Source organism: Anabrus simplex, chromosome 10 (genome assembly GCF_040414725.1).
Source record: "Anabrus simplex isolate iqAnaSimp1 chromosome 10, ASM4041472v1, whole genome shotgun sequence".
NCBI lineage: Eukaryota > Metazoa > Arthropoda > Insecta > Orthoptera > Tettigoniidae > Anabrus > Anabrus simplex.
The window spans coordinates 119,111,313-119,183,401 of record NC_090274.1 but is presented as its reverse complement, the minus strand read 5'-3'; the positions used below and the strand labels follow the sequence as shown (position 1 = coordinate 119,183,401).

General features: G+C 38.2%; 1 long non-coding RNA gene across 1 annotated transcript; it reads left to right on the top strand.

Moving 5' to 3' along the window:
- The first annotated feature begins 14,538 nt into the window (after positions 1-14,538).
- LOC136881875 (uncharacterized) lies at positions 14,539-50,585 on the top strand. The gene is made up of 3 exons (XR_011018775.1): positions 14,539-14,656; positions 28,066-28,146; positions 50,503-50,585. It is a non-coding gene; the product is annotated as an uncharacterized lncRNA (long non-coding RNA).
- The last annotated feature ends 21,504 nt before the right edge of the window (positions 50,586-72,089 follow it).

Here is a 72,089-nt window from a genome sequence, read left to right as displayed (position 1 = left end):
TTGGGATTACAAGAAAAACAGCTAAAGGAGAAAGAAAGAGATAAAGAAAGAAAAAGAGAACGGGAAAGAGGAAAGGAGAGGGAAGGAGAATAACCAGTAACGCAGTGTGAAGGTACTGATCATTGCCAGTTGTAAACATACAGTACTGTGTTATTTTAAATGGTAGCTCATTATTTCTAATTAATTTATTATTAAAATAAAGTTAAGAACTAATACTGCTGTATTACATTGATATAACTAAACCTTGAAATTGCTCCTCCCTCTCTGTAGACTACAGGAAAATTATTGTATATGGAAAGTCATGGATAAATGTAATTTATAGAATAATTATTGCATGATAATACACTGAACACTCAAAGTCGATTGATAGAAATTGCCACTTTTATTTTACTCACCTAATGTTGTAAGCCATATATTTCTGCTGTCCCCGCTCACTGTTACGAACACCATCATGTTCAACCGGCACATTATCGTCTTCTTCGTCATTAAAGTCTCTGATTTCAAAATCTTCATCTTGGATATGCTTCGCGACGTTGTGGAGAATGAAACAGCATAAAATGACTGCTGGAACTTTCTCTGTAGCTAACCTAATTTTGCTCTGCAGAATAGGAAAGCGCTGTTTTACCTGACCAAAGCATCTTTCTATCACGACTCGCTCTCTTGTAAGCCCTCTGTTCAGGACTGTCAGTGTTTTGAAGCCATGGAGAGATTCCATAACCTACGTCACCAAGCGGGAGTGTCTGGTCATAACTCTGCAAACATCGGAGTTTCTCCAAATTCGCGAGTCGTGGACAGAACCACGCCACGATACATCTACACTGGTGAACTCTTCCTTTCCATTGCAAGTGGCCTGTACATTAATGCTAGGGACGCCCTTTCTGTTAATGTACTCATCCCCATGAACATGTGGCTTTTTAATTTGTACATTAGTACAGTCCACAGCTCCGATAGCACAAGGAAACGAAAAACATTCTTGCCACTTAGCCTGTGCTTCCTGCATCTCAGCAACATTTGTTGGAAATTTTATCCAATAATCTGCTTTCATTTCTGTTGAAGCCAAAACCTGCGAAAATGTCTTTGACACGGTGCTCCGACTTACACCGACGTCTTCACCAACTCCACTCTGAAATCCTGGGTCACCAACATAACGCAAGAAGATTCTAATTTTTTCTTCGTTTGTTAGTGCACCACCTCTTGTTTCTTTGGAATGCCCAAGGAAATGCTCCGCTAACCATTTAACATGTTCCTTACTGAACCTATATACCACTTTGTAATCAAGTTGAGATGATTCTCTGCGAAGTTTATATAATTTCCTTTTCCGATTAACCACTGTCATAAACTCTGCCATGGTACTGAACTTGACACTATCGCTTTGAGTCACCTACTGAACTAGCTCAAGGAAACACGTGCAGGCGCTAACGGAAATGAGTTCCTGCTTTATCTTTATTCATCAGAAATCTAAAGCGCCCGCTCTGCTACTCGAGCGACTGGAGTGTATGCTCAAGGTCGTAGGTCTGCTGTGAGTGATGGCTTCCGACAGGCGGTTTTTATTCACCTCATTGCGAGTACCTGCTCTAAATTCGCGAGTAAAGAGTGCGTGCTCATTTTTATTCACACCACCCATTGACTGATTGCCGATGTATCTTAATTTAGGGAATAAAATAGGATGTTACATTGACTAATATTGTTAAAATGATTAATCCTAAAGGTTACTTTCATTGATATGTGCCAAAATAACGTCGTGAAATGAAACTGCGGTGGATGGAGTAGTCCAACCCACGTTCCGTTCCTTAATTGTGAGGAATAATAGTAATCGTTGTTATTATCATGGCATTTAGATACAAAGCAGAACTTACCAGAATACTTTTGTCTTCTGATGTTAATATTGAGATTAAGAGTCATTGTTCAATCAGAGTTTTAAAATTATTCAACCGCTGCTCTCAGGAAGGGCGCTGGACAAAACATAAAAGTCTTACTTTTTCCATATTCGTTGTATGCATAACATAAATATTTTGACTCAAACATTTCGAAATTTTAATTTCATTATATGTAGTTCCAGATTACCGGTACATTTCATTCATACCTTTCACTAGAATATTAAATACCGGGCAAGTTGGCCATGCTAAATTCAGACAATAAATTTTACTTGAAACGCAGTAGGATGGAACAAGTTCGCCGCGCGGCGTGCAGCTGTGAGCTGTGAGCTTGCATCCGAGAGATAGTGGGTTCGAACCCCACTGCCGGCAGCTCTGGAGATGGTTTTCCGTGGTTTCCCATTTTCACATCAGGCTGTACCTTAATTAAGGCCACGCCAGGTTCCTTCCCGCTGCTAGCCCTTTCCTATTCCACCGGCATCATAAGACCAATCTGTGTCGGTGCGGCGTCAAACAAATAGCGAGAAAAGAAGAAGAAGAAGAAGAATTTAAATAAAAATTCCGCGAGAGAAAAGTATTTTGAGTAAGTAAATTGTAAACTGTTCTCTGCTCGATGATGATGATGATGATGATGATGCTTGTTGTCTGAAGGGGCCTAACATCTAGGTCATCGGCCCCATTGTTCAGGTAACAACACTTCATACGTTGGCCTTACCGTCATAGCAGTAGTGATTCTTACTTGTCAATATTTAAATGTTAATTTCAGATTATCTTGGATATAAATGTGTTGTGTTGCTGTCATATGGCAAATACGACACCGCCTAAAGGATTATTCTATGAAAGATAATTCATGGGTAAAAATACCTTATTAGCGTGAATAGCTGCCAATCCCGGAGGCCCGGGTTCGATTCCTGGCCCTGGCACGAAATTTCAAAAGTGGTACGAAGGCTGGAACGGGGTCCACTCAGCCTTGGGAGGTCAACTGTGTAGAGAGGGGTATCGATTCCCACCTCAGACATCCTCGAAGTGATTTTCCATAGTTTCTCACTTCTCCTCCAAGCAAATGCCGGGATGGTAACTATCTTAAAGCCACGGCTGCTTCCTTCCGTCTTCCTTGTCTATGCCTTCCAATCTTCCCATCCCTAACACAAAGCCCCTGTTCAGCATAGAAGTTGCGGCTGCCTGGGCGAGGTACTGGTCATCCTTCCCAGTTGTATCCCCAACCCACAGTCTCACGCTCCAGGACACTACCCTTGAGGTGGTAGAGGTGGGATCCCTCACTGAATCCGAGAGAAAAGCCAACCCTGGAGGAGTAACAGAGTAAGAAAGGAGGAAAGAAAGATAGAAAGAAAGAACGAAGGTAAATACCCGAAATAGAAACGGAAAAGTAAGATGAGAGTGCTACCTGCTTTTAGCCACTCCGTAGTTTTGTCCTCGTGTACAGAGAATTCATGAAATGATAGTGTCCCTTTGCCTTTATTTTCCTGTTCGGAATACAAAAAAGGCACACAGCAATATATATTCGAAAATTTCGTAACACTGTTAAAGAAAAGCAAATCATCACACCATTAACAACGAAGAAAGAAAAGCAGCTCGATTTGTTCTGAGTGATTTCCGACAAAAGAGTAGCGTTACAAAAATGTTGCAATATTTGGGTTGGGAAGAATTGAGAGAAAGAAGAAGAGCTGCTCGACTAAGTGGTATGTTCCGAGCTGTCAGCGGAGAGATAGCGTGGAATGACATTAGTAGACGAATAAGTTTGAATGGCGTTTATAAAAGTAGGAAAGATCACAATATGAAGATAAAGTTGGAATTCAAGAGGACAAACTGGGGCAAATCACTTTGTTCTTGTTTCCATAAAATTTCTGCCTGAGGTACGAAAAGGTGCACACGAATATCACAAATTCCAAGATTTGTAAATACATTTTAAAAAATATTATCACCACATTATACTATAAAAAATTAACTCACTAGCGCATATATCAAATCCCAATACGAAGCCGACAAGCACCTCATTGCGAACACATTGCCAACATTTACGACAGCAAAACCATATAAATAAAACTGGAAATGCGGCAATTTGCGGTATACAGCTTCCTGTCAAAGGGTAGTAGGCCAGCGCTCAAGCGGCATTACGGTGAAACTTTCCAATTACAGCTTTATGCTGGGCTTCACAAGCGATTGTCAAGGCCGGTATAAGGAGCGCAGCGAGGGATCCAGTCGGCCGTGGAAAAACCGAATGCAAACGGAAACAATCGGTTGTAACGGTCTTGGCGACTATAGAACAATTCGGTAGTTGAGTCCCGTCACTAGTGTACGCTTCTTGTCTCCCGTCTCTTGAAGAAGAAAAGAAGAAGAAGTCTCCCGCCTCTCGGTAGGTTCGCACGCCATGTATATTCTGTCTTGTGGTCTGAGTGTAATGGTTGGTTTTGGTTGTCCCAGATGACTTTCGACTTCTATCCATGTGCAGTAGTTAGCTGCAGATAAGTGAATTATACAGGGTGTGTATGCATATGGTCGAGGAACGACACACTGGTTATAAATTTGTGAGGAGCCTTAATCACTATTTCAGGTTTACTTTTAAAGTGGTTGGCTTGTTGTTATTTAACCCTCCGTTAAACCAACACCTCCTAGATAATAAGGCCTCACAACAGCGCTGTGACGTCACGCTACGGAGGCGATCGCAATCCAAAGAAACGCAAAGCATGGTCACACACAAACATGATTTTAATGCTTTTAGCTTGTGGAATAACTTATTTACCAACAAATAAAGTTTAAATTTTAGAGGACATTGAATTATATTGCCGTTATTACCGTATCTTAGAGAGACTGTCATTAAAGATAAACAACACACTGTTTTAAATCACGGCAGCATTTACAATGTTAACTTACTCCAGGCTGACACAGAACTGAAATTCACAAACATATTTCAATTGGCATAGGCACTGAATAGACAGTAAATGATTTTAAAATAAAAAGAGAACGCATAAAATTAGTTTAGGCCTAACATTTAGACTGTACTACAAAAATATGATACACTAACTTCACATTTATTTACAAACTTCCATTTTGGGAAAATTTAGAAAGACACTGAGTTCATAATATTAAGGAAGAGGAGCATAACATTCACCTGGTCTGTAGGTAGGCCTAGGTCCAAATTATAACATATTGGCATTAAAGTTAATAAGCTATATATCATCATATATCAAGCATGCTAGTAATGCAAAATGACTTCGATACTTTTGCCTATTACATGAGTACTGTACACACCTATTTTGAGAAAATTACAGACTTTCTTGAATTTGTACAATATTTTGTGGATTCATTAGTTTTGTTCCTGCAGTAGTTATTTATTAGAATAGTTGTACACTTCCAAATAATGTTGTAATACAAATACTCTGAAGTGTGCTCCGTACATTCATTCCTGTCGTCTATACATTCATCAGCTGAGAGAACAATTTGCAAGGTCACATCACTTACATACTTCTTATGGTTATTTAAGCTAAGGAATTTTCTCTCACTTTCTGGCCTCAACATCTTTTTTATGATGACATATGTGTATGTAACTAAGTGTACAGCTGTTTCTGCAGGATATTTCAAATTGCCCCTATTGAGGCTGTCAATAACATTATGATGACTGTTTCTAACAGTAACATCTTTCAAAACTAAGAAATCTGCACAGTAATTACAATTTAATTTCTTGAGAAGAGAATGACAACAATAACCTGCTATGTATGTTAAAACACTTGCAACACCAGATGTGCTGTCAAGATCTGAGTCTGTTACATTGAGCTCGCCTGTAAATGTTTGAAATGAGGAAACTGCACAATAATCATGATCTAACAGTATATCTTCATCAACAATATCATTTACAACAATTTTCCTACCATTAGAAATGGGAAGTTCAATTGAATTCAAGATTCTTATTTTTTTCTCAATTTCAAACACCTGTCGAACAGAAACATGGTATTGGCCACCTGCAAGTTGCCTGTATTCACCAAATCGTGCCTCTAATGCATCTGTCTGAAACTTTCCAGGAAGAAAATATGACCATTTCAGTACTTCAGAACAAAACTCTGTTAGCTGTATAAGGCAGTGAGTTGTTTGAGTAAGAGCCCTATGCGTTTGACTAGACAATTTGCCACATTTCAGACCTAGATTATCCCAGTGATCTAACCACTGAACAAACTTCATTAAAAAACCCTTCCGATCATCACCAGGTTTGTTGGTGAGAGGCTGTTGAAATTTATCATTAAGTCTTACACCTTTGAAAGGGGTCTTTACATTAACAATCTGCCACCAGGTAGTGATTACTTTTACAAATTCAGCTGTGCCCTCATATGATGTTAAATTGTGCTTTTCTCCTACAACTAGTAAAGCATTTACTATATGGTCATTAAACAACTGACACACATATTTCACATTTTGTCTTTCAAAACTTGAAGGCCATAGAGCTTTGACAGTCAAACCATACCCATGCTTTACAAGGTCATTCCCTTCAGCCTCAAACAAGTCCCTTATAGCTTTGAAAGATGCAACTTTAACTTTAGAAAAATCATCAAAGTCAGGATACACAAATTCCAAACCATTAGTTTTCTGGTTGAGCCAATTATTTCTTATGCATTTAAATAAATGCACAGTGTCAATGAGATAAAAAAGCGACTTGTTAGGATTTCCAGGATTACAATACTCAGTTTTAAGTTGAGGTGGATTTGAAAATTTTGACATTGCTTTGGTGTTGAGAGCATTATTATCGGTCACAACAGCCAGAACATTAAATCCCATAGATTCCAAACCAACAATAACCTTTGACATGATACTGTGTAAATCATCACCTGTTAACTTGGACACAGGGAGAATATGAACTACTTCCTTCTTTGATGATAAAATGCTCTGAATCATAAATACATGTGCTGATGTAGCAACATTGGTAGTGTTAGCACATGAGCCTACAATGTTCCCTCCCTTGAAGTCCATGTATGGTTTAATGTGAATTTCATCTACCATCAATGTTACAAATTTGTCGTTCTGTTGAAAACCTTGAACTTTCTGTTTTATATATTCTAGAAAATATGTAGGGTTCTGTTCTAATATTGGGCTACCATTCAGACAGGAACATACTCTTTTCAAAGTATTAACATGTGGCAAAATTAAATTACTTCTATGTCTCATAAATTTGTAAGCATGAGGAGAAATCAGTTGGAAGATTGAACAAATAACAAGAAAATCATTATCATACTCCCTTTTGTGTTTAGGAACTAAGGCAAGTTTTAACTGTGATTTTATTAAATTAAACGTGGGGTCATCTTCCTCAGTGATCAATTCACCCACTAGGCCTAGAATTAACTTATTTGTTGTATCTTTCTGCACACTGTTACACTCATTCCCTGTAATGTACCTATGGAATTTTGTAACTAAAGAATGTACTTCATTTGTGTTGGTAATTTTGTCTACATTAGAAAATTTACACTGTAATAAAACCCCTTTAGAATACACTTTTGAGGTCATGTCCTCTTCAATTATTATATATGCTATGCAATGTGGTTGCTTTAATGTATCCATGTACAGAAAAATTACTTGCATTTCCTTCACAACAGTACACCAACCATCAGGTAACATCAACATGTTTATTTTACTTTTCAGTTGTGTTAGATTGTGGACTGAAATTCTGTCTGTGTATGAGGCATGACTGTTGATACTATCTTCAATTGCTCTGTTTATTGATTCCCTCTCTATTCTACTTCTCTTTTTGTCCGGTTCTTCTCTTGAACTGGTAGAATGTGAAGATAAATATGATGGACAGTTGGGAAAGATACAGGGGACTGCATTCTCTGACAGTCGTGGACTTGGAAGAGGAGCAGTTAAAGTTTTTCCTGTCTTTGAATCAGTAGCAGTTACTTCCCACAAGACATCACTGGCTTTGAAATGTCTGTGGCATACCTATAAAATAAGATACCACTGTGAGCCAACTTCATGCATTTACAGAGTGAATAGGCCTACATATGTAGGCATGTAGTTTAATGTGTATAATAAATCTAATTTGGGTAATAATAATAATAATAATGTATCCCTTGATTGTAAGCTAACATAACCTCATATCTTACGAGAGTAAACATACCTACATATCACCAGTTGCTGCGTGTAATTTAATACCTAATACGCCTATGTGCATTATGATTATGTGAGAATGTAAAAGTAACAGTTACTCACCACCGAGTATTTAGTAACTCTGTAATCATGTCTTGGAATTGCACGTAACCATCTCTGCTGCATAACCTCATCTTTCGGGAACTTAAACACATGGACTTTGTTATCATTATCGTAATTTCCCTTGCAGTTGGGCACACAACACTTTAGCACCATTGTACACAACGATTCGCAACTGGTACAATTAAAATAATTAAAACACTTCTACATAATTGCACCAACACGTTGCCACACTCATTGCTTTCTTAACACTGAGAAGGTTCAAGTTTGCCTCCCGGTAGTGACGTCACGGTAGACATGCCGAACAGTTGTGAGGCCTTATTATCTAGGAGGTGTTGGTTAAACGCGTGCTCTGTTGTAACACCGCTACACGCGCGCGGACTGACAGTCCGTGATTGTTTGTAGGCTTCCGTTCCTTTCATTTCAATTCTTATTTCAAGAATTCCTTATTTCTCTCTTTTGTCAATCTGTCTTACATCGTAGTTACTTTATTTGATTTTATTTATATTGGTAAATGTGTATACAATCTACATTTACATAGAAGGTTCATTGTTGGATGCGCTTGAGAGAGCTCTTGCATTATTGTAGTGATAAAGTAGTGAATACCTATTGAAATATCTGATTCAGTGCTGTTTATATAGTGGTGTTTAGTGCTTGTTGGTAGAAACTGGGAGTAGTAATAATTATTTAAATTTTGTAACAAGTAATTCAGTTGTCTAAAGCATTTGATAGGGTGGATCATGGGAGACTACTGGCAAAAATGAGTGCAATTGGACTAGACAAAAGTGTGACTGAATGGGTTGCTATATTTCTAGAAAATAGATCTCAGAGAGTCAGAGTAGGTGAAGCTTTGTCTGACCCTGTAATAGTTGAGAGGGGAGTTCCTCAGGTCAGTGTTATCGGACCTTTATGTTTTCTTATATATATAAATGATATGAGTAAAGGAGTGGAATCGGAGGTAAGGCTTTTTGCGGATGATGTTATTCTCTACAGAGTGGTAAATAAGTTACAAGATTGTGAGCAACTGCAACGTGACCTCGAAAATATTGTGAGATGGACAGCAGGCAATGGTATGTTGATAAACGGGGCTAAAAGTCAGGTTGTGAGTTTCACAAATAGGAAAAGTCCTCTCAGTTTTAATTACTGCGTTGATGGGGTGAAAGTTCCCTTTGGGGATCATTGTAAGTATCTAGGTGTTAATATTCGGAAAGATCTTCACTGGGGTAATCACATAAATGGGATTGTAAATAAACGGTACCGATCTCTGCACATGGTTATGAGGGTGTTTAGGGGTTGTAGTAAGGATGTAAAGGAGAGTGCATATAAGTCTCTGGTAAGACCCCAACTAGAGTATGGTTCCAGTGTATGGGACCCTCACCAGGATTACCTGATTCAAGAACTGGAAAAAATCCAAAGAAAAGCAGCTCGATTTGTTCTGGGTGATTTCCGACAAAAGAGTAGCGTTACTAAAATGTTGCAATGTTTGGGTTGGGTAGAATTGAGAGAAAGAAGAAGAGCTGCTCGACTAAGTGGTCCGAGCTGTCAGCGGAGAGATGGCGTGGATTGACATTAGTAGACGAATAGGTTTGAATGGTGTCTATAAAAGTAGGAAAGATCACAATATGAAGATAAAGTTGGAATTCAAGAGGACAAACTGGGGCAAATATCCATTTATAGGAAGGGGGGTTAGGGATTGGAATAACTTACCAAGGGAGATGTTCAATAAATTTCCAATTTCTTTGAAATCATTTTGGAAAAGGCTAGGAAAGCAACAGATAGGGAATCTGCCACCTGGGCGACTGCCCTAAATGCAGATCAGTATTGATTGATATTGATTGATTGATACAAGAACATTTCAGTCCTTTAGGATAAATTAGAACTTATCAACTGCAAATCACAGGACTTAGCAAAACTAATTGTAAATTAACAATAATTGGTTATTAATTTACTTCTTGGAATAAAATTGTAATCGTTACATTCTATTAATTGATGTATATCGCACGGAAGAAGTCACGATGTCGTGATGTTCTTGCCATGGAGTAAGTGCATTTCATTTTATCCACCTTATCAACGCCCGACTTCGTGTCATTATAGAAGGTAATCATTGAGGGTTTTTGATCCTTCTGAATCGTCATCAATAGAATGTTTTTCATGGAAAGTAGATAGAACCAATACAACTTTGTCGTTCCTTGACTTGTATGACACCAGGGTATATATAGTGATTTGTGCATGTTACCATTTCTTGTAGCATTTCGTCGGTAAAAAACAATTGCAGAGCTTCAACTGGCGTCTCAGTATTCATGGCAACTCCTACTACTCCAGGGAAATGTTTTGTAATATTATGTTCAGTTTGCCTGACCCTTCTATTGCAGGGCGATGATTCCACTCGGCCCTGTCCTTTCCAACATATATTCCATACTGCTCACTTTCAGTCACGTCCTCTTCATACGTGGATTGTTTGCTCTAAGAATTATGATCACTATCGTTTACGACGTCCCGATCACTATATTCACTTGCACCAACTTCATCGTCGTCCAGTGACTGCTCGATTTGATCCATAACTCTTGGAATAAATCGCACCAACTCCTTGGAAATAGGACGCAAAATAATTATTCATGCCTCATTTTGTAATATCGTGTTTATTCCACTGTAAATAATCACAAGTAGAAAATATATCAATATGAGCCCACTACTACACTTGTACGTAATAAAAGTATATAATTTTATAATAAATAGTAACGGAAGAATGGATGACTTACCAAAAGAGTGAGTAAGATTAACAACTCACCATTACACGCCTGCGGACTCAGACTCCTCAAGTCTGCAGTTGACAATATAAACTTCCGTAATCAACAGCTCGGCGATTACTCAGACATTCTCACACCGTCATGGCCTTTATATTGTTGCAGAAGGAAGCTACAAGAAGGCAGCCCGTACTGCCTTGCATTTCCGGCCTATGATATCAAAGAATAATAAAGTGCGGACTCTCACTCCGCAGCGCGTGTAACGGAGGGTTAATGTTCCAATTAATTTGGTTTGTACTGTGCATATCGGACATATTGCGGCTGCTTGTGCAGGTTTATTCTGTGGATTGTGCTGTTTCACTTAAGATTTTCTGCTACAGGTAATTGCAGTTTCTTACGTTTTACACCGCGTCCAAAGGAGTCTCAGGCTTGTGCATCTCCATAAGGAACTTCAAATTCGAACTTTACGTGATAGGAAAGAAGGTAACTTACGTTTTATTGGTCAGTTCCATTCAAACTTTTCCCAACATGGTACCGAATTGATTCTGAATAGCGTGCTCATGCGCAGTGCCACCAAACATATTGGCACACCTACCATTATATACAAATTCCACACTAATAAAAGTGATTGAAATGTACAGAAGTAAATATAAGGTTCTTCTTGTATAATTGGTTTCTCACTACAAAAATAAATGTTTACAAAACAAAATTAGTTGCTCTACACATCAAAAAAGTATTGGCACACCTGTACACAAATGAAATTAAAGTCTGTAATTCACGCAACTCAAGTCTAGTAGCCTGTGTGCATACCGTTAGCTCTGATGACTTTTTCTAGATGTCTTGGCATGGAGGGCACCATGTTGTGAGTTATCTCTCCTGAGATCTTCGACCATTCCAACTACAACACCATCTGAAGCTCGCACTTCCCTGTAGAACGATATTTTCAAACTTTTGTCTCCAAGTGATTCCAAAGATGCTCTATTGGGTATAAGATCAGGGCTCTCTGTTGAGTTAAAACTCTTCTTGGTGCATTATATAGTAACCACTCCCGTGTTTGCAGAGCCGTATGTTGCGGGTCATTGTCTTGTTCAAAGTAAAAGATGCCATCAAGACCCAGTTTCTGTACACTGCTACATAATTGGCCTTGCAACACATCGGTATATTTATGATGATCCATGACACCTTCAATAATTGCCATGTCACCAACACCAGTAGTTCCCATGCATTCCCAAACCACTATGCTTCCTCCCTCATGTTTTTCTGTAGGTAGGGCATGTTGTGATTGGAGCTCTGTATTTGGTTTGCACCGCACTTTTACATTTCCATCAGATCCAAACAAGTTAAACTTGCATTCATCAGAAAATACCACTCACTGAATTCCAAAATTCAATCAGTTTATTGTCATCATCTTTGGTGAACTGGAAGTGTTTTCTTCAGTTAATTTCCAAAATAAATGTTTTTTTCTGAGAGATCACCCGTGAATATCAGCTGCATTCCAAACATTCCTAATACTTTGAGGACTGACCGGTTTGTTGGACGTTGACTGAATGTCCGATACAATCGACCCTCCGTTTTTACGAACTCCTTTAGTGCAAGACCAACTATGCTTCAACGCTCCCTACATTTAAGAAGATTTGGACGTCCAGATCTGCGTTTATTGTCTGTTGTACCAGTCTCTTGAAACTTCTGGATGATTGCCCGCACTGTTGAATACGTAACAGAAAGTTCTTTACCAATTTCACGGTAACTTTTACCCTGCAAATGCAAGAAAACCACCTTGGTGCGGAAAGACACGGAATGCCCCTTTACCTTCTGATTCATCATAACAAGTCAACAGGCAAGTGACTAAACTGTTTGTCAACTCCAATTGCACAAATTTGTAAAGCACAATAACAAATGATGTACAGTGTGCCAATACTTGTTTGAGCTGGAGGAAATCCTAATTGAATAGATTACATGTGTTTAAGTTGTGTTTAGAAAATATTTTAATCTACAAATTATTTCCTTTGTTGAATAAGGGTTAATGGTATACATATAATGTTCATAGTATTCATACAGTTGTGTTATATGCGAATAGGTGTCTGTGCCAATACTTTTTGGTGCCAGTGTACATTCTGTTCCAACAGAAATTCAGAACTGCTTCTGAACTGTGAGTTCTGAATTCAAGCTGTTCTAACTTCGTTTAGAACCATTTCAGAGCCAATGCCAACATGGCACATTCAATAGCAGGGACTGCATTTTGTTCACATGCACATTTGATTCAACCAGTGAGTGGTGGGACTACATGCAGTACTTCTCATTCAAGTGGCGAGGTCTTCCATCATCCATTGTTAAATGTTTTGTGACAATTCATAGATGGCATTGATACAGTTTAGAAATGCTATTTACTAATTCCAACAAACAATTATTACCAATCAGTTCTGGAAGCATTCCGATTCATGTATGCTCATTAAAATAATTTTGAAGGAGTTCATAGCTAGTTCGGAACTGTTTGTTGTAACAGAGTGGTTTATAGCCAGTTCAGAACTGTTATAACGAGGAGTTCATAACCAGTTTGGAACTGTTTGTTGTAACAAAGAAGTTCATAGCCAGTTCAAAACTTTTTCTTGTAATGGACATACAGTATATATTGTAGTATAATCAGTAATGGTTGCAACTTTTTGGATGAAGTTGCCAATGAGTATCTGGCTATCCTCTGTCAAATAATTAGTTTGATCAGTAAGGAATCTTGCTAAACTGCTACTGATTCAACATATTATATATTAGCTCTTAAAGGGGCTGCTAGTCCAGGTGAGTACTGTGCATCAAGAGAAGAACTATGGCTATATCTGTGTAAGAAACTGGCTTATTAAAATACATAAGGCATGACTTACATAACTTTTAAGTGTTATGAATAAGACTGGGCTCACCACTTACTATCTGAAGGTTTGTGGATTGAAAACAAAACTGAATGTACTATATCAGAACATTCCTAATAGTGACTTTCTAATTATATATTGTACCTGAAACACTGCTGGTCTCTAGTGGAAAGAGAGTTTTTGTTGAGCAGTACAAAATGTACACGAACAGTACGGCTAGCGGATGGACAGGGCGTGGGTATTGTGTCTTCACAGTGACTAAAAGCGGATCATTTGCCCTCCAAGTTGAACAAGAAATTAATAGTTTTGAAAGTTTCATTGTAGAATTTCTTTTTTTTTTTCTCATTACAATTGGCTTTACATTGCACTGACACAGATAGGGATGGGATGGGTTAGGAAAAGGTTAGGAGTGGAAGGAAGTCACAGCCCTAGAGACAGTTTTCTGTGTTTTCCCATTTTCACACCAAAGAAATGCTGAGACTCTACCTTACTCAAGACCAGAGTCACTTGCTTCCCACTTCTAGCCATAATGTCATAAGTTCTATTTGTGTCAGTGTGATGTAAACAAATCGTAAAAATAAAAGAGGTACGTAAACCTGTAATTACACCCCCAGTGTAGTGGGCGATATGAAAGTTGCATAGTCTTAGGCTTTTCACAAGGGGTGTGCAAATTAATCCCATTCAGTTGGTGTGGGATGTTCTTTCATTGAAAATGTTTATCCCTGAGGTTCAGTTTCCAGGTAAAACTGGAGGTCCTGTGGCTATGGGCACAATATCAACAGTCGCCTTAAACTACAGACTTGACTACAAAACAGCAGTAATAGTGTTTGTTGTTCATGTTTCAGCGCAAGGTCTCTGGAAGTAATCTACATCCCAGAATCGTCTATACCTTCACATGCTATTTAAAATGGACTTAGAAGTAAAGATCAAAGAGGAACCAATCTGCTATGAGGAAACATCAAATACTCCATGCGTAAGTATAATTCCAGGTAACTTTATAGTGATTACAATTAAACCCATAGCAGTCATCTGAGTTTTACTGGTTACATAACTCTACATTTATCTGATGTTCAGAAGATATATGAGTATCTTGCTGTCTATTCTTAAGGCACGTGAATATTTATATACTAATCACAAATTGACTAAGTATATTTTTTATGATTACACAAATGCCAAATTTACTGGTAGGCACCTCTTATTTGGCACAGCATGTCTGAAAGCTGAGGAAGAATTGGGTTTCTTTTTATCTCTCTTTGCTTTGTAGCTCTTGTCAGGAAAAATGGCAGTCTGTGTAACTCAGGTTGTGGAGGGCTTGCCATCTGGTTTCAAGTTGACATATTAAATCCTTTATCACCCTGATGGTATAAAAGGTGCTGAAATACATTAACCACTTGCGGAAATGATTTCCGTCATCTTAGTGTTTCAAAACTTTTAAACCTAGTTTGCACGACATGGAATCAATAAGTGTTTGGCTGGTGAGCGGGAAGTCTTGCTCCGCTTCGATAATTTACAATAAGAAGAGCAAGTAATAACCACAAATTCAAGGACATGACGGGAGCTTCAAAATTCCAGCCCAACACCAACATAGAAATATTCCATCTGACATGATATAATGAATTGCATGTTTAGATCTTAAGGAGTCAAATAATTCAGTGGTCAAGTAGTTCATTCTAGAAAGTGTTCTAAGGATAACAAGGCAAAAATATTAACTTTTGTAGTGAAAATGAAAACCTACAACCTGCTTTCCAGTCATTGACCGGGTCAGGGATGTAATAAATGAAGCAGATATAGGCTGTTAGTACGATGGGGTCGCCACTCCCAAAGTGATACATTAATGAGTGATAAATGCTATGAAATGAGGATGGAGAGCGTTGCTGGAATGAAAGATGACAGGGAAAACCGGAGTACCCGGAGAAAAACATGTACCGCCTCCGCTTTGTCCAGCACAAATCTCACATGGAGTGACCGGGATTTGAACCACGGTATCCAGCGGTGAGAGGCCGACGCGCTGCCGTCTGAGCCACGGAGGCTCCTAACTTTTGTAGTATGAGAGTTAATTTTTTAATAGGCCTATGCTTAAGTGGCTACAACAGAACAAACAGTACCAAGAAACATTTTATCACTGATCAGTTTTTCTAAGGAAACAATCTGATGTTTTAATACATGTTTTAAAGTGTTACATAAGATAGGAACAACTTTTCCATTACAACAAACATTATCAAGAAATGGTCATTATGTGTAATAATTGTGATGTCTTATGCATAGGTGAATACAGTAAAACCTTGTTAATTTGAAGTCATTGGGACTCAAAAATCGGACTTCGAATTACGTGATTTCGAATTAACCGCCAATTCGCAATTCAGAAGTACCAACCCTTGCCGCATTACAAAATATTCTAAGGCCCGTTACTGCATGCATTTAAACTTGATTCACAGTTTATACCTTTCAATGCCATGAAAAAAGAACTATTTCCAAAATGTATCCAAGAAGGTGCATTTACAGTATTCAAATAATGCACTCGGAAATCTCGCTGGTAAACATAACCTTACACAATGAAAGAAAGAAAAAAAAGCACAATTCAAAGACGAGGAGAAATCTATGCTCGCTCCCATGTGCAAGTGCTTTATTAATTGGATTACTATACTGTATGCATTTTAGATGCCTTGTATTTACACAGAAAGTACCCGATGCCGTTAAAATCGAACTTTCCTATGACCCTATCCATGTACGATTCCCCGTCATGATACTTGTCTCGTACTTCAGAAATGTAAACACTTGCCACGTCACGAAGTATTCTAACACCCATTAATACATGCAATCACCTCGATTCACAGTTTAAACCGTTCAAATGCCATGGAAAAAACTATTTCCAAAATGTATCCAACAAGGTGCATTTACAATGTTCAAATAACTCACTTGGATAAATCACTGACAAACATAACCTCACGCAACGAAAGAAAAAAATCGCACAATTCAAAGACGAGGATAAATTATGCCAGTTCCCCTGTGCAGATGCATTATTTTTTGGATTTCTTTACTGTTTGCATTTTTATTATAGATGCTTTGTACTGGCACGGAAAGTGCCCGACGCATTTAAAACATTGTGGCTTATTGAAGTTTCCTATGACGAGGGGATAAAGTATCTCGCTTCCATGTGCATTGCAACGCACTACTATGACCCCCATCCCTCACACTGTAGCCATGTTGAAACACCGGATCCTGTGAGATCTCCGAAGTTAAGCAACATTGTTCGTGGTCAGGAGTTGGATAGGTTGCCACGTGCTGTTGGTGGGGGGCAAGGGAATGGAGGAGCGGAAAGGAACTGGCCACCCTACCGCACGTAAACTCCGGCTCAGGAACACCTCTGCGGAGGTTCGAACCTGCCTTCGGGCAGAATACACCCTTACCTTACCTCACACTGTACGATTTCCCGGCTCGCAATTCCTCCTTTAAAACCATAAGACTGTTTGGGCTCGCATTAAAATAAAGCAATGCAGTTTCACCGGCAATGTCAATATTGTTCGGTGCCTACGAATTTATTATGTTTGCCTCGTTTTTTCGTCAACTGTCGGCATCGCCAGTGTTCGCAGATTCTGTTTTCCCGCACACTGCATGTTGCGTGATATTACGGCGTTCTTTAAAAGGTTGAGCACAAAAGAATTCCGATTCCATTCAACTTGCAATCATGAAGCGCACTGTAGACCCACCGAAGTGGAAGTGCGGAAAGCTACCCCTCTACGTTCCGGAACGTGTGTTCTGTGATGCGGAGCAGATAAATTTAGAGTTGAAATTACTCTGTAACATACTATTGTTTTAAAATGTAAAGGCAGTTTCAAATTAAAAGTCTGAATTTCGGTAATGGGTCGACATAGTACTTCGAATTACGAATTATCCGTATTTCGAATTAAACAATTGAAATAACATGCAAAACTTTATCTCATGTTTCTGGGAATGAGAGCTTCTTTGAATTAGGCGGGATTTTGAATTAACCGATTTCAAATTATCGAAGTTCTACTGTAATATTAGACCTTATCATATGGGGAATATTGATTTATGATGTATACATCACTGATGAAGTGAGTTGGAACTCCCAAAACATGTACGAGTGAAATAATTTTTGAAAATTAGAAACTGATAATATATTTACAGGGCTGACCAAAGCAACACCCGTAGTATATTATGTGCTGGATATCATTCATTGTTAATGGAAATAGTGGATAGTTGTTGGCAATGGAACCTTGTATTCATTATTTTTCCCCATGGATAGTTGCATGGTGGTTACATAACACTAAAGAATGAGCACCTTTATCTTATCTATAAGGCCCCAGTAATATTTCCAATGAATTTTAGATATCAGTACCTGAAACTTAGCGCTGATTCTATCAGTGCTATGGACTTGTTTTCATTAGGTAAAACTACTGCAGTGTTATTATGGTCACTGTTCATGATATAAATACTGATTGTGACTGGTAGCTTCCTTTTTGTATAAAATCGTGAGGGGATTGAGTCCATTAATGCAGTATTGATAATTCTATACTATTCTCTTTGGCACAAACAGATTTAAATTAACGTTTATATGGAGAGCTTGCTCATTATTGATTTTTACTCATCTGTTCTTCTGATTGAAATGGTTTTATAACATTGAATGTCATCTTTGATAACTGGATCATCCACTGTCACAATACTCTTAAAGGCTTCCTAAAGTGTTGCTTTTGAGTCTGCACAGAGGGATAAATCTAGGGTAGTACTACATTTATTCACTATTAGGGTGAAGAATTTACAGGGTCATATTGATAGTGAGATGGTTAAGTACCCCATTGAAATGAAAAGTCACCTTATACATTATTTAAAAACCAGTTAATGGCAAAATAGTTGACCACCTCTTTTTCTGCCATGATATTACAGCACTGGTATCACCTGTGCAAATGCATTATTTTTTGGATTTCTTTACTGTTTGCATTTTTATTATAGATGCTTTGTACTGGCATGGAAAGTGCCCGACGCTCTTAAAACATTGTGGCTTATCGAAGTTTCCTTTGACACACTGCCCAGCTAACATAACCTAGATTTGCACTAATTACATACTGTAAAACTGTGTAGTTAAATCATTATTTTCAACATAATTATATCAGAGTTTAAATGTTTAGCAGATTTCAATGATGTCACAAACCCGTGTGGCACTCCACAGCATGAATGATTATGAATGAGCAATAGAACACTAGAAGTTCAAAATGCTCTGTTTTGTTCAGAGTAAAGATACTAAAATAGTTCAATTTTGCAGTTACTGTTACCCATCTGTTAGTACAAATGCCATGAGGGGAATAAATTAATTTTTTTCATATCCGTTTTAGTACGTAGTATTCCCCACCCATACACTCAATCCTGATACTCTGCTGACAAAATTTATGGGGAAAACACTGCACTAGTTACAGAAGAAGATGGTAGGACAGGATAAATTGACATGGAAAGCTACATCATTCTAGTCCATGGACTGGTAAGACATGCATATTTGTAATGAATGTATTCTATATTAAAAACATTGTAACAACTGTGTATCTATATATTAATTATCTTGGCAGCATTTTTTTATAATTTTCCATTTCAGGTGTAATAATGATACCTAAATATTTTTTAGCTTATTGGTCTTGCCTTTCTTTTCATTGTTGTTTGAGTTCTTGTAACTGAAAAACTACTGGATGTATTTGAACCCACATTTAGAATCCTCTTATGCATGGATAGTTTTTAGGTTCAATAATATTTCAATGTCCATGAATTGACTGGGGATTTATGTGAAGACTGAAACAGTGATTTTACTCTTCCAAAAAAAATATACATAGCCAACCTTATTTAAAACCTACGAACCTTACTGGAAATCTATTTGTAAAACTTTCTGCTCATGTGCACCATTGTGATGGGAGGATTAATGAGGGAGATATCTTTTCAGAATGCCTTACAGTCTTAATTCCTAAAGCACATAGCCGGTGAGAAACTTTCTTTCTTCCTGAAAGGAACTTCCACATTTATTGTAAGTCACATAGATTTAATCAGTTTTTATATTCACATGAAGCTGTAGACGTGCTGTCATAATACCACTTTGAAGAGTGATGAGGCAGACTGTTCATGAGAGTGAAGCTACTGGGGCAGTCGTCAGCATCCTCCTTCGCAGTTTCATACGTTGCTGATGTGGACTATTCACCTCACCTGACAATGTTTTCAACCTTACAAATCTTCCAACTTGGTTTCCCATTTTCACACCAGGCAGATGCTGGGGCTGTACCTTAATTAAGGCCACGGCCGCTTCCTTCCAACTCCTAGGCTTTTCCTATCCCATCATCGCCATAAGACCTATCTGTATCGGTGCGACGTAAAGCCCCTAGCAAAAAAAAAATCTTCCAACTCTTTCCCTCGATACACTTCCAGCACCCGTGTTAATGGTCATTTGATCCAGATCTTCCCATCAGCTGCAACCAACACCGCATCCCCTTCTCCAGTGTTTATAGACATCTTATTATGCTTCTGGATCAACTGACTTAGGTACTCTTCTCAAACCCAGTTGCATTTGCAGTAGAAATCAAAATCTCCTTGATAAGTTCACAGAATCCAGTTGATCTAAATCTAGTATTCACATACAGACATCGTCTTACAATATACTTGAAGGTGAAAGTTGGTTGAGATCTGCAGGCTTCTCAGGCAAGTAGGTAAGAGGACGGGAATTAACAACAGCTTCATACTCGCACAGTAGCGTCATAATCTCTTCGCAACACAGTGAAGCTCTGTCGAGGATGAATCTCAAAATTTCTCTTTACTATCTGAATCAGACTTTGCCACCAACAACCTCACCAGCCTGCTGTGGGAGGGTTAATCCTCTACTCTATTCGCTGCATTGTGGACACTCTTTCTGTGTAGTTTTAGTTGACAGTTCAAAACAAATTATCTGTACCAGTGAAATTTGTTCCATTGTTGTTGTAGACACTTTTGGTCTTTCTCATCGAGTGATGAAACATTAAAAACTCAGTAAAAATCTATTCACTATAAAATTGCTGACCAGTTACAAGTGCACTGCCCTATACACAGCAAATGTAAAGAGCATATTCCACCCCTTCCTTTTTACCTTCATTATCAAGATTCCAGCAAAGTCTGCACCTGTCACCTCAAATACCACAGCATCTTTAATTCTGTTTTCCGATCGAGTTCCAGAATCAGCATCCGCCTTCTTAGCTTTGTGCCGTTTTTCCCTTCGTCCTTGTATAGCTGAAAATCTTTCACGCAAGTGCAACAGTAACATGCAAGTGCCAACGTGTAATATTCTAACACCCACTGGCCTCTCTCTAAACCTGAACAGAACAGAGGGAGTAAGTTCAATTAAGTTTGGATCTTTGTCTTACAGTCATTCAGTGACAACTCCCTCTTCCTTTTACTGGATGTGTCGAATATTGGCCTAATTCACATCATTGCACTGTCCTTAAATACACCCCGCCGATGAGGTAGAATGTAACCTTTACCTCTATCCCCTTCATAATATTTCTCTTCAGCAATACTATCTTTAGTCCATTCTTGCAGTATAGCATCATACTTATCAAATTAATTCTCACGTGTAATTTTCTCAGTCATGGATCACAGTCTTTTTTGTGCAACATTGCTGTATTACATGCAGTCTCTATTGCTTCTCAACTCTTGTGACAAGAGGGCACTGATGTTCGTGAAATTATTCTTAAGTTTTGGAAAGGATGGTAGATGAACTCCATTGTCATAAAGCAGCAGGAATAAATGAAATTAGTCCTGAAATGGTGAAGTATATTGGGAAGGAAGGGTTGAAATGGCTTCACAAAATAGGATTATCAAGGAGTGTTAGTAAGTTACCTTCAGGTTGGATGAAATCTGTGTTTGCACCTACTTATAAGCAAGCAAAGAGGAAAGATTGCAACAATTATCAAGGTATCTTAATAATCATTTTACCAGGCAAGATGTTCACTGGCATCGTGGAAGCTAGGTGAGGTCAGTGATTCAGAGGTAGTAGAATGAAAAGCAGTTTGGTTTAAGACCATAAAGGGATTGTCAGGATCGGATTTTTTGTATTCGCCAGAATTTTGAAACCCCTTTGTTGTTCATAGTTTATATAGATCATCTGCTAAAAGGTATAAAGTGACAGGAAGGAATTCAGTAATGTGAAAGCAATCTGGCACATTCTGACTTTATCTTAACAGCAGATTTTGCCTAAAGCCTGCAGTCTACTTGAAAGTAGGTACAATGAATTTGGCATGAAAATAGCCTTTCTAAGACTAAATTGTTGTTAGTGGGTAAGACATCCAAGATAAATGAATGTCAGATTGGTGATACGAAGTTGGAAAAGGTAGATAATTTCAAATGTTTAGGATGTGTGCACTCCCAGGCAGTAAGTGAACTTGAATCAAGCTCATGCAGTCTCTTCACAGTTGCAGTCAACAGTGTTCTGGAAGAATGAAGTCAGCTCATAGACGAAACTATCTTTACATAGGTGTGTTTTCAGACCAACTTTGCTATACAGGAGTGAAAGCTCGGCGGGCACAGGATAACTTACTCGCAACTCAGAAGTAACAGATATGAAAGTAACAAGAATGATTGATGGTAAAACAGGTGGGAACAATGGCAGGAGCATACTTGTTATGAAGACATAAAGGCTAAGTTAGGATTGAACTCAATGGATGGAGCTGCAGTAATGAAAGGAATCGTGGTGGGGTCATGTGAGGCGAAAGGAGCAGGATAGGTTACTTAGGAGAATGATGGAGTCGGTCATTGAGGGTATGAGGAATACAGGGGAGACCAAGGCGACGATGATTAAACTCAGTTGCTAATGATTTAAAGATAAGAGTAATAGAACTAGCTAGAAATAGAGGATTGTTGTGGTGATTAGTACATTCACAGAGGCTTGCAAACTGAACACCAAAAGGAATAACAGTCTATAATAAATATGTATGTATGTATCTATTCCTTTAACAGGACATTTCATAATGTGCTCATGGATAGAAATTGCATTAGCACAGTGTCCTTGTTTTCCACTACTGGCAGCATGGTCTGAAATTACCTGGCAGATTCCTCTGTTCTTTATGCAGTACAAAATACTAAATGCATTCTTACACACGATCATGAGTTTATTGCCTTATTACATGATATACAAAAGTGCTATCTGATTTGAGTGTTGGTTCACTTTTAGTTCACCTCCTTGATGGTGATTTTTAATCAGTCAGCCCCATTAAGGAAGAGTCTTGGTATTAGAATAAGAATGAAACAAAATTTTGAAGGATTGGTCCTTCTTATCTTAATTTAGTCATTAAGAATATTGATGATGATAATAATAATTGTGCCCCCTTGTTGCAGATTTTTTGAACTGACACCTATAGAAAAACATGAATGTCTAAGCACTGAGGCAAAGAACAATAAATGTGTCATATCTTCCGTACTGTGCATCTCAACCATGATGATAAGAAAAGGATGTGTTTTATGTAGACTCATTACACTGCACCAATCCACATGTGTCAGTGCTTGTGCACTACAAAGGAATTATACCTTTATAGGACTCTGTTGGATCCTCATATTCAATACATGATATGAATCGCATTAGTGCAGTGTCTGTGTTTTCACCTATTGGTTGCATGGCCTGAAGTTATCAGTGAAGTTCCCTGGAAGTTGTGTTGATTAAGAGGATATAATAAAGTCTTGTAGGTGTATAATTCAGTACTGCCAGTACGGATATGAGGCTGATATTATGTAACACTGCAAAAGACACAAATACTGTACATATATAATTGATTTAGAGATATATTTTACACACTGTTAAGTTAAAAGAAGATGTATGATGGTTCAAACTTTCAGTACTAGTAACATAAGAATTGTATTTTTTTACATTCCTACTTAATCATAATTGGCACCGGTTTTGACCGTTATTCTTGGTTGTCGTCAGCCAATCACAAATAAGTATGAAAGTAAAATTTGAAGTTTAAATAATTCCGTCAGTTGCTGTTTGTGAACCACTAAAACACTTTAGGTAGCACTGTTTGTTGAAATTTCAGCCAATCGCAAATAAGTATAAAAGGCAATGCACAGATAAACAACATGTGAAGTTTAAAAAATTCATCCGATGCTGTCTAAGAAGCACTATTACACTTCAGGGAACACTGTGTGTTGGAAATTCAATGATATGATCCGCACATGTCTCGGTACTCTTCAAGGACTTGCTCCGTACTACATTCACGTATTTGATCAACGACTTCTTCATGATTTTGGAACTATCAGCACTCAGTGCTGATCCCTAAAATTATATAGTTCCTCACGAACTACAACTAAAAATTCATATTGAGCCTAGACTTCCAACATTGAATTTCCAACACACAGTGCTCCCTAAAGTGTTTAGTGCTTCAGAAACAGCAACTGAATAAATTATTTAAATTTCACATTTTATTTACTTGTGCATTGTCTTCTATGCTTATTTGCGATCAGCTGTTGATGACCAAGAATAATGGTTGAGACTGGTACCAATCATAATTGAGTAGGAATGTAAAATTTACGTTTCTTATTTTAATAGTATTGAAATGTTAAACCATCATATACCTTCTTTTAACTTAATAGTGAACTCACCTCAATACAGAACACTATGAAATTCTTATCTCTTAATATTTTACACACTGCTTGCAATATATTCAACATATTCACTATATAAAGAAATGACTACATAATTGGTTACTTGATCTGGATCAAGTCTCTGAAAATCAATTTCTTGTTGAATTTTCTGTACAGGACCAGGGTTCAGTAAAACAGTGCCTTTCAAAAACACTATTAGAGTTACCCCCTGGGCCTATCTGACCTGTAAAAAAAATGAAATGGCATATGGCTTTTAGTGATGGGAGTGTTCGAGGACAAGTTCTGCTTGCCAGATGCAGGTCTTTTGATTTCACACCCGTAGGCGACCTGCACATCTTGATAGGGTTGAAATGATGATGAAGATGACACATACACCCAGCCCCTGTGTCAGCGAAATTAGCCTGTTATGATCAAAGTTCCTGACCCTTCTGGGAATTGAACCCATGGCCCCTGTGACCAAAGGCCAGCATGCTAACCATTTAGCCATGGAGCCGGACAATCTGATCATTGAGACACTTCCTGTATGCAGCTTAGAGTTGTCCAGAATTATATATTCATCTCTGTTCCTCACATGAGAGGATGAATTCCAGGTGATCCTGGATTAAACTCCATGTGTGGAGGTATCTTAGTACAGAATCCTCTCCCCAGATGTATGTTTCCGCAAGATCTTGCACACTTAACAAATCAGAAATGATACCATCCATTCCAGTTACTTTCTTAAAGTTACAGAGGATCGAACCATCAGTTAACATAATATTATTAGGATACCTTATGCGTTTTTCAATATCAGTACTGATTTTGCACTGACAGAATATCTGTTTGCAGCCTTGGGTTGCTTACACGTAAGATGGCATGAATTTATTAAATCAAATGCAAGATTTAGGAACATTGCAAACTGAATGGTACTTTCGTAACCAGTAAACCCTTCATGAAGTAGATCACTTCAAAATTTAATTGTATTAGCCACAGAATTACTAAAAGTTCATGCACCAAAGGAAATATTTATCTTCTGTCTCACCCACTCTAAATTCTTTCTCCATAATCTATAAGCCTTTTACTTCCTGTAATAGTACCAAGTTCTTCCAGGTATTTCACTTCAGTAATATTTTCTTGGTCTGGAAAATCTATGAGAACCTGCCTTTCTGCTAGGGAATTCATTGCAAGTTTTATATTGTGAGTAGCATCAAGGATAGTTAATGCCTTTTGCTCAAACTCTGCTGGATGTGGAAAAGAGCACAGGGAGTCAGTCCAACGAACTTCATTCTTAAGGCTATTAGTTGCAATCCCATCACAGCTACTGATTATATGATTTTTTTGTATGTGCCCTCCACTCACTGGTATTTTTGAGCTCCTATTGAGTGCTGCCACCATAAAGTCTAATGCTTCCATGGCCACTTCATACTCACGAGTGCCTAAATATCCCCGACCTAAATCATCATAGACACAAAACGTGTTAATGTCCTGCACCAAGTTCTTCTTAACATGTAAGTTCCGAGGATTGATTGTGAAATAGCCCTGACTTTTTCTTTCAAAAACTCTCCTCTGTAAAACCTGGACTGCCATCAATAGATGTTCCACAGTGACAAAGATTTTGAAGATGTGGTGGTGTAAATATTTCCTGAGGTACCGGTAAGAGTAGGGATACAATGCATGGTTGGTTAGGCCTGAAGCCAGACAAGGTCTTGGATCATCTCTTGGAAATAGCTACCCAGAACATTGAGACCTGAATCATTATGTTTCTTGTGAAGAACTTCAATGATTTCTTGCTGATGGAAGACTTTCCTGCTGTTCCTCTTAGTTTGCTTAGCTATGATTTCAGTTATTTATTTTCTTGGTAGCCTGCACCAATTGCTGCTTTAATTTCTTAGGGATGGGACAAAAGCAGTAGTTTTGGTAATACGTTTGGCGATTTATAAAATAAAATTAAAACAATTGTAAAACAATGTCACCCCGATCACTACAGTTTTAAATTGCATGAGCAGCAAATGGTTAGGGAAAGATAATTTAAAACTATTTAATAGTCCCCACTTTATATAGTTTAATTTTAACAGGTTGCCTCTCGTGTGTTTACTTGGTTATATTTTACTGGCAGTGAGCACTCCATTTTCTTTGTTTGTAAATGTGAGGGAAATTAAAATACTTAGAACCATGTCATATTTGACAGTAATAGCCACTGGTCATTTGATACATGTACTTAAATTCAAAGTGTGCATGGCATAAATTACTGTATTGCGTGGGATACAATGTTTCTCTTTTCATCCTCTCAACCCATTGTTGAGTTAATTCCTTGGTCTTTAAAATCAGAAACATGATCAAATTAATACCGGTAATAACTCTGTCTCACATTAGTTCCTCCGGTCGAACATCAAAATGGCTTTAATATCAAACAAGAATTGCAAAAACAATGTCAGTTATAATTCAGTAACACTTAGTTAAAACTAAATGTATCCTTGGATTAGTTACATTGATTAGTGCAGCCATATGCTGAACATAGGGCTGGCATTCTTGAGACAACAATCTGACCTTTTGCTTCTCAATACGTATGAAGTCCTGTCACAATGCACAATAAATCTATATTGAGCAAGTGGCCATGCAGTTTGGGTCATACAGCTGTGAGCATGTATTCGGGAAATAGTGGGTAGAACCCACTGTTGGCAGCACTGAATATGGTTTTCCAGGGTTTCCTGTTTTCATGCCAGGCAAATGCTGGGGTTGTACCTTAATTAGTGCCAGGGTCACTTTCTTTCTTCTCCTAGCCCTTTCCTATCCTGTCATCGCTGAAAGACCTGTCTGTGTCGGCGCAACATAAAGCAAGTTTCAGTATCCCAGTCAGCTGACCATATGGAGCACTGATGTCAGGCATAAGGCCGTGTATGATATTGTAGATAACCTATAGGTCATGGTTCATGTTGTTGTTTAGGACTTGTGACTTCCATATGTTGTGGCCTGCCCTAATCCATCTCTGGTGAGATACTGTGTGCTCAATGCCTGTTGTCTTCTGGATTGGCTCAGACCAAGTTTGTCACTTGTATTTTGGGTCTCAGTCTCATCCTCGGCTCTTATGATATGAAAGTGACTGAGATATGAGCAGTATGGGTAACAGCATTCCTAATACAGCCAAATCCTGTAAGAAAATTGGTGAAATAGCTGGTATGTGTGTACGGTAGAGTGAACAAGAAAGACTGGTATGTAACAGCACTGTCTGGCTGGAAGAGGAAAGCAATGAAAAACTACCTTACACTTCATTTCCTTAGTTTGCCTCCTCAGTGACACCTAGCTCTGTATGGTAGCTGATGGTAGTGCTGTTGAGAATCCTCCCTGCCTTCAGGCTGAGCACTTCATATACAAGATAAAATATGGAAGATACATTTTTCTGCTGAGATGTGTTTGTTGGTACAGGATGTCAAAGATTACAGTGATAAATTTTGAAGTTCTTAATATTTCAGAATTGGTTTGTTTATAAAGAGCAGATTATTTGTAATAGTATTTTCTTTATCATTTGGTGTTATTTTGGAAGGTTAAATGTTATATAATTGTTCTATTCTTCAAAAATAATTCTATGCATTCAAACAGGACATTCCTCCACTCCTGAAGGTCTCTTAGTTGTCATGCTTTTATGGATACTCAACGTGGAGATTTTCTGACAAATAATAATCATTTGAAACTGTCTCATTTAATCGGAAATGATGAATTGTTAACCCCACTTGTGTATAAATACATTTCCAGATGTGTCTGAAAAATTTGTCTAATATATTTACTTTCCCACAGGACAATTACAAAATTATGTCAGAAGAGATGCATTTGAAAGAAGAACCAAAATCAGAGTTGGCAGTGCCAAAAGAAACACAGGTGATTACATTTGAAGTACGGTAATCCAATACTTTGATGCCATTTTTCTGATAATGGACATTGTAATAAACTGCTGAATAGACTTTACTGAGCAACTCCTCATTTTAATTCAGACATTTTGAAGATCCTTAGAAAGATATATAGTTAGATTTCCAACATTTTGAAGCAATTTTCTTTACGTAGTTCGAAATTTTGTGCTAGGTAATATATTAAACGTAAGGAACTTCATTTTTTGGTCCGTATTGAACTGAGATCACAATTAAATTAGAATCTAGCGGGTTCCACCTTTTCAATACAAAATACAATGTTGTTGGATGGTATTTACAACATTATTTATTACAGAACATGTTTTGGTGTTCAATTTTTGACACCATCATCAGCTGCTCAGAAAGTGCGAAAAAACTTGGCAATCTAAACTTTAAACAACATATTGTCATACGTAACTCCTTAATATACATATATACAAAAAATAGAATATTGCACTAGTTAAATCCTAAAACATCTACAGTAAATTATGCTATATTAAAACTCTAATATGTAACAAGAGATTTCTTGTAAGTCATAAATATAAAATTTCTCGTCTGTTTGATGAGTTGTCTTCACATTCCTTGATGTCTGTGATTTTGTACTATCGTACTATCGAATTCAAATGCGAACTTAAGCTTGAGGATTTAGAATTGTATGCAGTCCATTTGATGTTAAAATGTTCATTTCACGTATATAATAACCACTTAGATGGATTAAAAGCTCGTTATATACAATATAAAGTACAAAAAACTTTCTATTTTTAATGCTGTATGCGTGGTTGGAACTGTAATTTCATTTGCCCTACAGTTGTTAGGCGGACATGTCTTCTCAGTTCAATAGAACCCTGCAATAATGAAACCCAAAGTTAAGAGAAAAGCGAGAATATTGATAAAGAAAACTAATTGAATCTAACTGTTGATACGTCTGACTCACTTCTAAAGCTGTGTAATTCGCGTGACATCTGCGGCACGATGAGTGTGTCTGCTAGTATCTTGTGCTCTGTGATGATGCTCAGGGAAGGAGAAGTAGGGGCGGCAAAGGGGAAGTTTCTAGAACGTTGAACTTTTTGGGAGAGAGTCCGGGGGGCGTTGTGGACGAAGACAGTAGTAAGCAAATTTGTTATGTAGAGTTCGGAATACGCTCGAATTTTCTGGAATTTTTAACTTTTTAAGTAATTGAATCAAACAATCAAATAAAATCTTGGGTTTTTCCGAGATTTCATTCAAATTCAGGTTAGCGTTATAGTATTGGTCTAGATGTATTAGACATGCCTACGTAATATCAAGCTTCTGTCCCTTAGATAGTGTTTCCATGATCTCGAGGTCTTTATCTATGTCTGTGAATTTATGTTTGTACTCATGGATATGTTTGCCTACCGCTGAGAATCTGTGATATTTTACAGCGTTAAGGTGTTGCTGATACCTGACATTAAAGCTACGCCCAGTTTGCCCTATGTATCCGCTTCCACAGTCCCTATATTCGAACCTATATACCCCTGATTTAGAATATGGATTGACTTTGTTGACAACCGAAACATTATGTAAAACTGTTGTACTTCTATTATCTGTCTTGAATGTGATCCTAATGTTACGTTTCCTGAAAATATTTGTAATTCTGAATACATCTTTATTAAACGTGAAGGTTTCAATTTCCTTTGCTTCTATTTTATTTTTCATCAGACTCGTGTGAGGGGGATATTTGAATTTGCTTATTATTCGTTCTATAAAATTCTCTTTAAAACCATTAGCTTTAGCCATAGCTCGAATGATGTTCAGTTCCTTGTCCAAGTTTTGTTTGGACATTGGTATACTAAAAGCGCAATTCACCAAGCTGTTATAGGTTGCGCATTTATGAACTAAGGGGTGTATCATTACGTATTGTAACTGCAGTTTATGTAGGTTTTCTGTAAATACTAAAAGAAAATGAAGAAGTGTGCCTATTGATCTTTAGGTCTAGATAATTAATGGATTTTTCTATTTCAGATTCTAAAGTAAATTTTATATCCGTATCTATTGTGTTAAGATTATTAAGAGTCGTAGAGGCGTTGGTTATGCGTTCATCCAAGATAACAAATGCATCGTCTACATACCTAGACCAAAATAGAACATTCTTGAAGTTTTCATTATTAATTATTTGTGTGTCCTCTAGAAAATCTAAATAAATTTCTGCCAAAATTCCTGAGGCCGGAGACCCCATTGCAAGGCCGTTTTGTTTATACATGATCTGGTCGAAAGTGAAATAGTTGTTATTGATCAGCAATTTTAAAACCGTCATGAATTCATCAATTTCAAGCTTGCTTAAGTGACTGTATTTTTTCAAATTTTTGGCAATAATGGGGAGCAATTTATTAGTTTTGATATTAGAAAACATATTTACTATATCAAAAGAATGTATTGTGTGGTGATCCTGTAATCGAAATTTAATTAATTCTTTAGTGAATTCTACAGCATTCTTTACGGATTTATTTGCAGTAAATCTGTAATGTTGTTTTAAGAATTTTTGAATATACTGCGCTATTTTATAAAGGGGGCTAGGTCTGTAATTGATAATTGGCCTAATGGGGACTCCGGCCTTGTGGATTTTTGGCAGCGCTTTAGCGATAGGAAGGCCGGGGTTCATGCTAATTAATTTCTGCTTCTCATATTCATTAAAGAGGAAAGAAGATGTCTTCAATGTTTGTTTCAATTGCTTCTGCAATGACTGAGTCGGGTCCTTCTTAATAATAGAAAAAGAGTCATCATTAAAAAAGTTTTTTGTTTTTTGGATGTAATCAGCTTTATGCATGATAACGGTTACGTTGCCTTTATCTGCTTTATTGACTATAAGCTCTTCGTTTTTTATTTTCTTTTTAAGTTCAAATATTTGTTTCCTATCCTTGAAAGAATCTTTAGGGATGACAAACTTATTATTATTATTATTATTATTATTAGTATTATTATTACTATTATTATTAACCGTTTTGTTCTGCTGTTTCTTTACTTCTATTCTGACTTCATCCTGTAAGTCGAGTAGCAATTTTCCGAGTGCGATTTCTGTTTCTATAATCAGATTTTTAGTTACTTTAGCTTGATTGAAGGTCGGCCAATTATGTTTAGGACCTTTCTCAAGGATAAGTCTTTCCTCTTCGTTCAAGTTGACATTGGAAAGATTAATGAGTGGAGTATGAAACTGTTTCAATGGATCTTCGTTATGTGTAAAATTGGACCTTTGAATCGGGGATGAAGATTGGGTTCGACCTTTTTCTGCTTCCTTCCTTAGTCTTTCTAGCTTTTTCTCCAATGTTAATTGTTTACTTGCAAGTACATTAGATAATTTGAATTGAACTTTATTTTGAAAAAGGTTCCATTGTGATGCAGAGAGCAAGAATGTAGCTTTGAGGTGAGTCTCATATAATTGCTGATTCAAAAAGGATTTCTTTTTGTGGAGGAATTTTAATTCGTTATTGAGCCATAGCCTTTTTGACTTTACCCAGTTTTTACTTCGATGCAGCACACCTGGGTCTCATTTTAAAACACTTTTCAAGAAATTTGGTGTCAAATCATATGCTATACATTGTCTAATAAATTTAATATCCTTACCAAGTTTTCCCACTTTTATTCTTGAATTCATATAACGATGAGCTATCAAAAATGCCTGGTGGGCTTCATCATTAAACGTAAGGAACGTATCAACAGTTCGATTCAATTAGTTTTCTTTATCAATATTCTCGCTTTTCTCTTAACTTTGGGTTTCATTATTGCAGGGTTCTATTGAACTGAGAAGACATGTCTGCCTAACAACTGTAGGACAAATGAAATTACAGTTCCAACCATGCATACAGCATTAAAAATACGAAGTTTTTTGTACTTAATAAATTTAAGAAGACGGCCCAGTTTTAACAATCATATTGTATATAACGAGCTTTTAATCCATCTAAGTGGTTATTATATACGTGAAATGAACATTTTAACATCAAATGGACTGCATACAATTTTAAATCCTCAAGCTTAAGTTTGCATTTGAATTCGATAGTACGATAGTACAAAATCACAGACATTAAGGAATGTGAAGACAGCTCATCAAACAGACGAGAAATTTTATATTTATGACTTACAAGAATTCTCTTGTTACATATTAGAGTTTTAATATAGCATAATTTACTGTAGATGTTTTAGGATTTAACTAGTGCAATATTCTATTGTTTGTATATATGTATATTAAGGAGTTACGTATGACAATATGTTGTTTAATGTTTAGATCGCCAAGTTTTTTCGCACTTTCTGAGCAGCTGATGATGGTGTCAAAAATTGAACACCGAAACATGTTCTGTAATAAATAATGTTGTAAATACCATCCAACAACATTGTATTTCGTATTGAAAAGGTGGAACCCGCTAGATTCTAATTTAATTGTGCTAGGTAATATATAGCAGTTATTATTGATCAAAGTCCCTCATATGCTTGGCATACGGTGGCTGGTTTCTTCACTGTTACTGCTAACTTATTTATCCTAACCAGATTTAGGCTACGATCATGGCTATCTTCCTTTTGTCATTTGCCAAAGAGCTCCAACCCATTTCTTCAAAATGTTGATCAGAGATGTTCGGCTTCTTCTGAGTCCTCTTTTGCCTAAATTTTTTCCTTACAGTATTACTTGTGAGAGACTGTCCTTTTTAGGAGTCCTCATAATGTGATACATGTATTTCAGTCGCATGAGTTAAATTGTCTTGATAAACTGAGCTTGACAGCTCATTGTGTGGGTTATCCCACTGTCGGCAACCCTGAAGATCGTTTTTATGGTTTCCCATTTTCATATCATTAATATGCTGGGGCTGTACCTTAATTAAGGCCACGGCTGCTTCCTTTCTACTCCTAGCCCTTTCCTATCCTTTAGTTGGCATAAGACCTATGTCCTTTGGTGCGACATGAAAATAACCCACAGGAATTGCACAGTTTGCCATTATATATCCACATCTTGAAATTTTAATTCTCTTTTCCGTGGGTAATAAAATATATAGGGCTCTACAGTATTTAGTAGGGTGGAGAGGACACAGCACTTTGTTATTCTCTTTTCGAGATTTATTCTGAGATCGTTTCAGAATAGGAGTTGCCACATGCTAATGAAGATGGACTCTGCTGTCTCTGTCCAGCATTCAATTTCAGCAAAATTATCCAGTCTATACAATAATTTTTTACCCTGTCTGCCTGTATGTTGTACATCAGAAACATTTCTGACAGTGTAGGTTTCTTTTTTACATTGCTTCTGTTGTGTTGAGGACATCTTTTGCAAATTGTGGAGAACACTCATTTTAGTGCAAAACAGGAAGTGCGCTGTAGTGGAAGGTGACAAGGACTAGGTTCAAGCGTACATAGGAGAGTATAAGTGAGGATATTGTACAGTGCATGCCTTATGTTACATACAGTCTCACCCTAAATTATAGCATTCCTGTTAAGAAGCCTTTCACAAATACTTACAATAATTACACACATATAACTGCACATTACACATAAGTCGGTATGGTAATCACTTGGTAGAAGACTATAGATCATTCACTGTCACTATATCTAGGCATACTAAATCTCCTAGGGAATGCTGTCACACTGTTTCATCATACTCTGTATCCATGCCTATTCCACTTCTGCTGGTGGTGTCTGTGGTTTCATTACCACTTTCTCTTGTGTTTCAGTATTGCTTCCATTACTGTCACTATTTCTGTCCATTTCACTTCCCATGTGGTGGTCCAATAAACCTTCACATGAAATTACTGATTTTCAAATTTATTTACGTGCTCACAAGTTTTACTTCCAGTTCTCATTTGCAATTGTAGCAATTTGTTCACCATAAATTATAGTAATGCTTCCATTCCGAACATTACATTTTGTCAAAAATGCCTTTCTTGACACGTGCACATATCAGTTTAATGGAATTCAATTCTGGGTGATATGGAGAAAGGTGTAATACAGTATGACTATGTTTGGCTTAATACAGTCTATTTAATTAGTGCTTGCTCATCTTGCTTAATGAATATAACCGGGTTCTCAGCATGTCCTCTTGGAAACGAATTGCAGTCTCTGTTAAACAGGACACAATATCGTACTTGTTATTGTTTTAGAGTCATCAGTCCAAATACTGGTTTGATCCAGCTCTTCATGTGCCCTTATCATATGGTATCCTTTTCATCTCTAGATAACTACTACATCCTTCATCTGCTCTGATCTGCTTGTCATATTCATATCTTGTTCTACCCCTACTGTTCTTACTCATTGCACCTCCTTAAAAACCAATTGAACAAGTCCTGGGTGTCTTAAGATATGTCCTATCATTCTATCTGTTCTTGTCAAATTTATCCAAATTGATCTCTCACCAATTTAATTCCATATTTCTCTGATCGTGATTCGATCTGACCAACTCACCTTCAGCATTCATCCTTAACACTGTATTTCAGCAGCTTCTACCCTTTTTTCCTGAGCTAGTTATCGTCCATGTTTTTCTTCCATAGAACACCATGCTCCAGACAAATGTGTTCAAAAACATCTAAGTAATCCATTTATCATTGTTTGAGAGGTGAAAATTTGTTTTCTAAGAAGGCTTTCACCGGGCGAGTTGGCCGTGCGCGTTGAGGCACGCGGCTGTGAGCTTGCATCTGGGAGATAGTAGGTTCGAATCCCACTATCGGCAGCCCTGAAGATGGTTTTCCGTGGTTTCCCATTTTCACACCAGGCACCTTAATTAAGGCCACGGCCGCTTCCTTCCAACTCCTAGGCCTTTCCTATCCCATCGTCGCCATAAGACCTATCTGTGTCGGAGTGACGTAAAGCCCCTGGCAAAAAAAAAAAAAAAAAAAAAAGAAGGCTTTCCTTGCTTGTGCTAGCCTGCAGTCTGCATTTTATGTCCTCATTACTTCTGCTCTTGTTAGTTTATTTACTACCCAAGTAACTATATTCATCTACTACCTTTAGAAGTTCATTTCCTAATGTAATTTTTCCTGTGTCAGCTGACTTCGTTCTACTGCACTCCATTACTTTCATTTTGGATTTATTTATTTTGTTCTTGTACTCCTTCCCCAAGACTCTGTCTGTACCATTCAATAATTTCTCCAGACCTTCTGCAGACTGAGATAAAATAACAATATCATGAGCAATCTTCATAGATTCGATTTCCCCTTCTTCTATTGTGATACCCTCTCCAAATTCCTCTTTGATTTTATTTACTGCCTCTTTCTTGTATGTGAACATTGTAAAGGAGAAAGAACCTCCAGTCCTGCCTCACTCCCTTATGGAATACTGCTGCTTTCTCAAAGTCTTCGATTCTTATCACAGCTGACTGATTTTATGCAGATTGTAAATTATTTTTCTTTCTCGGTATCTGATAATGAATGCCTTTTTTTGTTCTATGGACACTATGTATGAGTGTTGGTCCTCCTTAATTCAATCCTCTAAGATTACATGTAAAGTCAGGATTGCTTCATGTGTTCTTACATTTCTTCTGTAGCTAAATTGACGTCCTCCAACTCACTGTCAAATTGTCTTTCCAAACTAAACTAATGGTGTGATAGTTTTCACACTTGTCAGCACCGGCTTCCATGGTAATAGATATGACATAATTCGTCCAAAAATCATATGGCAGTTCTCCTTTTCCATGCATCTTGCACACTAAGGGGAATAAACTCGCCATGCTTGTTTCTCTTAAGGCAGTCAGTAATTCTGAGGGTATGTCGTCAATTCCTGGTGCCTTGTTTATACTTAGGCCTTTCAGGATTTCTTGAATTCTGACCTCAAAGTTGGGACTCCGATTTCATCAGCGACAACAGCCTGTTATTTTTCCAGAACCCTATCGTCTACCTTTTTACCTTGATACTGGTGTTGGATATATTCCTGCCATATTTTTTCTTTGTCTTTTTCACTAGAAGTTTCTTCCATTTGAGCTCTTGTTGAGGGGATTTGTTTGGATACAGTGGGAAAGTTGCACATATGAAATGAGCCCAATTGTTGGACTGCAGTGTCATAGGATTATCAGCAAACTGTTGACCATGTTCCTCCATATCCAATCCATTGGCACTGTTGTATCACGCATCACTACTCTGTCTTACCTAGTTTCCCTTTCTCCGAAGGCTTCCTTGATTTTCCTGCATGCAGCTTCTTTCTTTCCTAGGACCATAAAACCTTGAACGTCCTTGCACTTCTCTTTCAGCTGTTCTTCCAAAGAGGGTTTCCTGTTATTTCCCATTTTTAAACCGGGCAAATTCTGAAACTATGCTTGAAATAACCCATAGGAACCTCACTAATAGTCTAACCAGCGGGGACAGAAAACTATTTTCGAAACTTATGTTTTAATTTTGTATATTGAGGATTGGTCAAAAGGTGGCATATTTTTCAAAGCCACATACATCGCAGATCAATGTCTAACAGTTCATTAACTCTTTTATGACCCTTGCATATTTTTCAGGGCTTAGAAGGAAGTTTCTTCCTTTCTGTAGGAGGAATAGGCCTTGGAAAATTTCCCCAAACATTTGCCTGAAGCCGCAGTGGGCTGTGTTGACTGGACATTCTTCGTTTTGTTGTCCTAGGCAGGAGAGCAACACTCTGCAACAATTCCTCGGCTAACACTGTGAGAAATTCTGTATAATGCAGCCACCGGCCAGTAACCTTCATGAACACAATGTATGAATTGAAGATAGCCATATCCAATAGATACAGCATTATCTTTTTATAACCCTTCATAGTCCATCGCATTATGGGGAAACATGCAAGGCCTTGGTCTTGATGATATACTGCGTTCATTATCCGGTTGTATCTTCCAATACCCTTGAGGTTTTTCACTACTTCTCCTCCACCTCATTTTCTTTGAATTTCAGATCAAATTCAAAGTCCGTATCAACATTTGAAAGTAAAAAAATATCCTTTCTGTCTTTCCACTTTATGGCCTCACCTTTCATCACTTTTACTGTGTGGAACTCTGGAGGCACATTCTTCCTGTTACAGCATACGGTACCCCCAGCATGAGTTCCATTGTCCAACAAGGTGTGAAAAAGTTCAGGAGAAACATACTAGTTATCAAGATATAATGCATGACCTTGGTTCAAGTTTGCTTCCGTTAGTTCCAACACTGCTGCTTTTGTTGCTGGAATAACACCCTGTTTGCCTTGTCTGGTATAAATATTGAACTGGGAACAGTATCCAGAAGCACTTTCTCAGAGTTTATAAATTTTAATAACAAACCTGGCTTTTTTTTGAAAGAATTGTGTTGCACAAAAGGGAGTCTACCTAGACATTTCATGACACTGTAATCAATACCTATATCTCTGTCAAGATTGTAGAATTTCTCAAATTTTGTTTGCAAATATGGTCTGATTTTTCTTAGATGGTCATTTGGATCTGAAAACTTGTCATCAGAGAAGTGCAAAATCGTGAAATATGACAGAATAGTTCAAATGTCATAGTTTCTGAAAACATTTTACTTTCTGAACCTTCCTGTTAGACCGGCACAACTTGAGTTTAGGTTTTCTTACCCGACTCTTGAGAATCATTAGCAAAATATACACTTTTATCTAATCAACCATGCAAGGATACCATTTACTGTCACATGTCAGATTTTTTTGTCATCAAATTATAGCTCAGTCATTGGTTCCTATCGCAATCATTTCCCAGAACTCTTCCCCAAGAAATTCTGAATGCACATCAAATACAGTCTTCTCAAAACCATAGCACTGCGACGAGAAACACTTGTGAATAGAATAGTTTTTTGTGTATTGGAAATGTTTGATGAATTCCATGTGGAAGATCCACCTCGTAAAGCAGTCTCGCCACCTCGGTCTTCGTTTACATTGTCCATGCTGTTTCCATCACTAGAATCATTTTCTATAACACTATCATTATTAGTGTATGTAATAGCACAGTCTTTGGGAGAAAATTCATTCTCGTTATCATTTTCTAACCACTTGAAGGTATCTACAGAGTCATCAGCCATGTTTGTTTACTAACAAGCACAAGCAGATAGCATTTTGTTTCTTATACAGTATTCTGTGGTGTGGGAAGGGTGGATTCCATTTACACTAGTGTCGAAAAGTGTAGCGTTAGTTACGAGTAAACAGGGCAACAGGAAATAGGCCTCAAATCACATGACATATGCACTTATTCAAAGATGTAAACTTCATTTTTGTTTCCGTATTGAACTGGGATCACAGAGATAAAGTTTTTAAGGTTCAACCTTTTCAATATGAATTACGAGTTGTATAAGGTATTATTTACAACATTTGTTTAATAATGGTACTGGTTTCAACATTGAAATGCATTAATCATACAATTGAGAAAGGACTTGGTAATTAAAATTGATGTTATGATGCATGAATATATACATAGTTTTTTAACAGTAAAAGAATATAAAGTGTTGACATTTTCGCCGAATAAAAGTCTTTTGAAATGCTTATTTACACTGTGTGCTGAATAAAATAGTGTGAAACTTATAGCAATCAATTGATACAGTTTTTGTTGATTTGTTTATGTGCTAATACTCAAATCATTACGTCATATTTACGGTTGCATTTGAATCTTTGGTGATAATTTGTCCTTCCTTTAAGACACTTGTTATTCAAATGTTGTCAAAGTGAAAACATAATTTTAGTTGATAACACCTTGTTCATGTTAAGAACTGGTAGAAATATGCGTTGGTATATCTCATTACACTTGTCTCAAAAGGCTTGTTGTGTTCGTTAAAATTATACAATGATGTGAAAATGAAAACCTACAACCTGTTTTCCAGTCATTTGACCGGGTCAGGGATGTAATGAATGAAGCAGATATAGGCTGTTAGTACGATGGGGTCGCCACTCCCAAAGTGATTTGTTAATGAATGATAGATGCAATGAAATGAGAATGGAGAGTGTTGCTGGAATGAAAGGTGACAGGGAAAACCGGAGTACCCGGAGAAAAACCTGTCCCGCCTCCGCTTTGTCCAGCACAAATCTCACATGGAGTGACCGGGATTTGAACCACGGTATCCAGCGGTGAGAGGCCGACGCGCTGCCGTCTGAGCCACGGAGGCTTACTATACAATGATGTATTAATAAAATTATAAGGTAAGAAACGGTTAATGGTTGGTAATTGGTTGTCCTTCCATCTACTCTTCTATTGTAATAGAGGTGAACTAAAATATCCCAATTTACTCAAAAGGATTTGGATCAGCCTGAAGCGAAATCAAGACAAATGAGTTTTAAGTATTAAAATATAATGGGTCTGGACAAGCTAAGTGTGTGTAATATATGGTATATGTGGCTCACCTTGGTTAGCATGTTGACAAGCTACAGTTTGTGAGAAAGTACGGGCTAATACTGGTAAGTAGAGTGTAGTGAGGTAGGATTATATCTGGAGAGGGAGGGGGAGGAGCAGGTTGGAAGAGGACAGGATAGGAGGAGGGGTTTTAGGCAGGTCATGTGAACAGTGTGGTAGGGGTTTGTAACGTGATAGGGTATTGTGTGTCGTGTTAGATCTTGGGCGTTCATTTGGAAGATCAACACATCTAAAGACTTTAATAAAAAAATCAGAGAGAATGTTATTTTTTTCTGACATTTCATTCAGGTTCAAAATGGAGTTAAAGAACTGATCCATGTGAATGAAGCATTCCTCAGTGACGTCAAGAACAGCGTTTTTGTCTACGTTGATAAGAACCACTGAATCCTGTTTCATGTTACTGAAGTTATGCTTGAAATCTTGAATATGTTGTGAAACTGCAGAGCATCTACTATGTTTCATGGCATTTGCATGCTCCATGCATCTGATTTTTAAGCTCTTTCCAGTCTGTCTGATATACAAGGACTCACAGTTTTGACATTGAAATCTGTAGACACCTGTTTTTTGATAAATGTCGGTTTTATTATTTGAGCTGTTGTTATATATGATGTCCATATTTCTATTATCAGTTCAATATGCGATTTTAGTGTTATGTTTCTTCAAAATATTTGTAATGCTATGAATATCTTCATTGAAAGTAGGTAGGTAAGGGTTGTTCTGTCCGAAAGCAGGTCCGAACCTCTGCAGAGGTGTTCCTGAGCCGGAGTTTACGTGCGGTAGGGTGGCCAGTTCCTTTCCGCTCCTCCATTCCGTTACCCCCACCAACAGCGCGTGGCAACCCATCCAACTACTGACCACACCCAATGTTGCTTAACTTCGGAGATCTCACGGGATGCGGTGTTTCAACACGGCTACGGCCGTTGGCTCATTGAAAGGAAAGGTTGAATAATGATCAGGTTTAGTTTTCTCTATACGTAAAGTTGAATTTATGCGATATCTGCGTTTATTGATAATGCACTCTATGAATGCATTATCATACCCATTATATTTAGCTACGGAGCAAATTGTATTTAATTCTTTGTTTAAATTTTCTTTATTTAGCAGTATACTCTTTGTCCGGTCTACTATACTGCTGTAGGTAGCACATTTGTGTGCTTAGGGATGGAAAGAATCTTTCTGGATGGTACTAGCTGTCTGTGTCACTTTGCTGTAGGCTAAATATTCTTCTGGAGAAGAAGGAAGTCTGTTTAATGTGAGATCTAGAAAATTTGTGCTTTTATTTGACTCAGATTCCAGATTGAACTTTATCTGTGGATCATTATTTTTTAAATTGTTAAGGGTAGAGCCTGCATCACTAATTCCTTCGGCAAGGATAACGAGAGTGTCATCTATAAACCTGGCCCAAAATGTTATGTTCACAAAGTCTACTATTGTTATGAATTGCTGTATGTTCTAAATAGTCAATGTATATATCCGCTAATATCCCTGAGGTTGGCAACCCCCTAACCAAACCATCCTTGCTGATATATGCAATTATTTAAATGGAAGAAATTATTTTTAACTACTAGTTTCAAAATTTCCATGAAATCTTGGATCTCGAATTTACTGAGGTTATTATATGTATTTAAATGATTTTCCATAATAGGAAAATGTTCCTTAGTATTGATACTCGGATATATATTTGTTATATTACCAATATAATGGTCCGTTATTGGACATTGGGTTCCCTATGGGAATCAACATCTACATCATATATTTGTTATGTTGAAAGAATGCAATGAGTGGACGGGCTGTTTTTCAAAGCTATCCAGTTTTTTATGGTATTTTTCACAGATTTATTCGACAGAAAATTACAATTCTTTCTTAGAAATTTCTGGATAAATTGTGTTAATTTTTACAATGGGTTTGGCCTATAATTGATGATGTGGTGTATGGGGACGCCAGGCTTATGGATCGTAGGTAAAGCATTTGCTTTGGCAGTTTGGGGTTCATAGTTACTAGGTTTTTCTTCTCTTGTTCTGTAAATAAAAATGACGTATTTTTTAGTGTTAATTTTGGGAGATGTTGTATCTGTAGGGTTGGATCTTTTTTAGTCACCGTAAAAGTGCTCTTCTTGGAAAATTCTTAGTTTCTTTTGGTGTAATCTGTTTTTTCCATTATTGTTGTAATGTTCCCTTTATCTGCCCTAGTGATGATGAGGTTATTATCTTCTAATTTTCTTTTTGATATTGATAACCTGTTCCCATTCTACAAAATGTTCTTGGTTTCTACTTTTACAGTGGGTAATGTTCTTTTTTTGATGGATGGATTTTGTTCAGTTTTATCCAAATATTGAATCTGACCTCATCTTGTATTTCCGGGGGCATTTTATCAACAGCTACCGAGCTCGATAGCTGCAGTCGCTTAAGTGCGGCCAGTGTCCAGTCTTCGGGAGATAGTAGGTTCGAATCCCACTGTGGGCAGTCCTGACGATGGTTTTCCGTGGCTTCCCATTTTCACACTAGGCAAATGCTGGGGCTGTACCTTAATTAAGGCCATGGCTGCTTCCTTCCCAGTCCTAGCCCTTCCCTGTCCCATCGTCGCCATAAGACCTATCTGTGTCGGTGCGACGTAAAGCCAATAGCAAAAAAAATATTAACAGCCACTTCCGACTCTGTAATATTAGCCCCAAAACAGCTCATATTAGACAAAGTGCTTAATACACTTATGGCTATGCGACAAAAAACAGGGGTACAAAAAGGGAAACAGAAAATCATAACATTAATCTACTTGATTGGGAAATTTCACCTTGCCATTATAAATTTGTGGAAATAAAATGAAATGGCGTTTGGCTTTCAGTGCCAGGAGTGTCCGGGGACATGTTCGGCTTGCCAGGTGCAGGACTTTTCTTTGACCCCATAGGCGACCTGCACGTCGTGATGGTAATGAAATGATGAAGGCGACACATACACCCAGCCCCAGTAACAGCGATACCAATGATGGTTAAAATTCCCGACACCACCGGGAATCAAACCCAGGATCCTTGTGACCAAAGGTCAGCGTGCTAACCATTCAGCTATGGAGCTGGACATTAATTTGTCAAAAACAGTACTAACTGATGAGGAAAGCAAGATACTAGAAAAAGGTCCTATACACAATTGGCCAAACACGAATGTAATCAATGCCACTACCAAAATGATTATAGAGTCGGTGGTAGCTGTTAATAAAATGCCCCAGAAATTAAAGATTTGATATTAGGAGTAAACTGAACAAAATCCATGTATCAAAAGGAAGAATATTACATACTAGAACCAATAGTAACCAAGAACATTTTGTAGAACGGGAACAGGTAATAAACCTCAAAAAGAAAGTTACAGATGAGAACCTCATTTTCACTAGGGCAGATAAAGGGAACACGACAGTTACAATGGAAAAAACAGATTACACCAAAAAAAGATTTTTTTAAAGAAGTGCTCTTTTACTGTGAATAAAGAAGATCCGACCCAACAGATGCAACATCCCCTAAAATCAACCCTAAAAGATACGTCATTTTTGTTTACAGAACAAGAGAAGACAAAACTAATACTTATGAAGCCCAGACTGCCAGTAGCTAAAGCATTACCTAAGATCCATAAGGTCGGCGTCCCCATAAGCTTCATCATAAATTACATGGTGAGTTCGCTGTGCGGTTAGGAGTGCGCAGCTGTGAACTCACATCCGGGAGATAGTAGGTTTGAACCCCACTGTCGGCAGCCCTGAAGATGATTTTCCATTTTTACCCATTTTTGCACCGGGCAAGTGCTGGGGCTAACCCTTAATTAAAGTCACAGCTGCTTCCTTCCCATTCCTAGGCCTTTCCTTTCCCATCATCGCGATAAGACCTATCTGTGTCAGTGCGACGTAAAACAAACAGCCATCATCATATATAGGCCAAGGCCATTGTACAAATTAACACAATTTTTCCAGAAATTTCTAAGAACTATAATTTTCTGTCGAATAATTCTGTGAAAAATACCATTGAGTTTATTAAAAAAATAGATAGCTTTGAAATACAGCCTTTCCACTCACTGCATTCTTTCGACATAAAAAATATGTATCCGAGTATCAACACTAAGGAACTTTTTCCTGTTATCCAAAGTAAAACAAATGGCCATCATCAATTATAGGCCAAGGCCATTGTACAAATTAACACAATTTATCCAGAAATTTCTAAGAAAGAACTATAATTTTCTGTCGAATAAGTCTGTGAAAAATACCATTGAGTTTATTAAAAAAATAGATAGCTTTGAAATACAGCCTTTCCACTCACTGCATTCTTTCGACATAAGAAATATGTATCCGAGTATCAACACTAAGGAACTTTTTCCTGTTATCCAAAGTAAAACAAATGGCCATCATCAATTATAGGCCAAGGTCATTGTACAAATTAACACAATTTATCCAGAAATTTATAAGAAAGAACTATAATTTTCGAATAAGTCTGTTAAGGATTCCTTGGACAGCTCATCGCACAAACGCATCAATCCTGTACCATCTTCAGATAAAAGTTCGTCTGTCATGTAAGGTCTCTCAGCAGATTGTACGCTACTTTGGACATATAATGCGCCAAGATGGTAGTCTTCAAAAGCTAATCGTTGAGGGCAAAGTCCAGGGAACCAGACAAAGAGGACAAGTACCAACGCGATGGATTGACATGGTGAATGGCCCCTACAGAGTTCTCTGAGAGCAACCACATTGAAAGCTTTAGATAGGGAAGAATGGCGGAGTATGGTTCATCGGCTAGAGGGCTGAATATTAAGATAGTCACGACACCTCAGTCATGAGGCAAAATGAAGAAGAAAAGTAATTTAACAAGTTTAGTGCCATATGACCCCATATGGGTACGTGAGAGTAGCCAAGTTTTTGAACTTCACGTCCCCATATGGGGTCGTACGTTCGTTCTAAATCGAGAAATGTGCGAACCCATTTGGGTGCGCAGTAAGTATGTGTTTCGAAGATGGATAAAGTCTCTTCCTGCCATCTGCTGGTCGTCTATTTAAAGTATCTGCATAGTCCACTTTCCATTTCTCAATTCCTGTTTTGGCGCGACCCCATATGGGTACGTCAAGAGTGCTTTGTAGGTTGACAAAGTCATTGTCTATCTCACGCACGGGTTGTTTATGTAAGTGTGCAGTGCTGTGAGTTACCTTTTCTTTTTTAAGTCGTTACGAGTAAATCGAGCAGTAAAAGACTTAGTGCAGACTGTCTGGGCGATATATCGAACAAGTCGGACAACGAGATGTAGACGAAGTATACAGTTACATTGAATTTGAACCCAGTATACAACAAATATCGATCTCGCACGTTCAACCACATTCATGAATTACAGTCTTCAGCACACACTTCCCCACTGTACTCCAGGTTTCCAAGCCAGCTGTTGCAACAATTATGACCGTCTTCAACGATATAGTCACTGGTTTCCCATGTGCACAACCAGCGCTGCCAGCTTCTCTTACTCAAATTGAAAGTTATACAAAAAAATTGTATACTTATTCAATATTCCGTAACTATTAATTCTTCTTATAAAATTATTCTGTTACATCCTAATTTACCAAATTCACACGATTTTCACTACTTTATATAATTATATTCTATACGAAAATTTCCTAACCTAAAATCGGAAGATCGTCATTTACAAACATTTCCTGACCTTAAATCGGAGATCATACATTTTAACGGCTCCAGTATGAATAAGATAACATATCTATCATAATCAACAGCATATAAGGCGTCCCCGCAAAGGAAAATGTAAGTATGACCGAGCGTCGGGACAGTAACTACTGAGTAAGTACGACCCCATATGGGGTCGCGTGTACGTGTACAGTTCGTAATGACCAACACGACCCCATATGGGGTCGCAATATTTTACCTAATATACATAATAAGTTAACCTAATATATCATAAATACATCCTCATATCAGCGATCATTTGCTTGGTTAAGCCTGTGAACGTTTTGGCACCAGGGAGTAACTCGATGTTATTAGCTCACGGCACTAGATGGCAAGCCTATGAAAATCAGTCTGGCACTCAACGTGTTAAATATAGTAACCTCAGTAATTTCTGATACAAGATTTCATGGAAGCTTTGAAACTAGTAGTTAAAAATAATTTCTTTCAATTTAATAATTGTATATATCGGAAGGATGGTTTGGCTATGGGGTCGCCTAGCTCAGGGATATTAGCGGAAATATACATAGACTAGAGCATATGGCAATTAATAACAATAGTGACTTTGCGAACATAAAGTTTTGTGGCAGGTTTATAGGGTACATTCTCGTTATCCTTGACAAAGAATTACAGATGCAGGCTCCACCCTTAACAGTTTAAAAAATATTGATCCGCAGATAAATTTCACTCTGGAATCTGAGTCAAATGGAAGCACAAATTTTCTAGATCTCACATTAAGCAGACTTCCACCTTCTATATAATACAATATTTAGCATACAGTAAACTGACAGAGACAGCTACTACCATCTAGAAAGATTCTTTCCATCCCAAAGCACACAAATGTGCTACCTACACCAGTATGGTAGACTGAGCAAACAGTATACCACCAAATAAAGAAAATTTAAACAAAGAATTAAATACAGTTTGCTCCATAGCTAAATATAACGGGTATGATAATGAATTTGTAGACTGCATTATGAATAAACGCAGATATCGCTTAAATTCAACTTTAACTATAGAGACACTAAACTGATCATTATTCAACCTTTACTTTCAATGTAGATATTTGGAGCATTACCAATATTTTGAAGAAACATAACACAAAAATCGCATATTGAACTGATAATAAAATTATGGACATCATATATAATACCAGCTCAATTAATAAAACTGACATTTTTCAAAAATCAGATGTCTACAGATTCCAATGTCAAAACTGTGAGTCCTTGTATATCGGACAGAAGTCGCCGTATCCTTGAATGTGCCACAAAGTTTCATTTCCAGGCTTTGGAGACATTTTCGAGACACAGGAGATGTTAGCCGTTGGCCAGTACCAGGTCAACCAAGGATAACCACTCCATAGCAGAACCAATATCTGGCCTTTACTGCCTGACTAAATCGGAATGCATCAACAAGACAATTGTCGGCGTAGCTTTCTGCTGTCTCAGGGGTTGCTGTTTCCTGGTTAACTGTGTACCGGAGCCTCAGAACAGCAGGGCTGTTTGCCCAACATCCAGCGGTGTGCGTCCCGGTCATTCCAGCACAGGAACGGGCCCGTTTACTGTGGAGCTGTCAACATCGAAACTGGGCCATAAATGAATGGAGGCATTGTGCTCTTCACAGATGGATCCCACTTCAGTTTGCAGAATGATTCCCATCGCACATTAATCTGGAGGGAACCGGGTAGCCGAAACAACCACAGGAACATCGTGGAACACGACCAGTATGGTGGTGGTGGCTTTATGGTGTGGGGCGGCGTCATGTTAAATGGCCGTATGGACCTGCACATCTTTGAGGGTGGTCCGAGGAATACTGTTAATGCTCGGAGAGATTGGGATGAGATACTGGGACCACGTGCGACTCTTCAGAGGTGCGGTTGGTTCAGACTTCCTCTTAATTGACGATAATGCCCGACGGCACCGCGCTGCTCTGGTAGATGAATTTCTTGCTGGGAAAGTCATTCATCACATGGAATGGCCAGTGAGGTCTGTGGATCTGAATCCTAGAGAACATGCTTGGTGGGATGCATTGGGTAGGTGAATTGTGATCTGTAAGCCTCCAACAAGGACCCTCCAAGATCCTTGCATGTGCCCTTTTGGAGGAATGGGACTGACTTCCACAAGAGCTCTTGGGCCATCTGATAGAGGGCATGCTTCGTCGCTGTGAAGCATGTGTGGCTGTCATGGGTAACCATACACCCTATTAACAGCATATTTTGTTGTAGTAGACATTGGCAAGTTTTGTTACTTGTTGGCAAATGTGTACCTTAGCTATCAGAACCATTCTGAATCTGTTTTCTGGACAAGTTGTTTGACATATGGTGTTTGATTCAGCTTCTGTTTGTTCAACAATCCATCTGACATTCCTTATGGGCAGTATGGCCTAGTTTCGTGATTATGCTTAACTTCTGGACACTAGTGGAGTAATCTACATGTGGCACAAGACTTATCACTTGCTAGTAACTAAAACTACAAACGTTTATAGGTTGGTACGAAACAGTTCCGTATGTCGGTGTTCGGTCCAAAATGGCGGTGTAAGGAACGGTTCAATGCCAAGGCTGCTTCCTTCCCACTCCTAGCCCTTTCCTCTCCCATCATTGCCATAAGACATATCTTGCCGAAGCACCTTGAAGCAAGTTGTAAATAGAAACTTATTGGACATAAATGAGGGTTGGAACTTTAATAGTAGCAAATATTCAATTACAACTCATACCAAAGATATGAATGTTTTACCATGATTTACTGTCCTTCAGAGTGGTCACCAGCATTGTGTGTATCTTGTTACCAACGATGTGGACATCATAGGATATGTACTGCAGCACCTGTTATTTTGATAGTTCGAATGGAGCAGTTTACTGCCTGATCAATCTCTGAAACCGTTCTGGAGCAAAGGCCCCGAAGTGGTTCCTTCATCTTGTGAATCAAGTCAAAGTCAAAATGGCTTAAATCTGTGGATTGTAGTATATGGTATAGCAATTCCCAGCCCCATCAACCGAACAAATCAGCCACGTTTTGCACTGTATGCGGCCGTGCATTGTAGTGGAAAATTATGGCTAATACACATTGACGGCATGCTGTGGAGGAACATAGTGCATTAGGATAAAACCATCACAGTCATGCATGAGTATAACAATAACTTTCACGTGGCTGGGGTTCTCACGAACTCTCAATCCTTGGGGTTTCCCGTAATGATGCCATTATTTCGATCAGCATTTCAGCTGTGGCTCATACAATTTAGCCCATGTCTCATCCAGCATAACGATATTGCATAAGAAAGCCCCTTCTTCATAATGACGGTACTCCAAATGGTTACAAGCGGCATCGTATTTTATTTCTGCATTTCCGTTGATTCATGCTGAACCCATTTATATGAAATTTTTCTCATGCCCAGGTGTTCCTTCTAATATGAAGCACAGTCATATTTCCTAACCCGGTGTCTCACATATCATATGGCATCGACCCATGTCCATTAACACAGCAAGAGAATGCACATCTTCTTCACTGACACTAGGATGACCTGGCTGACACGCGTCTGCCACTTACTGGCGTCCCTCATTAAAGACTTTTACCCACCGTGCCACTGTCCTTTAAGGCTATGCAGTTTCACTGCAAGCTTCTTGAAGACCTTGAGGACACTCTCGTGCTGTACGACCTCTGGCACAATCAGTTCCATTGTTCCTGTTTGAAAAACATCGTGACAGTACTGACTTAGATTGCCAGCTAATCCGAGGCTGTGTTCATTAAGCCAGTTTGCATGCTTGTGATGTGAGAAGGTATGCTGTAAGGTAAGGCAGGTATACAAGTAACGTCTGTTGTCAGTGACATTATTAGATTCTGTTGTATGGCGTCTCATTACCAGTGTTGTCACTCTTAAGGTTCCAACCATCTTATCTCCTGTACTTCAATTTGCCTTCATTTTCTACAGCTAATTAAATATCATTTCTGTTTTCATCCACCTGTGGCCTATTTAATCTTTATATGACCAGTCCATTGAAAATATTTTATGGGTATATCTGGAGAATCGCCTGTTTCAAGCATGTTTCTTCTCATGGAGTTAATATAGATTGTTGTTTCACATTTGCTTTGGATCCTTGATTTTTTTTTTTCCAGCATTTGCTACACAGGACAATGTGAGTTTTTTCTCTTTTGCTGGTTGTTAGTTTCAAAATATACAACATTAGTTATGATCTTTCAACTGTCATTATTAAGGTTTAGATTGATGAATTCATTTGAATATTGCACTATTGATGAAATAATCAATGTCATTTTACTAAATAGAATCCTTTCAACTTTGTTAGAACAGTGGAAGGTTCACTTGTGTGGAAGCAAAGTGTAAGGTTTCTCTCTTTCAAAAAACCCTAGAGATAACATTAATCTAACGTTGCATACAAAGTCAAGTGTAGACTTCTTCAGTTGAATGATAATTTGTTAAAAATGTTAGGCTGTTCTGGTCTTGTATAGGAAACATACTAGTTAGTTTAAATCTCTCTCAACAGAGTCCTTTTAAGACCAAACCCAAACCTGTGACTCTAGAGCTCTGATAAGCATTACCCTGTCAAGCGACCCCTGCTCAACCTGATGGCCTGTAGTTTAAGAGTCGGTGTGTGGTGAATGAAACAAATTTTCTGGGCCATTAGTCTTGGCTTTTTAGAATATGGACTCTACCTCTCTAGCAGTTAACAACTACTTTTTTCTTATACAGCCTGAGTGGACCAGCATCTAGCCGTCAGAGTCTGATAATAATCTCGAACTTCTCCGAGAATCAATTTTTGGGAATGCGGTGTACTTCCTGTGCGTAGAGAACACAGCCAGCATTGTCCTTTAAAATCTGAATGGAAATGTTGCAAATCTATATTAATAAAGCCTTCAGATTGCTTAGAGTCAATGAAAAGTCCAACAACTGACTATTTGTTATATGAACTTGAACATGGTAGGCAAGAGTTTGACCTTTCTCAGGTTAAGATCCAATTTATGTCTGTCTGACAATCAGAGTCATCTGTGCGAACACAAGAAACAAACAAGTGACCAGTGATTTAAGAACACATAATAGGATGAATACGATGACAGGAAGTTGTAGGAAGAGAACAAAAAAATGCAGAGATTATTGTTGTCCTTCAAGTTTTTCTTCTTATTTTGCTCCCTCTTCCAGTGCTGTCCTCTTGATCTTGTCATGAGTTCCTTTTCATGTTCCTGTTCTTCATATAATTTTGACTTGACACTTGTCTACTTGTTTCCTTTTTACATTGGGAGAATAAATTGATATATTTATTCTGCAACTATGTAGTTTATTTTGTCATTTATGTCATGTCTATTTTGTAAACTTTTACTCTATCTGTTTACTCTACATTTCTTACTTTGTTTTGTATATTTGTTCCTTACAGCCTTCCAGCGATATTAAGAATGAAATAAGTGTAGATGAACACCCAGTAGGCCAGTTGGTCGCTTCTTTCAAAGAAGAAGACGAGTAAGTACCATTTATTTTACTTAGATTTTACACCCTAACCCTCGATAATATGGAATTTGCTATTTAAAGTTGAGTAGTTCCCTCTGCAGACAAGAGGTCGAGTGCAGTCCTTGATATCCCAATATCTTGGGTTCAAGGTGAGAACAGGTCCATCCAGATCATTTTCGAATTCTGTCTCCTGCACTTCACTCATTGTCCGAACTTGTTGGTTTGATCATTGCTCGTGAGAAATTTCCACAAAATTGAAATAAGTCAGCCTGTAGTATCTAGTGAATAGCAGGCCGTCTAGTTGGCACCACTCAGTATCTGAGCCAGTACAATGATTATTAATATTACCATACCAGTTCTTTTCTCCATTTTGTAATAGGTGTTCTTGGGGTATCTGGTTGACCATGACTTTGCTGTTGGCCATTCATGCAACATGACCAGTTCAGAGAATCAATCTGCTGTGTATTAGGCATGTGATTCTGTCTCCTTTCATACCTCTGTACATCTTTATGATTCCTATTTCAAAACCCCTATTTCTTTCATTAGTGAAACTGCAAATACCTTCTTTCTGTGATATTGATATTTTTACTGTGGGCCATCAGTGGCTTGTTAAGTTTCAAAGCCATTAAATATAATGACTCTTTTGATGGCATAGTATATTCTTATCTTGGTGTTATTAGGTACATATTTTTTAATGTTGTTTCCGGTGGAAGAATAACATCAAAAACCTGTCTGGAATCTTTCTTATATTTCCAGGCCTGATTATCTGCAGTTGGATGACCATGTTCTGATGTACTCAATTTGCTTTCCATACTCAGAATTTATTCTGACCTTTGAAAATTTGATCTTGGAATCCAGTGGCTAAAAATCCAGCAATGATCCAAAGTGGCTGGTGTGTTATATTCCATCTGTATTTTGTTTATTCTTCTTCACCTCTATCACCTCATTATAAACACTGCTCCATGCAATTTGGAGATATGTATGTGTCTAAATATCAATTCTTTATTGCTCTCCAACATATAACTTGGCCTCCTGTTGCTCTTTCACAATCTTTGTTCTTACATCTGACTGTGTAAGTAGTAGCTGATTTCTGCACAATCACAGGCAATGTATGGTAGAAATGCAAAACACCACTCACTCACTCATCACAATATTCCAAGAACTATCAAATCAGTAAATCTGAAATATGATCATGGGTAACAGGTAAGCAACTTATTTGAGAAATGCATCCTGGTGTGGTTAAATTAAGTGAGTAAACAAAAGAAAAAGTGGGGTTGATTCAGAGCGGGAAGTTGGCCTCGGCATCCTCAGTGTTCAGGCAGGTGGAAAGTATATTCTGCCACTTGTCTGGCTGTGTTGGATGAAAGTGAAGTATTCAAATGTTTAGTTTTGCAAGAATGCTATTCTTAAATATTTAAATCTGTAGCTCATCACAACAAAATAACCAGAAAATAGTTCAAAAAGGTGGCAGGTAACTTTGTAGTGATACGAGTTCTCCGAGTTTGTGTCATATTTTTAATGGTATAAAGTGTAATAACATATGCAAAAGTGGAATCAAGTACTCCTTGACAAACAGAGAATTGTATACAGATTTAGAAATTAATAACCGCTTATTAGTAGTACCTAAATGTGAGATTAATTCTTGGACATGGTGTAGACATGAAGGTCTACAGTCCACCTTAGAAATGAGTATCGGATGTCTTGGGGATTGGAGGGTTGCCGGAGGGAACAAAGTTGCCAAACACTCCGTATTATTTCCCCACATTGTGATGTGTTTAATTGCTCTTAGTGGACATGTGGAATTGATCCCAGGACCAAACTCAGAAGTCTCATTCAAATGCCTGTGTAACATGTGTAATTCTAAACATAATATGAATCAGCTGTTAGTGACATGTACATTTTTCTACTCACCAGTCCAGAGAACGTGTGCAATGACTAATACATCTCTACTCTAGAGAATTAACTCAGGGGTGCAGACATGGTCATGTTGGAAGTGTAGTTCTCCTCAAACTCAGAATCATTTTTTAACATGACATCAAGCAGTGTAAATGATGATGTTAGCAACTGAGAATATTGGACTGCACATAACAGGACAGTTACTGTGTATGTTGTGATTTAGTACTTGCAGCCTGAAATATGTGAAGTGTAGACAGGCAGTTCTGGCCACTCTTGCTGCTTTAGAACCACCAATTGTGTGCGTTAGTGAATCCTGGCTGAATTCCTCAATCTATGACATAGAAGTGGTATCTCAGTCATACACAGTATGTAGGAAACCTCAGTGGGAGGATCGCTTATTGTCATGAAACCCGAGTTTATCCGTGTGCGCTTCGAGCTGCTGGAAACAAATGCAGAATTTATTTTGATGAAATGCATGTGCGCTGGAAGCAAGTTCATTTTGTGTTCCATGTAACGAGCTCCAAACTCGACCGGTGACATCAATGAGCAATTACTACTGTCTCTAAGCCATGTACAAAATATTCAGCATTGATGCAAAAGTATCTAGAAGGCTAGTGATTTTATCTTGGGAATGTTCTGGCAGCAGTCCATTAGCGGCAAATGATAGAATTTTGCAACATGTTCCTTGAATAATTAATTACTGAACCAACCTGTATAATGAAAACTCTTGTCCTTACTAACCCTCCATCCTCAGTACTGGAAACAGCAGTAATCCCCTGCTCCTCTGAACACCTAGCACTTACCACAAAATAAAAGAAACGACCAGTAAAGAAATGTAATATAGAAGTCTATTATTACAAAAAAGCTGGCTGGGAACTGCTATCATAACCTCTAAGAAGCCTTCTACCCATCATTACCGAGAAAAACTCTTCATAGATCACAAAATAAATAGACAAAATTATACGTAAAAGCAATATGATTTACAGGAAATTGAAGCAGGATACAAGCAATCTTATGTGGGACAATTATAAATGTGTGAGGTCTACCACCAAGAAACTCATCCACGAAGCATACAAAAACTGCACAGAAAAAAGATAAGTAACAACAGCAAAGACATGTGTTAATACCTTAATAGTAAACACGGGAAATGGGCACAAATTGCATTCTACTCTAATGACAATAGTTGCCTCCCCTGAGCCCATTGCTTCAGTGTTCAGTGAGAAATTTAATTTGGCTATAATGAGGCAACGAAAAGTACAAATATGCACCCAAACACAGCTAAACCTTTACCACTCCTCCTCTCCATCCTGAACTTCACGGAGATCGAGGTAATTAACAGCCTTCAATATGCTGCTTCCGAACTTGACAACATACCTCCAATTATCATTTGTGCAATATGCAGAAGCATTAGCTACCTTGGAACAAAATTTTGGCTACACATTGTACTAATAAAACTACGGACATGGTGTAAGGCTTAATACGTATGCTTTACTCATACAGGGAAAAGATTGGAGGGTGATCTTTGGGACTCAGAGCTGGACTTGCAACAAGATGTTGGCTGCACATTTTGCTAATGGGACCAGAAAGATTGTGTAACGTTTAATAATGATAGTAATGGAAGGCAACCTGAGGGAATCGGAGTTGAACTTGTAGTTCTGTACAAAGTAGCGAGTATGTAAGGCCTAACAAATTTGAATTGCTTACATGGACGTAATGGAGGTTGATCTCAGAGCTGAGCGACCATGGGGTCACTCACGTGTTGATTTTAACTTTTTGAGCTCATAGATTTGTACTTTAGAAACTTCTAATTGCATACCATAATGTTTGCATCACTTAGAGATTAAAGCTTTGGCTTCAGAATTTGAAAAATGTGTTGAAAGATAGCTATCAAGTCTGTGTAGACTAACTGAGGAGGTGAGTGCTCCATTGTCATCAGACTAAAGGGCTGATCTAAGGATCACTGGACAGAGGTAAGCAAAGTAAACTTGTGCTGTTAAAACATAGCAGACTGACTTAGGCTGAGTAGTTCAGGTGGCAGAGCACTAGCTTCTTGAGTCTTGAAATACTGCATGGCCTAAGAAAGATAGTCAGAATTGAACTTAGCATTATATTTATTTATTTACTAGCTTCACTACGGTATTCTACAATGCATACGGATATTGAAGTAAATTGCTGTACATGTAGTGAATAAAAAATTTTCAATTGCATGTCTCTTGGCGTTATCTGAGGAAAAGCATAGGGTGGTCCTCAGACGTTTCCAATATGAAGTGCGAGTTGTAGAGTTGTGATGATAACGACAGGTCCACTTGTCTGCCGCAGTTCACTTTGCGTAACGTCAGTCGCATCTTGATGGGTAAATTTGTTTATAATCGGGGGCACCAATACCTAATGATAAAGAGAATCAGCTTCAAACATAGAATTTGGCTGGGTAGGCCAATATTCGTGTAGAATTTGATGATCCCATCTTTCCTATAAATGAATCAAACCATCAATTATAAGTGTACAAAGTGCAAAATTTAGGTAAATCCAGAAATAGAGCCAAATTTAACATGAGGGGTAGAGATACGACAAAAAGTCATAGGACCAAAGTTGTAGATTACTGCAAATTGAACGGAAATTGTGCCATCCGTTTTGTGATATGACTTGCCATTTAGTCACCAAATACCTCGAAAGGAAGGTCTGCACCTTCATTAAAATTGCCTACATATGTGATACTTTTGGGGGTAAAAAAATAATTTTTTTAAACATCCCTTAAATTTTCCATCGGTTACAGGCAAAAAGGTATAATTTTTCCAAATTTCTATTTTCTAACTCGTCTGGGAGATTGTGCTGCCATCTTGATATGGGGGAGGGGTTTGGATATTAGGACTTTCAGGAAACTTTTAAGCCCATGAAACCTATAGGTTATCGTTCAGGATAAATATCACCGACTGTGTTCTTATGCAGTTTTGAAACTCCCAACGTGTCCCTCTCAGAGAATTTTGAGAATTTTAGTGTTTTCTAGGGATCCTGAAGTCATCAGGTTGTCTGGTACCAAGTTTTAAGTTTCTAGGATGCCTAGAATGGTCTCATTCATTCACGTCTGTTGTCATTTTTAAGCCTTAATTTATATATGTATAGTACAGTATATATAGATCGCGCCAAACTGACTTCTATTTATTAATATGGATTATATATTTCACCCGCTTCCGAAGTGGTTCTAGGGGCGTCTTACTCCCACAGTATGTTTTCCAGGTAGTAAGTCATACTTGAAAGTCATACTGGAACATACACACGTCTATTACCTTGAGCATTCTTGACAATTTATTTTTTCACCCTTTCTCATCCTCTAAGCCAAAGGGGGCTGAAGCTGTACTTCAAAAATCCGGAATGTTACTATTCATCTCAGCGACCCGGAAAACTATGGATTAGGCAGTATATTCAATTATTATTATATATCACTCCCCCTCTCCCCTGAAGGGGGTTAAACTTTGAGTTTTAAAATATTTGGGAGTGTTACTATTCATCTCAGCGACCCCGAAAACTATGGCTTTGACACTATTTTCGATTATTTTTAAATCCGAATCCCCCTCACCCCCTACCAGAAAGGGGGATGAACTTGGACTTGTAAAATATCCGGGATCTCACCAATCATCTCAGCGACCCCGACAACTATGGATTCAACATTATTTTCGTTGATTTTTATATATCACTCTCCAATTGCCACCCAGCATGAAGGGGGCTGAACTTTAAAAAATCCATAGTGCCATTATTCATCTCAGCGACGCCTAAAAGTATGGATTCGACACTAATTTCGATGATTTTTATATCTCAACCCCCTCGCCCCCCACCCCTAAGGGTTCCTGGGGTGTCCTACCTCCATGTGGTTTGTCTCTTGATACTAAAATTTCGAAGTGTACATTTCACCTCGGCGAAATCGAAAACATTGTAAGTTATTCAACACTAGTTTCGATTAATTTTATATATCACTCGCTCCCGATCCCAAAGGGGGATGAACTTGGACATATAAAATAACCGGAGTATCACTATTCATCTCAGCGACCCCGACAACTATGGATTCGGCACTATTTTCGATTATTTTTATATATCATTCTCCCATCTCCCCCACTACGATGGGGGCTGAAATTCGACTTTAAAAAAATCTGAAGTGTCACTATTCATCTCAGCGACCCCAAAAAATGTGGATTCGACACTGTATTCGATGATTTTTATATATATCACTCCCCCATCCCCCCAACGAAGAGGGCTGAACTTGGACATTAAAAAAGTCCGTAGTATTGCTGTTCATTTCAGTGAGCCCGAAAAGTATTCAATCGACACTACTTTCAATGATATATATGTCTCGCCCCCCGCCCCTGAGCGTTCGTGGGGTGTCCTACCCCCATGTGGTTTGTCTCCTGGTACTAAAAATCCGAAGCATACAATTCACCTCGGCAACCCCGAAAACTATGTATTCGCCATTATTTTCGATTAATTTTATATATCATTCTCCCCTCGCCTCTCACCCCAAAGGGCTGAACTTGGACATTAAAAAATATCCGGAGTCTCACTATTCATCTCAGCGACCCCGACAACTATGGATTCGGCACTCTTTTAGATTATTTTCATATATCACTCTCCCATCGCCCCCTACCACGAAGGGGGCTGAACTTGGACTTTAAAAAATTCCGGAGTGTGACTATTCATCTCAGCGACCACGAAAAGCATGGATTCAACACTACTTTTGATGATATTTGTATCTGAGCCCCCCTGCCCCCTGCCCTAAGGTTTCTTGGGGTGTATTACCCCCACGTGGTTTGTCTCCTGATTCTAAAAATCCGGAGTGTCACTATTCACCCCAGCGACTCCGAAAAGTATGGATTCGACACTATTTTCATTCATTTCTAAATCTGACCCCCCTCAGCACCCCTAAGGGTTCCTGTGCTGTCTTACCCCCACGTGGTTTATCTCCTGATACTGAAAACCCAAAGTGTACAATTCACCTCGGCGACCCCGAAAACTATGTATTTGACAAAATTTTCGTTTATTTTTATATATCACTCTCCCCTGATCCCCCAAAGGGGGCTGAACTTTGGCTTTAAAATACCTGGAGTGTCACTATTCATCTCAGCGACCCCAAAAAATATGGATTCGACACTGTATTCGATGATTTTTATATATATCACTCCCCCATCCCCCTAACGAAGGGGGCTGAATTTGGACATTTAAAAAATCCGTACTGTTGCTGTTCATTTCAGCGAGCCCGAAAAGTATTCATTCGACACTACTTTCGATGATATATATGTCTCACCCCTCGCCCCCCACCCCTGAGCATTCGTGGGGTGTCCTACTCCCACGTGTTTTGTGTCCTGATACTAAAAATCCGAAGCATACAATTCACCTCGGCGACCCCGAAAACTATGTATTTGACATTATTTTCGATTAATTTTATATATCACTCTCCCCTCGCCTCTCACCCCAAAGGGCTGAACTTGGACATTAAAAAATATCCAGAGTCTCACTATTCATCTCAGCGACCCCGACAACTATGGATTCGGCACTCTTTTAGATTATTTTCATATATCACTCGCCCATTGCCCCCTACCACGAAGGGGGCTGAACTTGGACTTTAAAAAATTCTGGAGTGTGACTATTCATCTCAGCGACCACGAAAAGCATGGATTCAACACTACTTTTGATGATTTTTGTATCTGAGACCCCCTGCCCTAAGGTTTCTTGGGGTGTATTACCCCCACGTGGTTTGTCTCCTGATTCTAAAAATCCGGAGTGTCACTATTCACCCCAGCGACCCCGAAAAGTATGGATTCGACACTATTTTCATTCATTTCTAAATCTGACCCCCTCAGCCCCCCTAAGGGTTCCTGTGCTGTCTTACCCCCACATGGTTTATCTCCTGATACTGAAAACCCGAAGTGTACAATTCACCTCGGCGACCCCGAAAACTATGTATTTGACAAAATTTTTGTTTATTTTTATATATCACTCTCCCCTGATCCCCCAAAGGGCTTTAAAATACCTGGAGTGTCACTATTCATCTCAGCGACCCCGAAAAGTATGGATTCGACACTATTTTCGTTAATTTGTTTATCTGACCTCTTTGTTCCCCCCCCCCCCCGCCTCTAAGGTTTCCTGGGCTGTCTTATCCCCACGTGGTTTGTCTTCTGATACTAAAAATCCTTCACCTCGACGACCCCAAAAACTATGGATTCGACACTATTTTCGCTTATTTTTATACGTGGCCCCCCCTAACCCCCACCCCTAAGTGGGCTAGAGGTGGCTTACCCCCACAGTGCTCGTCTCCAGATAGCAAAGAATAAGTTTCAAAATTTGATTGAAATTGCTCCATTGGTTTAGGAGATGTGTCATTTACACATATACATCCATCATCAGTCCCCCCTCGCCCCCCACCCAAATGGGAGAAGAAATTTGACTTTTAAAAAATCGGGAGTGCCTTTTCGATTATATTTTCACCTAACCCCCCACTGCTAATGGGGATTGAGGTGGCTTAACCCCACAGTGCTCGTCTCTGGATAGCAAATAATAAGTGTTCAAAATTTGATTGAAATTGCTCCAGTGGTTTAGGAGGAGATGTGTCATTTACATACATACATCCATTTTTATATATAGTAAGATAAGATAAGATTAAATGTGCCACCAACAGAGACACACTCCAATTATAGGTGGCTTTTACAAATTATTAGACACAAATCACACAGAAATACCAAAAGGAAGAAAATATGAAAATGTTATGTAAATGAGATGATGAAATGGATGAAAAAGTACTTCATATACAGAAGTCTGTTAGTACATTTAAAAAATAAATTGTAACCAAATCTTGGAAATATTATACATGTAAACAAATCACTTTGATGAGTACAATTCTTTCAATATATCATTGTTGCCGGGACAAAACCTCCTATGTGATGATATTTTTGGAGATATACTGACCCGCAGCACATACATTATGGAGAGCGGGAATGCCTTGACAGTATTCACACAATGTTGCATCTTAGATGACAGAACCTTACCGGCCAAGGTTCTAAGCTAAAATATTTCACATAGGAGGTTTTGTCCCGGCAGCGACGATATTTACATATGTGTCATATTCATACACAAATTCAAGATCTATATGATATTTATTAATTAAATTATTGTATGTTTCACACATATTGATAAACGGAGAGTTCTTAAAAAAACATTTTGGAGACTGGAGAAATCTTAAATTTGCTTTTCTACCATTAAAGCATATCTCGTGAAGCAAACTATTTTCAAAATTAAAAAGGAAAGAATTTCCACCAATCAATACTTGTTTATTGCTTATATTAAGCTACAGGACCGGTTTCGACCCCATATACAAGGTCATCTTCAGCTGAACCATGAATACATATTTATATGATAAAGCTTTGATTAAATTGCATTGTCAAAGGAATGTCATATGATGATGTGCATTTAGTCACAAACAAATGGGGCATGTCTTAACGTGAATATGTACAATATTGCAACTGTATGTCTAAAATATTATGTTGAGGTCCTAAAATTAGTGTATAAAACATATCTTCACTTAAACTAACTTATATATATATGTATGTACAGGATAAAATACAATATATAAAAAACATTTCGTGCACATGAACATTCGTATCTTGCTTGTTGGTCAATTCATCAACTCTCGTATTTAAGTCCCATTTACAGTTGTACACTCAGCTGCTGTTCTTGGAGTTTAAAAGATATGGTTGTGAAATCGCATGAGTAAAAGATTTAGTCTTCATGTGGGATAAAACACTTTCCAATTTTTAAAAAAGTTGCCAGATGTATGGATAAAATTCGGCTAAAATATGTTTAGCTCTGCTATGTATGTTGCCTTATGTTAGAATCAAGTCTTGTTGTCCTGTGGCGTCCGTAAAATTGGGTTCAAAGTAATGGCTCTCCCATTACTTTATTACGTCAATTGCTGGATCTTCCCCCATTCACTCAATATGTGGATCAATAAGTTGCGTGCATGTACATCACTCACTTCTGCTCTGTGCGCACAGGTCGCTTGCAAGTGGAGAACACGACTTATCTGGTGGCAGTAATACAAGATGGCTGTGCCAGCGTGTGTGCTTTGGAAGACATTTTGGTGTAGTTGGAGAGTCTGGAAAATGGAGTTAGACACTCTGGGCTAGGGGGTGGAAAATTAAGGATATGCCTTTAATATAGATTTATTGTGGCTCCAACCTGTATTTAAATTGCTATACTAGAAATGTGTGAGTGTTGACCGTTACTGGCATGCCTGGCTTATAAATGTGGCATAAGTTGTGAAAGTATATATTCTACCTCAAGGATGTAAGTACTGCCAAATCTTAATATATTTGGGAGCTCTTCTATGGCTGTGGGTTATTTGCAGTAAAAGACTTTAGCGTGAATTAGGTCTACATATTAATGGACCTTCTTGGCAACCGTTTGCTTATGTAATTGAACTGTGTTAACTTATCCAGGTGAAATTTTCTTAAAAGGGACCAATTCAACATGAAGATTCATTTTTTTTAAATATGTAACTACTTCTAAATGTTTAGTGGGTTAAATTTCAAGATCTAATTGTAATTAAATTGTGAGGTAATTTGGAATCGCTATGGGGTTATGTATTCTTATATTTGTTTAAAATTTATTAACTTATTGCTTGTGCTGAATTTTTATCTCATTCTTAGGGATTATTATTATTAGTATCATTATTATTGGCGTATAATTATTTTTATTATTATTATTATTATTATTATTATTATTATTATTATTATTATTCTTTACGTCCCACTAACTACTTTTACGGTCTTCGGAGACGCCGAGGTGCCGGAATTTAGTCCCGCAGGAGTTCTTTCACGTGCCAGTAACTCTAGGTACACGAGTCTGTCGTATTTGAGCACCTTCAAATACCACCGGACTGAGCCAGGTTCGAACCTGCCAAGTTGGGGTTAGAAGGCCAGCGCCTTAGTCGGAGCCACTCAGCCCAGTATTATTATTATTATTATTATTATTATTATTATTATTATTATTATTTACGTCCCACTAACTACTTTTACGGTCTTCGGGGACGCCGAGGTGCCGGAATTTAATCCCGCAGGAGTTCTTTTATATGCCAGTAAATCTAGGTACACGAGGCTGTCGTATTTGAGCACCTTCAAATACCACCGGACTGAGCCAGGATCGAACCTGCCAAGTTGGCGTTAGAAGGCCAGCGCCTTAACCGTCTGAGCCACTCAGCCCGGTATTATTATTTAAAACGTCGAGCTTGTGAGATTTGCTTGTCGCCTTTAAATTTTTATAAATCAACATTCGGTCAACGTTCTCTTGCCCCATTCTCCCCCTTGTTTGCGGTCTTATCCTTTGTTATTTGTTTATTTGTTATTTATCATATTTGGTTGGCACACATTAATTTTGCTGGCTTTGGCTACTTTTAATGTAATATAGCTTGGCTTCGGTAACGACTAGCTCCAGTGTGTGCGTTCTTATTCTGTTCTTAATTGTGGAATGTTTATATTTTTTCTCCTTGTGATATTCAACTTAGCTGGGAAATTTTCTGTCGTTTATTTACTGTCATTTAAACTTCATTTATTTATTCGTGTAATTTTTATTTGCTGTTGGAGGCACATTTGGTTTTTGGTGCGTGTGTCCGTGTGAATTGCTTAATTATTGATGTAGGAATGTAGAGCAAATTTCTATTTCGAACGGTTCATAGAAGTTGCGGGCCCGTATTTCATTTATCAAGTGGGAATTATGTTAATTGATCACCTAATTGCCGTCCCCGTGGTGTAGGGGTAGCGTGCCTGCCTTTCGCCCGGAGGTCCCGGGTTCGATTCCCGGCCAGGACAGGGATTTTCTCTCGACCTGAGGGCTGGTTCGAGGTCCACTCAGCCTTCGTGATTAGAATTGAGGAGCTATCTGACGGTGAAATGGCGGCCTCGGTCTCGAAAGCCCGAAATAATGGCCGAGAGAATGCGGCGTGCTGACCACACGACCCCTCATAATCTGCATGCCTCCCAGGCTGAGCGGCGGTCGCTGGGCAGGCCAAGGCCCTTTCAAGGGCGCTTAGTGCCGTAGGGTTTGGGTTTTTGGGATCATCTAATTAATTGTATAGATTTATGAATTTTCCTTTCGGTCCAAGTAATGATAATTTATTAAGTTGGTTGGAACCTTTCCAGTATTTTAATTTTTCAACTTATTAAATATTATTTATTAATTTATTTGAAGATATAAATTTTTTAAATCTTCCAAATATTTAATTTTATGGAAATTGTCTATGTAGGTATCAGCTTTTCATTTATTTCTATTTAAAATTCATTAAATGATATTTGTTCTTCATTTTTTTTAGCTTTGTTGGTTTTAAAAAGATATTTTAATTGTGTATATATATATATATATATATTTAACCTTCCAATGAATGCTGCATTAGAGTTAAAGGAAACATTGAAAGTTTATAGTAATGTTAAGTTAATGAAATCGTACGTCCAAGTACGTCAGTAAGTCAAATAACTCACTTAACTGAACAAATAACAGACAATGGATTGAAGGTCCCGGTGAATTAGTAAGTTCAGAACCCCGTGATATCTTGTTAAATTACGGTCGGTAATAGAATGTCATAGTACGAAGATTTAGATTTAGTATTGTATAAACATTGCATTTTCTTCAGGCAGAAGATGAATAAATGTAAGTAAATGGCGTGAAACATCAACGATGGAGAGGCCATGGAATGAGTTGGATCAAATGGGTGGTGGTAATGATTAATTAGGCATGTGTACGATGTTTGTGATAATGTTTCTGAGGAGTACTGAAATGGCTTGTACGATGATCATCAAAGATGCCTTAATTTGTGATTCAATATAGGTAATTGCACACAAATATGAATGGATGACACTGGATCTTCATTACTTAATGACATCATGCGGATGTGAGCCATGTCACGGATGAAATGTGTAGACTTTATTTGTAGGTAGTGTGTAGATTGGTCTTCCTGCTTGCTGATATTCTTCTAATAGATTACAAAGTTGGTGCTTAGAGTTGAAAGTAGATTTTCAGGTTTCTTTCATGGAGAATCCCAGAGGCTGCAGAGTCATTGCAGATCTTGAATTATTGTTATTGGTGATGATAGTATTTTCAGGGATTTGTTGTTTAGGTGCAGCTGCTGGCTGATTTCATCTTTATTATGCAACCATAGTGTTTGGAAGGATCATAACGTTGTCCTGTGTTCCATTGATTACTTGTTGATATGAGCAGTAGCAGTACGAACAGGTTATTGGTGTGTTCAAGTTGTTTCACTAGATTTTAATGAATCAGATGATGATTTTAAGAGAATAATGGGATATTGAGAGCTATATTTTCAGGTCAGTGAATATGAGTCCCAGGAGAACAAGATTTCGTTAATTTTATTTATTGACCAGAAGATAGATGAAGTAAATGATGGACTTATATTTTGAATTAAGCCTCCAGCAACATGAATGTTGGTTTTCTTTTTGATTTGTTGAAATTTAAAGATTAATAATGCAACCAACATGTTTGATTATGATAGGAGCTTGATGTTGTAAAGATCATAACCACAAAATTTAGGGATTTGGAATAATTTTGATTAACTTGACTTTCAATTACTACTAAACATCCATTTGTGTTGCTTTATCAATTAATTTTTTTGTGATTTATATTCCGAATTTGATAGTTATTAAACGGAACATCCTTCCATAAAATATTTTTTCTCGATTCTTTCATTAATAGGGTAAGTTTATATCATAATGGTTTACATTAAGTAACTAGTTCACGTTCATCTCCATACGTCAGTCAGATCTTAAAGGAATAAATGGTGCGATACTGTGGCCAGGCTCTATGAACTTTCACGTCCCTAGAGTGGAATCTCTTGCATCTTCGCGTGACACCAGCCGAGGCATACTATTTTAATCTTATTTATTTATTCATGACTTACATTTGTGGCGAAGTTAGGGCTCACGGCCCTCTCTTACACTTAACCGCTATAAACAATAAAAAAATGTAAACATAAAAGTAAGACATAGACATTCTAAAAAGAAATAATACTACGGACAGATAATTTTAAGACTAAGTTAGGCCTACATATCAGTACAGCAATTAATGTGACATTACTAATACTAATAATAATAATAATGATAATAATAATAATAAATGAAGAAAACCCATTCTCACAACATACACACAATGACTCACACAATTCAGTTTTATGTTCCCAGGAAAAACTTTCGGCAGGCAGATTTGAATTTATGAGACGAAGTATGGTGCCGAATGTCCATTGGGAGTGTATTCCAGAGTCTCGATGCAGTAACTACAAAGGAATGATTGTAGGAATTCGTTCGACTTAGTGGAATTTCAAGTAGGGAACCAGAACGGGTACTAATTTCATGGAATGAGGAAAGGAAACGAAAATTAGAAGAGAGGTAAGTAGGAGTGTTCGTCGAGAGCACTTGGTAAACAAGTGTCATTAGGTGAAAATTCCTTCGTTCATTTATGCGTAACCATCCCAATGTTTTGAAATATAGTGTAACATGAGCGTCATGTCGCAGTTGGAAGGCATATCGTATGCATGAATTTTGTGCTCGCTGAAGTCTCAAAGCTTGTTCAACATTTAGATTGACTAGTACCGTATCACAGTAGTCTAAAATTGGGAATAATAGTGCTTGGATTAATTTAAATTTAAGTTTTTGAGGAAAAGAATTCTTGTGACGTTTCTGGGGATATACTGCTGCATGAACCTTTCTACATACATTTGTTGCGTGTTCATTCCAGGTCAGATTCTCATTGATGGTTACATTTTTAAGGTACGGTACAGCAATGTCATTGATTATGATTGGAGGAGGATTGATATTGCTTATTACATGTAATAATTTAGAGTTTCCTATGATGATACTTTGTGTTTTACGAGGATTTAGGAGTAAGTAGTTGTTTTAGCGTAGGCGGTAAGCCTTTCAATATCCTAATTAATATGCTGAACTGTTTCATGTAAATTGTTGGTAGTGGTGTGTTTGTATATCTGCATATCATCAGCATATAAGTGGTAGTTGCAATACTGAAGTGTGGAAGATATGTCATTAATATGCAAGGCGAACAGTAAGGGCCCTAGAACAGACCCTTGAGGGACACCGGATGATTTTATAGCCCATTGGGGTCTTTGATTGTTTACCACTACGCACTGGCGACGATTTGTAAGGTACGCCTTAAAAAATGAAGGGTTATCGTGCCGATATGCAGAGAGCGTAGCTTGGATAATAGTATGTCTATATTTGCCGTGCCGAACGCACTACTAAATTCAAGGAGTGTCAGTATCGTCACCTGCCGTTTGTCCGTTGCTAGTCTTATGTCATCTGTTACCCGAAGAAGTGCAGTCGTAGTACTGTGTCCCTTTCTGAAGCCAGATTGCAGTGGGTCAAAAAGAGAATGTCTGGTTAAGAATTCTACTAGCTGCTAGTGTACAACTCGTTCAAGAACTTTCGAGAGAGGGGGAAGAATCGAAATAGGCCGGTAATCAGATGGCGCATTTGCTTTGGTACCGGTATGTTTTAATATTGGGGTTACTAGAGCATCCTTCCATGCAGTTGGAAACGTCCCTGTGGTGAGACAGTGATTTACAATGTGGGTAATAATTGGTAGGACCTCGCCAATAATGTTTTTCTAAAAGCCTATTGGGATGTTGTCTGCTCCTTTAGCTTATGACTTAACTGAATCCAAAGTACGCTTTACATCACTTACACTGACAGGGTAAAAAGAGAAATAATTTTCGTTTTCTGTAGTGTTCGTTCCAGGTTTCACGTGCATTTAAGTTCCTTGTTACATTTTTAATGTGATTACATTTGCTATTGCGAATTAATTGCTTTGTTCTGTTACGTAAAAGACGATACTGTTCAAAATCTAGTTCATTATTTGTTTCCTTGTATCGGCGGAACATTGCGTCACGGCGAGCCATTGTTGCTTTTATATCGCTTGTTAACCAAGGTGCAGGCGAGCGAGTGACTCTAGCTTGCCTAACTGGAGCATGCTTGTCATATAGTCCTATGAGTAGAGAGTTAAATCTCCTCACTTTCATGTCTGTGTCCTTTATATCTTCACAAAGTAAACTGTACGCATCATTTTGGAGTTGTTGAAGATCGATATTTTTCAGATCCCTGTAAGTAATGTATTTAGCTTTGTATTTTGGTACACGTAGAGAGTAGCACAGGTAAATTAAGCCATGAGTTGAGATGCCAGGTACAGGAAATTAACCGTACTTAAGAACTTTATGTGGTTTATTTGTAACCAGGAGGTCAATTCCAGTATGGCTTGTATATCTATGTGTATGAACATGATTAGTTGCACCTAGCGGTAAGATCGTCATGTCGACGGATGTAAGTAGGCTGCTGATTCGTTCTGATTTGCCAGTCGGGGCTAAGATATATGAGTTAGTCACCAAGAAGTAGTATATGCTCGTAGGTTTGTACTAGTTTGAGAAGGTCAGATTCCTGCTCTGAGATATTAGTAAGGGCTGGTTTACACGGGTAGAGTAGCGAGGCGAGTAGAGTAGTTAGTAGAGAAGGGCGTTACTCTACTCTACCGCTGTTTGGTAGAGTTGACACTCGTATCGTTCATACGGGAGTAGAGTCATACAGTAGAGTAGAGTACAGTAGTAGCACCATGTCAAGACCTAAGCACATCGTAATTAAGTGTTTAAAGACATTTACAAACATATTACTGCAAGAGGTTAGTGAAGCGTTAGAAGAAGAAGTAAATGAGGAAAAAAAGGAAAGGGTAAGAGGCTGGCTTATTAGGAGAGATACACTCGGGGCATCGGCATTAATTCTGAGAGAACTTGGCAATTTGGAGAAATATGGGGGGACAAACTCGACACAGTTGGCCAAGAACATGAGGGATCGTCTCAGGAATCATTTTGTTAATGAAGGAGCAGTTCCTTGGCAGTACAAGCATGTATTTTAACCCAGGAACACAAATTATTGAATTTTTATGACTTTATTCATTATGGTACAGAAAGTAACGACAGTGTAGTCATCTCCTCAGGGTTTTACTAGTCTTCGTCTGTGAATACTGTAGTGGTGATTTCTAAGATAAAACTATATGAACGAGCTCCAGTCTAATTATAGATCATAATTGTGGCGAAGGTTTTTGTTCCACGGTGAAGGGGTGAAGTACTCCTTTCCCCAGTTAGACTGTAGTGATGTTTCTATTTCCATTTTTTTGTATTTCAGCCAACCTAAATCTTATCCGAATGAAATTTTACAGAATTAATTTCAAAAGTTATAGAAAGAATACCCATTGGCCATCAGTGTGTCGTCTCAGAACCCACGAGTCTCAAAACTCACGAGTATCAAAATTCACGAATTCTAAGAAGAGGATTAGCAAGAATAGGTTTCTCTATCTGGGCCAGTCTCAAACCTCACGAGCAGGACCAGTTCTTCTTTGAATGGGTATGTGCCCACCCTACTAGTGATGATATAATGAGATATTTTAAAAAAATCAAATAGCTCCCATCCGGTTATTTAAATAATGGAATAAATAATCAAATGAATTTCAAATATCATTCAGTTATATCGCGTAGAATAATCGGTTGCGTCATGAATAAATTTTTCGGTGTAAGTGTGTTGGATTGATAATCGATTGAATTATGTGGATATACGCCTCTTTTCTTGCAATCCATGAAGTCCAATGCTGAAGACGGCACAAACACCCAGTTCCCGAGCCATAGGAATTAACAAATGAAAGTGAAAATCCCGGCCAGGAGTCGAACCTGGGACTCCCTGGACCCATTGGCCCACAGGACAGCATGCTAACCATGTATCCATGCAGCCGGACGACATAAAATTAAAGTAGGTATATTGCCTGCTGCAAGTTAAAATAAATTTTCAGTTGGTAGTAATTACCGGGGCTTAGTCCTATTATGAGGCCAGAAGACGGGATTTACTTATATAAGAAACTTTATTTTACCGATATTAAATATTACGACTGTTAATTCACTCATTTAGTTTCATTAGAGATTAATTTGGTCATGAATCTCATCGCAGGGAAATTAAATTACTTATCTCCATTCCCTTCAGAAAGTGGGTGGGTATGATGAACGGTCTCTGATACGCTTTCCGAAAATAATATGAACTCATGCTCCATACGTATGACTGAGTCATGTACTCCCAGATGCCTTACTTAGCATAGATTAATATATTACATCACGCCCCCACGCGATTACACGAAACGCAATGTTATATACTCGTAGTATTGACTACTTGGGTCACCAAATTTATAAAATCATAAATTAAAATGTGTCAGAATTTTATCTAAAATATAACGAAGTAGCCAATCGGTATCTTTGACGTTCTGTTGCTATATGACTTAAAAAAGACTCCACAGCGCTGATGTTGTTGATATTTTATGATGGTGGTTCTTTCCCCAGCCAAGAAAATGTGGAAAGGTTCATTAAAAATCAATAAGTGTTGAAAACAATGAAGGAAAAGGTGGTGGTGGTGGTTATTACTGTTTTAAGAGGGAGCGCAACTGGGCAGCCATCGTCTATTAATACTAATCAGAGGGAAAAAATGGAAGCTGGCCCATACTTCGAGAAAATGAAGGTTTCGGGCAAAGAAAGACAAGGGCCTTTTCTAAAAAATGTAAGTACCCCTGGGGCCCCTTTTAGTCACCTCTTACGATAGGCAGAGGATACTGTGGATGTTACTCTGACACCCCAACACACAGGGGAAAATAATGGTCGGTGAATGACACAGAGGTGTATTATTATTAACCTCCTCTGCGAACCATGTGACCTTGCCGCGGTGGGGAGGCTTGCGTGTCCCAATGATGCAGATAGCCGAGCCGCAGGTGCAACCATATCGGATGGGTATCTGTTGAGAGACCAGACTAACGAATGGTTCATCGAAAGGGGGGTAGCAGCCTTTCGGTAGTTGCAAGGGCGGCAGTCTAGATGATTGACTGATACGGCCTTGTAATAATACTCAACATGGCTTAGCTGTGTTGATACTGCTACACGGCTGAAAGCAACGGGAAACTACAGCCGTAATCACCTCCCGAGGACATGCAGCTCTCTCTGTATGAATGATGTACTGATGATGGCTTCCTCCCGGGTAAAATATTCCGGAGGTAAACTAGTCCCCCATTCGGATCTCCGGGTGGGGACTACACGAGAGGGGGCGATCATCAGGAAGATGGATACTGACATTCTGCGAGTCGGAGCGTGGAATGTTAGAAGTTTGAATCGTTGTGGTAGGTTAGAGAATCTGAAAAGGGAGATGGATAGGCTAAAGTTAGATGTAGTTGGTATAAGTGAAGTACGTTGGCAGGAAGAACAGGATTTTTGGTCAGGCGACTACCGAATTATCAACACGAAATCAAACAGGGGTAATGCAGGAGTTGGTTTAATAATGAATAAGAAAATAGGGCAGCGGATAAGCTACTACGACCAGCATAGTGAAAGAATTATTGTCGCCAAGATAGACACCAAACCAATGCCCACCACAATAGTGCAGGTCTATATGCCTACTAGTTCAGCGGATGATGAAGAAATTGAAAGAATATATGAGGAGATAGAAGATTTAATACAATATGTCAAAGGTAACGAGAATCTAATTGTGATGGGAGACTGGAACGCAGTGGTAGGCCAAGGAAGAGAAGGTAGCACAGTAGGAGAATTTGGATTGGGACAAAGGAACGAAAGAGGAAGTCGGCTGGTTGAATTCTGCACTGACCATAATTTAGTCCTCGCCAATACTTGGTTCAAACACCACAAACGACGGCTGTATACGTGGACGAGACCTGGAGACATTGGAAGGTATCAAATAGACTTCATTATGATTAGACAGAGATTCAGAAACCAGGTGTTGGATTGCAAAACTTTCCCAGGAGCAGACGTGGACTCTGACCAGAACTTGTTGGTCATGAAATGCCATCTGAAGTTGAAGAAATTGAAGAAAGGAAAGAATGCAAAAAGATGGGATCTAGAAAAGTTGAAAGAAAAGAGTGTGATGGATTGTTTCAAGGAACATGTTGCGCAAGGACTAAATGAAAAGGCCGAAGGAAACACAGTAGAGGAAGAGTGGAGAGTCATGAAAAATGAAGTCAGTAGGGCTGCTGAAGAAATGTTAGGAAGGAAGAAAAGATCAACTAAGAATCAGTGGATAACTCAGGAGATACTAGACCTGATTGATGAACGACGAAAATACAAGAATGCTAGAAATGAAGAGGGCAGAAAAGAATACAGGCGATTAAAGAATCAAGTGGATAGAAAGTGCAAGGTAGCTAAGGAAGAATGGCTCAAGGAGAAGTGCAAGGATGTCGAAGGCTGTATGGTCCTGGGAAAGGTAGATGCTGCATACAGGAAAATCAAGGAAACCTTTCGAGAAAGGAAATCTAGGTGCATGAATATTAAGAGCTCAGATGGAAAGCCACTTCTAGGGAAAGAAGACAAAGCAGAAAGATGGCAGGAGCATATCCAACAATTGTATCAAGGTAACGATGTAGATAATTTCGTTCTGGAACATGAAGAGGCTGTTGATCCTGATGAAATGGGAGACCCAATTTTGAGGTCAGAGTTTGACAGAGCTGTGAGTGACCTAAATAGGAACAAGGCACCTGGAATTGATGATATTCCCTCTGAATTACTGACTGCCTTAGGAGAAACCAGCATGGTAAGGTTATTTCATTTAGTGTGCAAGATGTATGAGACAGGAGAAGTCCCATCCGATTTTCGCCAGAAAGTTGTTATACCTATTCCCAAGAAAGCCGGTGCTGACAGGTGTGAAAACTACCGCACTATTAGTTTAGTATCTCATGCCTGCAAAATTTTAACACGTATTATTTACAGAAGAATGGAAAAACAAGTTGAAGCTGAGTTGGGGGAAGATCAATTTGGCTTCAGAAGAAATGTAGGAACACGTGAAGCAATCCTGACTTTACGTCTGATCTTAAGAGGATCGAATCAAGAAGGACAAGCCCACGTACATGGCATTCGTAGATCTAGAAAAGGCATTCGATAATGTTGATTGGACCAGGCTATTTTTGATTCTGAAGATGATAGGGATCAGATACCGAGAACGAAGAATTATCTACAACCTGTATAAAAATCAGTCTGCAGTGATAAGAATCGAGGGCTTTGAAAATGAAGCAGCAATCCAGAAAGGAGTGAGGCAAGGCTGCAGTTTGTCCCCTCTCCTTTTCAATGTTTACATAGAACAGGCAGTAAAGGAAATCAAAGAGAAATTTGGAAAGGGAATCACAGTCCAAGGAGAGGAAATCAAAACCTTGAGATTTGCCGACGATATTGTTATTTTATCTGAGACTGCAGAAGATCTCGAGAAGTTGCTGAATGGTATGGATGAAGTCTTAGGTAAGGAGTACAAGATGAAAATAAATAAGTCCAAAACAAAAGTAATGGAGTGCAGTCGAACGAAGGCAGGTGATGTAGGAAATATTAGATTAGGAAACGAAGTCTTAAAGGAAGTAGATGAATATTGTTACTTGGGTAGTAAAATAACCAACGATGGCAGAAGTAAGGAGGACATAAAATGCAGACTAGCACAAGCAAGGAAGAGCTTTCTTAAGAAAAGAAATTTGCTCACTTCAAACATTGATATCGGAATTAGA